Source organism: Arachis hypogaea, chromosome 4 (assembly GCF_003086295.3).
Source record: "Arachis hypogaea cultivar Tifrunner chromosome 4, arahy.Tifrunner.gnm2.J5K5, whole genome shotgun sequence".
In the NCBI taxonomy this organism is placed as follows: Eukaryota; Viridiplantae; Streptophyta; class Magnoliopsida; order Fabales; family Fabaceae; genus Arachis; species Arachis hypogaea.
The window spans coordinates 33,794,078-33,865,519 of NC_092039.1; the positions used below are offsets into that span (position 1 = coordinate 33,794,078).

At 36.0% G+C, this 71,442-nt stretch overlaps 4 protein-coding genes and 8 non-coding genes across 13 annotated transcripts; 3 read left to right on the forward strand and 9 right to left on the reverse strand.

Annotated features, from left to right (window-relative positions):
• Positions 1-7,834: 7,834 nt before the first annotated feature.
• On the forward strand, positions 7,835-15,270 carry LOC112796642 (uncharacterized). Its single transcript, XM_025839194.2, has 7 exons — positions 7,835-8,535; positions 8,654-8,730; positions 8,845-8,979; positions 10,122-10,176; positions 10,342-10,429; positions 14,749-14,847; positions 14,945-15,270. Exons 2-7 carry the CDS (start codon positions 8,715-8,717, stop codon positions 15,059-15,061), a joined length of 510 nt encoding a protein of 169 aa, XP_025694979.2. The 5' UTR covers positions 7,835-8,535; positions 8,654-8,714; the 3' UTR covers positions 15,062-15,270.
• TRNAP-UGG (transfer RNA proline (anticodon UGG)) lies at positions 11,179-11,250 on the reverse strand. Its single transcript has one exon. It is a non-coding gene; the product is annotated as a tRNA-Pro (tRNA).
• Positions 11,673-11,744, reverse strand: TRNAP-UGG (transfer RNA proline (anticodon UGG)). The gene has a single exon. It is a non-coding gene; the product is annotated as a tRNA-Pro (tRNA).
• TRNAP-UGG (transfer RNA proline (anticodon UGG)) lies at positions 12,163-12,234 on the reverse strand. Its single transcript has one exon. It is a non-coding gene; the product is annotated as a tRNA-Pro (tRNA).
• On the reverse strand, positions 12,648-12,719 carry TRNAP-UGG (transfer RNA proline (anticodon UGG)). The gene has a single exon. It is a non-coding gene; the product is annotated as a tRNA-Pro (tRNA).
• TRNAP-UGG (transfer RNA proline (anticodon UGG)) lies at positions 13,143-13,214 on the reverse strand. Its single transcript has one exon. It is a non-coding gene; the product is annotated as a tRNA-Pro (tRNA).
• Positions 13,601-13,672, reverse strand: TRNAP-UGG (transfer RNA proline (anticodon UGG)). Its single transcript has one exon. It is a non-coding gene; the product is annotated as a tRNA-Pro (tRNA).
• TRNAP-UGG (transfer RNA proline (anticodon UGG)) lies at positions 14,167-14,238 on the reverse strand. Its single transcript has one exon. It is a non-coding gene; the product is annotated as a tRNA-Pro (tRNA).
• Positions 15,271-18,609: 3,339 nt separating the features above from the next.
• Positions 18,610-21,458, forward strand: LOC112796643 (DNA-damage-repair/toleration protein 111). The gene is made up of 2 exons (XM_025839195.2): positions 18,610-19,724; positions 20,749-21,458. The coding sequence occupies exons 1-2, from the start codon at positions 18,825-18,827 to the stop codon at positions 21,043-21,045; spliced, it is 1,197 nt and encodes a 398-aa protein (XP_025694980.1). The 5' UTR covers positions 18,610-18,824; the 3' UTR covers positions 21,046-21,458.
• A 140-nt stretch (positions 21,459-21,598) lies between these two features.
• Positions 21,599-23,536, reverse strand: LOC112796644 (B3 domain-containing protein Os06g0112300). The gene is made up of 4 exons (XM_025839198.3): positions 23,479-23,536; positions 23,353-23,388; positions 22,989-23,161; positions 21,599-22,234 (listed from the first exon to the last, which is right to left on the reverse strand). Exons 2-4 carry the CDS (start codon positions 23,372-23,374, stop codon positions 21,857-21,859), a joined length of 573 nt encoding a protein of 190 aa, XP_025694983.1. The 5' UTR covers positions 23,375-23,388; positions 23,479-23,536; the 3' UTR covers positions 21,599-21,856.
• A 7,595-nt stretch (positions 23,537-31,131) lies between these two features.
• On the reverse strand, positions 31,132-31,239 carry LOC112798744 (small nucleolar RNA R71). Its single transcript, XR_003200341.1, has one exon. It is a non-coding gene; the product is annotated as a small nucleolar RNA R71 (small nucleolar RNA).
• Positions 31,240-63,857: 32,618 nt separating this feature from the next.
• Positions 63,858-66,632, forward strand: LOC112796645 (uncharacterized). 2 transcript variants are annotated; one of them, XM_025839199.3, is made up of 6 exons: positions 63,858-64,058; positions 64,552-64,723; positions 64,817-65,000; positions 65,563-65,760; positions 65,991-66,176; positions 66,292-66,632. In XM_025839199.3, the coding sequence occupies exons 2-6, from the start codon at positions 64,641-64,643 to the stop codon at positions 66,421-66,423; spliced, it is 783 nt and encodes a 260-aa protein (XP_025694984.1). In that variant the 5' UTR covers positions 63,858-64,058; positions 64,552-64,640; the 3' UTR covers positions 66,424-66,632. The 2 variants fall into 2 exon arrangements, with proteins under 2 accessions (XP_025694984.1, XP_025694985.1); XM_025839200.3 differs by having other exon boundaries at positions 63,860-64,058; positions 64,570-64,723.
• The last annotated feature ends 4,810 nt before the right edge of the window (positions 66,633-71,442 follow it).

Here is a 71,442-nt window from a genome sequence, read left to right on the forward strand (position 1 = left end):
ATGTGAACATCTTATACCCTTTTTCCTAGCATTTTCAAGTTGTTTTTAGTTAAATTTTATTAAGTTTTATCACATTTTAGTGCAAAAATCCCCTTTGGTTGTTAATTTAAGTTGTTTTGGTGTTTTTATTATTTCAGGTGAAATTCGGGCAAATTTGGCAGAGTTTTGTGCAAACACAAAGGAAGAAAGTATATGTTGTCAACCCTGACCTTCTTGCATTCCAATGAGCATGAATCAATCTACAGATGTCCAATCGACACGACTCTAATGGTGTTGGAAAGCCAACTTCCAGGGCTCTCCAATGATATATAATAGTTTATACTTTTTTTCTAGAATCACTATCAAATCTGGCGCTAAATGTCGAGCATGGCGTTTAGCACCCAAGGGGGACAGATCAGCGCCAGAAACTTCCCCTTGCCGGCACTGATCGCCCGCCTGGTGTTTTACACCAGCAAGGGACCTCAGCATACACGCATTTTGACCCCCTTTGGGGCGAATGCCTATTATTGGCATTAAACGCTAGCAGCAACCCGAATCATTCCTCTTTGGGCCTCTCAAGGGGATTTAGCACTTCTTAGCCTATTTTATTTTCTTTTGTAATTTTATTTACAAATAATACCATTTAGGTCTAACATTTATTATTAGGTTAGTATTCAAAGGAAAAGATCACCTAGGTTTAGGATCTTCTTCCTTCCGCACTTTTCAGAACCCTATTTTCTTTGTAAGTTATGAGCAACTAAACCTCTTGGTTAAGGTTATGAGCTTTGTTTATTTCTATGGATTAGAACTATTATTCTTCTATTTTAATTAATATGTTGATTCAATTCTAAGGATTATTTTCGTTCTTAATCTTATAAATTAGGTGGAACGAGAGTATAACCCTTTTTTACTTGAGTTCTTGTGATTCTCGAGAGAGTTGTCTCGCTTGAACTACAACTTGAAAACAAATTCCTCCTAAATTGCTAATTACATGAACTAATTGGGATATGTGACATAAAATCTTGTTAGCTTTTGGTAATTAGGGTTTTTGTGGCGTCAAACTAGTTTTCTGAACTTAATCCTTGATAAACCACTATTTTATGGTTTATCTTGTGCTCAATTGAGTGGTTTTTATCAACTCTTTACCCACTTATTCATATGATTTGCATGTTTTACATTCTCTTTCCTGATTTTGTGCTATGAGTGAAAACATGCTTCTTTGGTCTTAATTTAGCTAATATTAATCCTCTCTTATTACCATTCGATGCCTTGATATATGTGTTAAGTGATTTCAGGGATTACAGGGCAGAATGGCTTAGAGGATGGAAAGGAAGCATGCAAAAGTGGAAGGAATACAAGAAGTTGAAGAAATTGCTAAGCTATCTAGCCTGACCTCTTCGCACTCAAACGGTCATAACTTGAGCTACAGAGATCCAAATGATGCGGTTCTAGTTGCGTTGTAAAGCTAAAGTCTGGGGCTTCGATTTGATATATAATTTGCCATAGTGGCCGTACATATAGGCGACGCAAACGCGTGCTCCATACGGACGCATTGCAGTGACAAAAATTAGCGTGGCAGATTTCGCAACCAGGGAATCCTGGGCTATTTCTGGCCCAGTTTTAAGCCCAGAAAATACATATTAAAGGCTGCAAAGTGGAGGAATGAAGGGGACACCTCAGATCAGACTCATATTTCAATCCTCTAATCGGAATTGAGTGACCACGAGAGTGGCGTTTGATGAGGATTAGAGGAGATTAAATCACTAAGAGATTATGGTTTAATCACTTATGGTTTGCTATAGAATGAATCATTCATTGTTAAAATAGTTGTAAGACGTTTTAATCCAGAAAAGTAAATATCTCCGAAACCTTAACTGATTTCTCATCATTGTTTTACACCAAAGCTTTACTTGCTTGTTTATCATCTTATGCATTTACAACAACACCAACTCTTTTTACTGTTTGAATGAATAAGTCCAACCTGACAACCATTACTTGCTCTGTCCGACAATCCTTGTGGGATTGACCCTCACTCACATGAAGTATTATTTGGATGACCTGGTGCACTTGCCGGTTAAGTTGTGCGAGTTCTAATTTCACGCACCAGAAACTCCATCTCATAAACTTTGAAAATTGAATCCATATGGTACACTGGATCAACGAATGTGCCCCCACTCAATGCTTGTTGTAGAACATGCAGCTAAAGCTTGACGACAAGGATAATGCAGGACATGGAAAACTCCAAAGCCGCACTGTCGTATGTTGAGCCTAATGCGATATAAAGTCTAGCTCCATCCTTTCAAAGACTCTGTCTCCTCCACACTTAAAACTAAATCCCTACGATCATAGTGAGTGCCTTTCATCTTTGGTAGTGACTCTCTATTTTTCTCTATCACTGTTAGTAGTTTTTGTGAGAATACCTGACCAAAATTCAGTTGAGCTTGCGCCTCACGACCCTTGCACACAAACAGTTGTTGCAACTGCTCATAAGTTGCCCTCACAATAGCAGCTACAGGAAGGTTCCTCGTTCCCTTTAGAACAGTGTTGATACACTTCGAGAGATTCTTTGTCATGTGACCAAACTGACAACCTTCATCACAGTAATAGAGAACCTGTGCCTTCTTAAAGTGTCCAATCAAACATATTCCTTGATAACCCCTTCAATGTGTCCAAGTACCAATCACATCCTTCCTTACTAAGACTATAAGCTGCATCCACTTCTCCTCTGTAAATTTGAACCGGGTATTGAAGTTAGAAGTCATATGACATATGCAATAAGCATGGTGAGCTTTAGGAGGATGACATCCACTATTGGTAGCATTAAGAGCATCGCGAATAGCTTGAGATCTATCAGATATGAAAACTATGCCATGCTGCGGAGTGACGTGCTGCCTCAGGTTTGTCAAAAAAAGGTCATGACTCGGTAGACTCGAATTCCACTAGTGCAAAGGCGATGGAAAGAATGTTGTTATTTTCATCTTGGGCAACAACAATTAGCAGCACATGTAACGGCCCAGCTTCTAGCATGTCATGACCGATGCTAGCCGCCAAATGTTACTTCACGACTTTTCTTAGAGACTCTAGACCTTATATTAAATATATACACATGAGCCTGTAGCACTAGTCAAGATCGCGTGTCAAATATATAGATATAACAAAATAGGTATAGTCAAATAGATAATATATACATGAAGCATAGAAAATACAGAAAATATAGTAATATCATACATATATGCCCGAAGGCTCATTTAGTACATCATAATTCACATCAGGTTATGTCGTTGCTTATTCATAAAAATATTTATAGACTCCATATTTATACTAACAGGTCTCGACTCACAAGAGTCACTCTAGTCTGGGACCCATTCTAACTTATTTATATAGGTATTTACAAAAGCACCTAGCCCTCTAAAAGTCTATACAGAGCGATGGCAAAGACTACTACTACGACTGTTATAACTACTACTAGTAACCGATCCTTGGTAGCTGAAGAATCATGAAAGTGCTGTGTGGAAGTAAAAGAAGTCGCTCTGACCTTCCAATAATACTACTGCTGCTCGCTAGTCCCAAGGCTGGAAACTCAAAGAAAATATCGCTGGTTTGCATCTGCGGAATGGGAAAGTAAGGGGTGAGAACCTAAGGTTTTCAGTGGGGCACTACACAGGTATCCTAAGGGGCTCTGTAGCCTAAGTCTAAGACTTCGTGCAGTTAGGTCAATAAGTCACACAAACAAGTACAAGCACAAGCATATAGTAAAATAGTAACCAAGCACGAAATACAAGAAGCAGAGACAAAATACAATCATAGGTACAAGTAAGCAATCACAAACATAGAGAATGCAACAATCAAGTATGATGCATGTTTGGTCCTATGCAGGTCATGAGCTCATGCGTCAGTTGGCTACCTGCAGTCCGACGTTACCCAGCACAAGTCCGGATATGGCTACTCCACTGGGTCAGTCGCGCACTAGTGCCCAAAATACAATCGCATCACTAATAAAGAATGGCCCAAAAATACAAGGTGCTCCCAGTGAGTAGCAGTCCATATGGCGGACATCTCCACGTTCATATAGTCTTTGGCCAGGCGAGAAGGAAGTTCGCTCTGCCAGGTACTTCTTAGCACATTGGGGTTTACAGTTTCTTCTTCCGCAGCACATATCTATAGAATTTAATTCTAAGGGACTTCTCCTCCCTTCTTTTATAAAAACTTGTTCCCGACTCTTTCTTAAAATGTCTCAGCCTTGTCACATTTTACCATTTTGTCCTTTTTATTTAACTTTTCTTTTTACCGTTTTCATTAGGTTTTTAATGACGCTTTTACCCCTAATGTTATTATTTTACCATTGTATCTTCATATTTTTTCTAATATACCTTTTCTACTTGGTTAAGTTAATTATTCATTTTAATTTGACTTTATACCTGAAATTACTAATATGCCCTAAATACTCTAGTTTTACCATTTAACCTTATTTAGCATAGAAATTTTCTTGGATTAATCCAAATAGTTGCCTATGATTAAAATTATTCCTAATATTTTTATTAAATGCTAATTTTCACCATAAGAGACCTAAAACTAAATTTATCCTTTATTAATTTATTTACTTATTCTAGTTACCGCTTTTTACCGTTTTACTTCTAACTTTTACTAAAACTTTTATTTAGGCCTGAAGATTTTTTATAATTATAATATTTACCCAAATAATTATATAATTACTATTTTATCCCTAATGACACTAAATTTATAATTTTACTTATTTTTCATTTAAATTATATTTTTAACTCTCTTTTTATCCAAAAATGATCATAACACCCTTTTTATCTTTCCACCTTTGTTTCATAGGATTACAACTATTTTTCTAGCTACCTTTTAACTCTTTTCTATCATAATTTTTGTGCTCTTAGTGATTGAAAATTTCAGAGGTGTAGTTTTTATATTTTTCTTCACTTTTTGTGAAATTTAAAGCTTGAACTTAAACCCCAAGGACTTCTATGCTTCCGGATGTTTTCACACAAAATCCAGAGGCAATACAATAGTATATTACACATATTTAGTAAGCCAAAATAGTGGTAACTCACAAAATTTCTAGAAATTCAAAACAAGTATAATTTCACCACAAAGTGGCTCATATAAGTACCGAAAACAAGCACAACCATACTCTAACTAATCCTAAACCTTACCTCCTATGTAATTCAGTTAGTAAACCTTTCTCATACTAGAAAACATGCATACAAGGGCAAAAACACATTTGGTGGTGGTGAGTTTTGTTTTTGGGCCTAAAGTGTCGCAAAACGTCGAAATTCAACCACTGTGAGCTCGAAACTCCTTAACTCCTTAGGCGTGCTCCATGGGTGCTTCAAGAGGAGTTCTCTATATATGGAGGAGAGTAAGGATTCATCATGGCTACTAAAAAAAAAGGAGAAAGAACAAGAGTTTACCTAGCCGAAATTCGATATAAACACAAAGATTGGCAAAAACGGACAAGAGTTTGTGCTTATATGGTTTGAGTTCTTGAAGAACACTTGAAGAATAGTGTATGAATGGTGAGATAAGGGGCTGAAAATGAAGGTAGTATGTGCATAATTTCCTCTTTTTCTCCTCTCTCACTCACAGTACTTATCTCTCTTTTTATGGTAAAATGTTATTGAATTTTCGCTTGGTAATTGTCTTAAATAAAATTTGAAGTCTAACCTAATTAAATGTGGTAAAATAGGGCTGGAAAAATTAGAGATAAATTGGCTAATAGCAAGAGAGAAGGGGCGTGATTTTGAGAAAATACAGTTAGCATCATAATGACGTGTTTATCTGCGGTTAACCGCGGTTAATTACTCGTAGTTAAGAACACAGCAAAGAGGGATGAGAGGCTGAGATAATCTCAGCCCATAGGTTAAGAGAAGGAGGCTGATCTACTTGGGTAGCAAGCAAGAAGATTTGGGGTCTCTAAGAGTTGTTTGCAGACTACTAGCTAAAAATTCGGTTCAGGTAACTTTTACCGTGTGGTAAAATAATTAATGACTAATATTTATTTTTAAAGGAGTAAATAATGAATGGATGACTAATATAAATCTTGAGGCACATTTAGTTAGGTAGAAATTATTTTGACCACTGATTTTGAAGTTTTCGATTACTATAGTTTTTTTCGACGCACACAAAACCGTCACTAAAAGTGAATTTCTGGCTCAAAAAGTCTCTAGTGAGTCCCGATTTTGTGAAATAAATTTTAAAATAACCAGAAAAATCTATTTACCAAAAATCAGGTTCTTACAGCACACCCCTGTATTTGCCATACAAATGTGTCCCGTCGACCGAAACAAACGGTTAAAAATTTCGATACGGGAGAAGGCCCAAAACACCTTATCAAGCTGGCTAAAATCTCTGTCAATCATATTTTCATTGTAGTGTGGAACTACGACACAATCATGTATGGTACAAAGAAGGCAATCGGACAAAGCTTGTAATAGAATGAAAATCTTGTTATACGACTCTTTCTAATCGCCATAAATCTGAGCAATTGTCTTCTACTTTGCCATCTACATCTTTTGATATGATGGCTTGAAATGTAACTTTGTTGCACTGCACTTTGCAACACTAGGATGGATATAGATGGATCAGCATGTATAATTGGTAGGATAACAGTGCAAATCAAACTGATATCTAATTGAGTGTGATCTTGAGACGTAGTTGAAGGCAAACAAGTATGTGCCCCCCAAACCTCCGCACCTCCCTACAAGAGAACTCATAAATTTAAACATCTAAGATATACCATAATATACATTAATTTAATTCTATAATCTGTTAATACAACATTTACCAGTAGTTCAAATTCTATCGAAGTGCTACACGAAGACTCCATGGACACCCAGTGAAAGATTGCTTACATCGACAATGGTATTTTAGCCTATCTGACTCCAAGACCATGTACTCAACATTTTTTCGAATACTGTAATTCTTCACTGCCAAGAGAACATCTCTACTCATAAACCATTGGCCCACTCAAAATTCTATCTCTCCATCTAAGTTGTAATCCTCATCATCGCCAAAATTGAAAGAGTCCTCTAGTTGCATCGTATACAAATTAAGAGTGTGATAATGGCTGAAAACTTCTGATAACTGTGGAACAATCAACAGGGGAGGAAGAAGAAATCGAACACCTCCACCGCCTGGAGTATCCGGCACATACTCTTTTGACAGCTTACTATCGTTGGACGACCTGGTGTCGACAACATAATCTGAATCAGACTCGCTCAACTTTACGTCAACACTATCCCGCGGATCGACAAAGTGAATTGGCCTCGTCGAGACCGGGACTACATGGGATATTGAAGAAGATGGTCCAAAACCACTAATCATGTCACGAATCTTTGCATACAACTCCATCACATGTTGTGGTATTAGTCTACCATGCACATCAAACATTATACTGACGTACTTATCGGCTTCAACCCAAAACGTCATATTATTAAGACCTCCATTAGACAGCACTGATAGGAATCTATATACTACTTAGCCAACCTCTTTCGAACCAATTGCTTCTATGTTGATCAAGATGACATTCTTAAGTATATCTAGAGAATCAACAAGAAAAATACACATCATTGTAATTAAATTGTACTCAAATTTTATTCCTTTATCACCGTTTTTAATGATTCCATTGGAATAAACTACAAAAAAAAAATGTTTACTAGCTTCTTTTGTTTTTTTTTTTTTGGAAGAAAAAAAGAAAGAATAAATAGAAAAAAGATGAATGTAAAATGAATGAGCCAAAAAATTACTTATATAGATATTTTCTATTATGTATCCACGTACCCCAAATACAATGTCACCATACTTATTATGGCGGTATTTCGGATACAGTACCAGAAAATTACTTAAGGTGATATCCTAGATACAATACACCTGGCTTATGCACATGTTTTCAAAGTATTTATATCTTAGGTATAGAGTATTTGGATTGTGCTTTTTTAGGTTTTGGTTCTTCTGTACTCAAAATGTGTAAGATTAATACAAATACATAAATACATTATAAATTACACATAAAAATATATTTAAATAATTTAAATAAAAAAAATCCAATTTAATTGGAGTTAGTTAAAAAATTATTCGAGTATCTAACTCTCTTTCAATATTAGCATTAACCCCCAAAATCCTGCCTATCACTCTATAAAAAGTAGGAGCTTGAGGAATGTCGGGAGATATTTAAAATTAGTAAATTACTTTGGAACCTGAAAAACCCCTTGCAAGTTGCGTTAGCTGCAATGGAGGGAACCTTGCTACCCCTATCCTCTCCAACCCCTACCAAACCCAACAATAACTTCATTCTCTTCCAACGCTTCACTTTCCCTTCTTCACTTAATCACTTCCAAAAACCCTCTCCACTCCCAAACGCACCGTCTTGACAGCTTCCTCTCGAAACTCACACCGTAGCTCTGCACTCGCTCTCCACGAAACCGCATCCGTTTCGGAGAAAACCGACGCCTCTTCCTTTGCCGCTTCCGCTTTGCCCAAAATCGACAAGACCGGCAGGTTTTGCAGCCCCAGAGCCGCCAGAGAACTTGCTCTGTAAACTGAAATTACTCCAAGTTTATTCTCCTTGCATTTTATTTATTTACTCGTGTTGCTTCTGAAATTCTGATTCTCAAAGTTCTTTTTTTTTTGTTTTGGAATGTTGCGATTTTAGGTCTATAATTTATGCTTCTTGCTTGGAAGGTTTGGACCCGGTTCGGTTGTTCGAGAAACGGATGAATGAGCGGCGAGGTAACGGTTGGCGTTTTGTTTGGTTTGAAGTTGGGACCTTGAATTATGGTTATGTCATGTGGTTGAGTATTGTAAGTGGAATGTGTTTGTTTTTTAACTTTTGGTTGGTTTCAGAACCCGGTTATGACTTTGACAAGGAGAAGTTGTTGAAGTATAATCATATGAGTTTTGGAGGGCCACCTGTTACTGTTGAATCTGTTGAAGAAGAGAATGAACTGCTAAGTGACATTGAGAAGGAGTCTGCTGTTGGTAAAAATTGTTCAAAGCCATTTTCCCTCTTTTTTCCTTTCTTTTTAAAAATTAAAAAACAGTGATAAAAGATAATTGAACCTTGCCTGTGGCCTAAAATTAAACTAGCAGTAGTTGTTTTTGTTATTGTCAATAACTCAATATAGATATTGGAAGTGAAATTCTTGCTGCTGCATTGAAATTGAATTGTGTTGGACATGCTTGTCATAACTTCTAAGTTGTTTGCCAGAATTGTAAAATCAAGTATTTTCGTGATTTGTAGATTTGATATCTAATCTTCACACTTTTTGTGGCTCTGGGAAAGAAGGCAATCATTTTGATTTACTGTGAATGTGCAATTTTATCAGTTTTCATGGTGAAAAGTTTATATTTCTTTTCTGGTTCTTAATGTTGCTTTAAAACCAGGCATCAGTAGCTAACCTCCTTGATATTTCTTATGATAATTCAATGTTGAAAGTCTAGCATGTTCACATCACTAAAATACATTAATACAATAACAGGATTTTTATTTCAATGTAAATAGCAGTTTAACTTGGTTGTTGCTGCAGTAGTTTGGATGTTTAGCAATCCAAGCATCCGATGCATGTCTTAAGCTATTCTCAAAATGTTAGGATGCGTTTGGTTTGCGTTTTCATTTTCTGTTTTTATTTTCAGTATTTTTTATTTTCTGAATTTTGTGAAGAAAAAAGAGAAAACACCGAAAACAGTAAAATCCTATTTTTTTTTTTGTTTTCACTTCCTGTTTTTTCTTTTTTCTTCACAAAATTTTGAAAATAGAAATCACTGAAAATGAAAATGCAAACCAAACGCACCCACACCCTTATTTTGAGTTGTTGACAGTATGTTTGTATGAGGGTTTATGTGGTCATTAAACCCTCTGTGAATTAGAACTTTGGCACTCAAGCACGACAACTTTTTATTTAACAGCTTTTCGTTCAGGCACCAAGTACTGGTGAAAGTTTTACAATTATGGTATAAAGTAAGAGTTTTCATAAATTCAGCACAGCCTTCATTATTTCTCTTGCATTTTGCCCAGGGAACTTTTCACCTGGCTGTGTTGCATTTATTTCCTGTTCAGTTTCTATATTTTGTTTTGTTGCTGCCATCTCCAAACTGTTTAAAACATGTTTTCCGCATGCCAGAAGCTGAAGTCCTTGCAGCTCCTCCAAAGCTAGTATACAACAAACTGATATTGAGGTAAAACATTTTCATAATAGTGCTATATCAAACTTGAAATGTTAGATAAAGCTTCTAGTTTGTATCCCTTTCTCCCCTCCTTCCTAACATTGCAAGATTGATTGCTCCTAAGTGTGTGAATGCCGTGAGGGAGGATAATAATGTAAGACCATGCTTTATTTGCAGGTTCACTAGGAAATTATTAGTTGCAGCGAGGGATAGATGGGATGCTAATGTTGATGTCATTAACGAAATTGTCCCACAAAATTGGAAGGTATGGAGTAATATCTCTTCTGTTCAATTTATTATCCCCCCCCCCCCCCCCCACTTTCAAAATTCATGCAAGTACTATTCATAGTTTCTTCTGGCAGTTGGAAAACTTATATCTTATTAATCATGATCTACTTATTCATCCATGTGCCACATTGAACATCTTTAGGAAGAAGGGACAATATATTAAGAAAAGGGTAGATGATTAACTTTATTTATTCCTTCCTACATTTGATCATCCTTGGGAACAAGTAATAGTTTTAAGGATTTCTATTTGAGGGAATGAGAAAAAGAATATCTCATGCAAAAGTACCACAAAGTTTTATAATACATTATACAGTGCTGTTTGTTTTGCTTCCTCCATTCTCTGGTTAAATCTTCTATCTATTGCAGTCGATACAAGAGATTACTTTTTGTATCTGAACATAAAAGCTATAAACTATAAGCCCGTGAAATTTGGATGGTTTCTAATATAAAATACGAGATGCTTTTCTTCTTATCTGTGAGATTAAATAGTCTGTTTTTCTGCAAATAACTTATATTCTTTGGTTCACGACCTATATGGAGAGAAGGATTGTGTCAATGATTGGGATATTTGAGAGATGCCATCTTTCCCCTTTTACAGGCCATCCTTTCCCTTCTTCATTTTTAGATCTGAACATGAAACAACTCCTAGTAGAAGTTAACACTTAATATTATTAGTCTTGAAAAAAAAATTATTTTTTTTACAAAGGGAAGAAAATTTTGAAAAATGGGGCATTCCGAGAATCGAACTCGGGACCTCTCGCACCCAAAGCGAGAATCATACCACTAGACCAAATGCCCAGTTGTCAGTGGTATCACATCACTATTATTTTAGTGTGCAGTTTTTCAAATTGACTTTGACTTCTTTATTCATGTTTATTTGTTAGCTGTATTTCACATACTATATGCAATGAAACTCCTGCTTCACTTTAGATCCAGAACATGAAACTCTCCCTATTTAAAGCCAAGGCTTAAGTAAGCTTGTCAACCTAGGTCGATTATAATCCAGTTACCCCTGAATGCTTTCACACTATACAAAATCTTGGCTTGCAAATTTACACTGGACAGAGTCCCCTGCACAATTCCAGTCATAAAACCATTATGTTTTTGTATGATGAATTGATACGATGATAGAACAAAGATCTCTTTTAAGTTTCAAAGAGAAGAAAAAGGAAAAGAGAAGAAATAGATCTCTAATATGAAGGGAGCAAAATATTAAAAATGGGGCATTCCGAGAATCGAACTCGGGACCTCTCGCACCCAAAGCGAGAATCATACCACTAGACCAAATGCCCAGTTGCCAATGGCATCACACCACTATTATTTTAGTGTGTAGTTTTTCAAATTGACTTTGAATTCTTTATTCATGTTTATTTCTTAGCTGTATCTCATATAGTATATACAATGAAACTCCTGCTTCAGTTTAGATCCAGAAGCTGAAACTCTTCCTATTGGAAACCAAGGCTTAAGCAAGCTTGTCAACCTAGGCAGGTTATGATCCAGTTATCCCTGAACAATTCACACTACACAAAATCTTGGCCTGCACATTTACACAGAAGAGAGTCCCCTACAGATTGCCCGTCACAAAACAATTATAGTTTGTATGATGAATTTATATGATGATAGAATATAGATATCTTTGAAGTTCCAAAACAAGGAAAAAGAAAATGAAGAAATAGATCTCTTATATGAAGGGAACAAAATATTAAAAATGGGGCATTCCGAGAATCGAACTCGGGACCTCTCGCACCCAAAGCGAGAATCATACCACTAGACCAAATGCCCAGTTGCCAAGGACATCACATCGCTATTATTTTGGTGTGTAGTTTTTCAAATTGAGTTTGAATTCTTTATTCGTGTTTATTTGTTAGCTGTATCTTATATAGTATATACAATAAACTCCTGCGTTTAGATCCAGAAGCTGAAACTCTTCCTATTGGAAACCAAGGCTTAAGCAAGCTTGTCAACCTAGGCAGATTATGATCCAGTTATCCCTGAACAATTCACACCACACAAAATCTTGGCCTGCACATTTACACAGAAGAGAGTCCCCTACAGATTGCCAGTCACAAAACAATTATAGTTTGTATGATGAATTTATATGATTAGAGAATATAGATATCTTTGAAGTTCCAAAACATGGAAAAAGAAAGTGAAGAAATAGATCTCTTATATGAAGGGAACAAAATATTAAAAATGGGGCATTCCGAGAATCGAACTCGGGACCTCTCGCACCCAAAGCGAGAATCATACCACTAGACCAAATGCCCAGTTGCCAATGACATCACATCGCTATATTTTGGCGTGTTGTTTTTCAAATGGACTTTGACTTCTTTATTGATGTTTATTTGTTAGCTGTATCTCATATAGTATATTCAATGAAACTCCTCAGTTTAGATCCTGAACCTGAAACTCTCCCTATTGAAAACCAATTAACCAAGGCTTAAGCAAGCTTGTGAACCTAGGCAGATTATGATCCACTTAACGCTGAATGCTTCACACTATGCAAAATCTTGGCCTGCACATTTAACACAGAACAGAGTCCCCTACAGATTGCCCGTCAAACAAACCATTATAGTTTGTATGATGAATTGATATGATGATAGAACATAGATATCTTTGAAGTTTCAAAACAAGGAAAAAGAAAAAGAAGAAATAGATCTCTTATATGAAGGGAACAAAATATTAAAAACAGGGCATTCCGAGAATCGAACTCGGGACCTCTCGCACCCAAAGCGAGAATCATACCACTAGACCAAATGCCCAGTTGTCAGTGGTATCACATCACTATTATTTTAGTGTGCAGTTTTTCAAATTGACTTTGACTTCTTTATTCATGTTTATTTGTTAGCTGTATTTCACATACTATATGCAATGAAACTCTCCCTATTGGAAACCAAGGCTTAAGTAAGCCTGTCATCCTAGGGAGATTATGATCCAGTTACCCCTGAACACTTCACACTATACAAAATCTTGGCCTGCACATTTACACACAACGGAGTCCCCTACAGATTGCCAGTCACATAACCATTATAGTTTGTATGATGAATTGATATGATGATAGAACATAGATATCTTTGATGTTCCAAAAGAAGGAAAAAGAAAATGAGGAAATAGATCTCTTATATGAAGGGAACAAAATATTAAAAATGGGGCATTCCGAGAATCAAACTCGGGACCTCTCGCACCCAAAGCGAGAATCATACCACTAGACCAAATGGCCAGTGGCCAATGACAAAACATCACTATTTTAGTGTGTAGTTTTTCAAATTGACTTTAAGTTCTTTATTCATGTTTATTTAGCTGTGTTTCATACAATGTATACAATTAAACTCCTGCTTTACTTTAGATCCAGAATATGAAAATGAAGCTCTCCCTATTGAAAACCAACGCTTAAGCAAGCTTGTTAAGCTAGACAGATTACGATCCAGTTACCCCTGTGCGGTTCACACTATACAAATTCTTTCTGTACCGAAACCGATTGCAAAAGAGGATGTAGGTCCCCTAAGAAAGGACGTGTGTAATGTAAAACAAAAAATTGATTGCTCTATTGTTTGTGCCTTGCACATTTACACTTTACTGAGTCCCCTGCAGATTGCTAGTCACAAAACTATTATGTTTTTATATGCTGCATTGATGATGATAGAAAATAAATCTCTTAAGTTTCAAAAAGAAAGAAGAAAATGATCTCTTATATGAAGTGGAAAAATTAAAAATGGGGCATTCCGAGAATCAAACTCGGGACCTCTCGCACCCAAAGCGAGAATCATACCACTAGACCAAATGCCCTGTTGTCAATGACATCACTTCATTTTTAATTTAGTGAGTAGGTTTTCAAATTGAGGTTAACTTATCTGTTCATGTTTATTGCAAGCATGTATTTCATATTAGTATGTATATTATATATAGCTTTCGCATTTTTTTATTGATTTTTCTTCTTTGAGATCTGTAATTTTAATGATTTAGTAATCTAAAGATATTATTGTATGCTGTTTTTGATTTATCTATTAAATAATCTTTGAATCGAACTCGGGACCTCTCGCACCCAAAGCGAGAATCATACCACTAGACCAAATGCCCTATTGATAGTGATATCACCATTACCACTAAGTAATCCATGTTTATCACCTTATTTTCAGCGGATATTCATGTAATATATAAATAACTCTTTTTTTGGGGAGTTCTGCGTTTGTAATTAAGTTGTTAATAATCTTACTATAATTTTGTATCTTATCTCTATTGTATCCCTTATATAATAATATGCTTATAGTAATTTATCTTGTCTATTGATACATGCAGAACGAGCCTGCAGGCAGGATTTTAGAGCTTTCTATTCTGCATTTGGCAATGTCTGAAATGACGGTGCTCGATACAAGACACCAAATTGTCATCAATGAGGTTCATCCTTTTCTTTTTCCCTTCTTCTCTCCAGCATTAGCCTTCTTTATTTCTTCACACATTATATCTTACCAATGTGTGTATGTTTGTTTTGAAGGCTGTGGATCTTGCTAAACGGTTTTGTGATGGAGCAGCCCCTCGTATCATAAACGGTTGCCTCCGTACATTTGTCCAAGGCCTAGAGCTCGGGGCATCAGAAACTGAGTTTAGTTGATTTCTATGGATATTTCATATTTATGTGTTCATTGCCTTCTGTTTTTTGAAACTCCCAGTATAGATTCAAGGGAAAATTGATCACCCATGATTGGATACAGTTATGTTGAAGCATTATGTATGGGTTGGTATCGGTTACGGAAGGCAATGTTTGAAGCAGGTGACTAGGTGTTATATTTGATACAGGTCACATGACTTTGAAATGTTGCATCATGTGTAGTGTATGTTATTTTAATATTTTTGTTGTCCAATTGTAATAATAATTTCATAATTTGTTTAAGTTAGATGAATTGATTATCTCATGGGATTTCAACAGATGTATAAAATTTTTTGTTAATTAATAAAATGATTTATCTTCCCAAACAACAAATACAAAAAAGTAGGTTCTTCTATTGCCTACTAACTGCTCTCCATTTAAGTAAAATACATAATTAGATAATCATGAAACTATAATCTGGTGATTCAACTCTTCAATTTTTTTAATCACTTGCTAGAATTTAAATCCTTAAATATTCTCTTTTTTGTTTTTATTGTCGAAACCTTAAAATATTCCTTAAACTTCAACGTATTTTGAGGGGGGAAAATTTTGAGGGGGCAAAAACACTAACCAATCATCCAAATTAAGAGTTAGTTTGGCTAAACTTCTTAAATAAGTTCTTTTGAAAAAGGAACTTAAAATATAAGGATTTTTATTAATAATAACTTTTAAATAAGTTATTTTGAGTTTGGATAGTTATTATAGAAGTCCTTATTTTAAAGTTGTGCATTAAATAAGAGTGATAAAATAGCTTTTGAAAATAGGAGAAGTCACATTTTTTAACTTCTTCAAAAGCTCTTAAATAACTTTTTGAAAAGTTAAAATTTTATCTAAAAAATTGTACCAAACACATTAATGTAACTTTCTATAAGTCAAAAGTTGAAAAAAGTAACTTTTTGATGTTTCCCAAACGGACCTAAGTAATAAATTTCAAACTTAAGTATTTTTTTTCCTACAAAATCTTAGAAATTTTTATTTAAATGAATTAAAAAATATTTTATTTACTGTAATAAATAATTTTAAAAATTATTACGAAAATTCGTAGGAATTTGCACGTATCTCGTTTAACAGTGCATGTAATATGTGTGTATCTTGTTTACAGCGAGGTTCTGGACTCCATTTCCAACCTTTCTACCATTTTCTCCTCTCTTCTATCATTTTCTAATCATATTTTTTAGTAAGACGAAGATGGCGCGCGTAGATGCACGGCTGGAACAGCGAACTTCGCAGTTAGTTTTGTTATCTTGACATTTAGGTTATTTCATATATGTATAGCCATGGTTATAATACTTGACAAGAACTAAAATACAATTCATGATTTAGGTGGCCAAATGTATCGCTAGCAACAGATCATTGATAGGGTATAATTCTAGAAATGTGGTTCTCATTTTTTTGTAATTAAGTTTTTAATTACATAATTATTAATGTAGATATTAAATATTAAGATAGATATTTTTGAACCGTTGAAGTTAATTTATTGGTTACATGCTTCTTAATTTATTAATTTAGTTATTAACTATTGAAATAAAAGTTATTTTTTACATTAAGTGAACAATTATGTAATTTTGTAGTTATCTAAATTGAATTATTAAGTAAAAGTTTGTGGATTAGATTATTAGTTAGTTTAGTCAATGTTTTTATTTTAAGTAATGTATTGAAGAAATATTTATTAATTAACTAAGTAAATACTAATGTAAAAAGTTTTATTGACATAAATTCAGTTAGTATATATGTGTAAATTTCTATTAAATAAATGTATATAATAATTAACTCAGTTTGTTATGTCGATGTACGTGTACAATTTTTTTTTAATTGTGATTAGTTATTTTTTATCAGAGGCCTTGCTTGCTTCTGCCTCGGCGAATGAGTCACACGCTTCCATTACCAAATGCCATCGTTCCGTATTTGAGGGAAGTTGACTTCTGCGACATGGTGCCTCTCAGGGACTTCGTTTTTGATAATTCCCTGATCACGGCATTCGTGGAGCGCTGGCGTCCGGAGACCTACATGTTCCACCTGTCATGGCATGATGGGTTAGACTGTATCAACGGCATGATGACCTTGCAGATGAGGCTGCTATCCAACTGTCGATGGTCTTGGGATATGACTGGTGCTAAACACATATGCGCTTCACCAATCCTCCGAACCTCCCTGACGAAATAAACCATTCATGGTTGGAAACTACACCAAATATAATAATCATAAGTGAGTAAATACGCCACAATTAAACTTGACGTCATCACTATCCGAGGTTCTGTCGGAGGGCTACACGGAGACTCCAATTACATCCAGTTGCAGCTTGCGGCAATGCACATGGTACTTTAATTGGTCCGATTCGACCACCCGATACTTATCCGCGAATGCTGTAGTTCTCCACACCCTGTATTACTGCAGCTCTGCTTCTGAATCTGTGACCGACCTGAAACTCCACCCCATCGTCTAGGTTGTAATAGTCTTTTCTGGTGTTGAAAAACGTAGATTTCTCATGCATTGCGTCTAGATTCAATGCATGATAGTGACTTGGTACATCTGATAGCGCTGAAATCTGGTGGGGGAGCGGGGAGGCATAGCATACCGCTGCCTCGACTGGCATTTCTAGTACAAACTCCTCAAAGGAATCACTATTGTTACTATCTGCAACGTATTCTTCGTTGGAGTCTTCATCACTCACGTTCAAGTCTTTTACTGGACTAGCAACATGAATTGGTGGTGGTGCGAGAGGTGGGTAATCCTGCACAAAAGTTGAGAGGATGGATCCACTACCACCAACATCACCTAACTCGACAGAAAGCTCCATCACTTGTTCCGCCATGATTCTTCTATAGATGTCAAACATGAGTCGCACATGCTCTTCACCTTGGATTCAAAACAGATGAAATCGAAAAACTCCATTACCCAACGATGCTAGCAACTTATACCCCACCTTTTCGATCTCTTTTCTCCCTAAACCACCAAGGTTGCTCAATATCAGACTCTTCAACTCGGACAGCAAACTTACGCGCTGGGTGCGCAACAATAATGGATTATCACACTTAAATATCACCCCATTGTCACTGTTCCTCATACGACAATTAAGATATACACACAACCACATATCCGTTATTAGTGGACATATTGGCCTATTTTCTGGAAGAAAAACACAGGAGAAAAAGATATGAAATGTATGTGGAGAATGTCAAAGACACATCCTTTTATATCGGTTCGAAATTTGTCTTAATGTATCTCGTTTACACTGTAAACGTTATAATTTGACACGTATCTCGTTTAGCTTATACGTATCTCGTTTACATTGTAGTGTAAACGAAATAAATAATTCTACGTATTTTCACAATAATTTTTAAAATTAATGCATTTCAGTAAATAAAATATTTTTTTAATTTATTTAAATAAAAAATTCCAGAATCTTTGAGTTACATATTTTTTATTGACATAAAATTAAATAATTTAATATATATATAAAATTTATTAAAATTAAATTCTTTAAAAAAATATAAAATGAACTGATTATTCACAAATCACAACTCACAAGTCACACCAAACCGGCTCTGTTACCAAAATAAAACCAAACTGGTTCATCTTCTTGCTATCTATGTATGCCCTAATCAAAGGTCATCGAAACACTATCTGCATCTTCGGCTCGAAACGAGGACTCTGAATTCAAGCTTCCACAACCCTCTTCCGATCGAAATCAGTATTCGGAAGTCATAAAGGGTTTTTAGTTCTTAAAATGCTGGGTGGCCTCTACGGCGACCTTCCTCCACCATCCTCGGCGGAGGAAGAAAAACCCACCACCAACTCCACCGTCTGGTCCACCAGCACCAAGATGGCCCCCGCCACCCTCCGCAAACCCGCCACTGTCTCCGCCCCTCCCGTCACCCTCCTCCGATCTCAATCCAAACCGAAACCCCTCCCCACTCCCTCCTCCTCCTCCAAAATTCCCTCAATCCCTGCCGCTCCGGCACTTCCACCGCCGCCGGTCCTCCCCGACGACCCAGCGCACCACCAGCCTGCACTCGTCGGCGTCCAGTCGACGGTGATAGAGGAGTACGACCCCGCCAGGCCCAACGACTACGAGGAGTATCGCCGCGAGCGGAAGCGAAAGGCGAGGGAGGCGGAGATGATGCGTGAGCTGGAGCGGCGGCGCCAGGAGGAGGAGGAGAGAGAGAGGAGAGAGAGGGAGGAGAGAGAAAGAGAGAGGGAGCGGGAGCGGGATTACGGCGATTCCAGGTTGAATATTTCCGGCGAGGAAGCGTGGAGGAGGCGTGCTGCCATGAGTAGTGGAGGTGGCAGCGGTGGTGGTGGGGGCGCTGTTCCGCGATCGCCGTCGCCACCAGGGAATTCGGATGGTTTTACCATTGGGAAGTCGGAGACTGGTGGGTTGGGGCTGGGGGCAGGCGGGCAGATGACGGCGGCGCAGAGGATGATGGCGAAAATGGGGTGGAAGGAAGGACAGGGGCTTGGGAAGCAAGAACAAGGAATCACTACTCCATTGATGGCAAGGAAAACTGATAGAAGAGCTGGTGTTATTGTGAATGCCAGTGAGAACAGTAGTAATAAGCCTGAGAAGAAGGTGAAGAGTGTTAACTTCCATGGGGTTCCTACTAGGGTGCTCCTACTTAGGAACATGGTATGTATATTCAATAGTTCATGCTGCATTTTTTTATTGTGATTCTTTTAATATGATTTGGCTATTATTTCCTTCTTATTAGTCTTTGAGATAAATGCCAGTGTCATGTTTTTGTGCTAGAGGCAAAGGAGGGCTCAAAAGACCATAGTTGAAATTGTTATGGAGATTTATATATACCCGTTTGATAAGTTTAAGTGACAGAGAGAGTAGTTTAGATTTAAGTATGATTTATGCCGCTATCCATGGAATCAAGGCCAGGGAGAGCTTAGTTATTGTTGCTATATTATGGGCAACTAATTTGAGAGCTAGGGAGCCTATTCTATTAGAATTGTTTGGCTATGCTGTGTTGCCTTGCTGTTCTCATTACCTGCATCTTGTATTTCTAGCTGTCTAGGCCTAAGTATCTTGTTATTGTTGTAATTATCATCGTTTGTTATTGTTGATCATTTAATAGGAGTAGTCAATTCACTCAATTGTCATAGTTGTTAGTTTTGTTATGATGGCCGTATAGACATAGAAGTATAGCTGAGATGATCTCAAGGGATTCATTTAGCCATTCCAATTTAATTACTAAGTTGCTCTCTGCTGCTGGCCATTTTTCTTGGTTGTCTTGTTTGAAGGAGTTTTTGAAGGTGCATATTCTTTTTGGCAGTTTTTTCCATATAAGCTTTCACTATGTGATTGAGGATGTCGTATCTATAATTTAAAAACCTTGGGAACTGATTCGAGTAAGTGTGGACAATTTCAATATTGCAATTTGAAGCCAAAATGCATTTTGCTCCCCCCCCCCCCCTCCCTCTCTTGTGTTGGCATCATAACAAACAAAGCATACTTTTGAGTGTTGTATCATTAGGGAAGCCACTGATTAAGTGATTATTGTATATCTAGCATGCATAATTTTCTGATTAATTAATTTGATGTGCCCAGATTAAGCTCTTTCCATTTTCTCCCGCTAAAGTTGAATATCTTGTTTATGAAGCGTTCTTTCTAAGTACTGTGTCATGTTTATGCTTTCTTGTTGAAGGTGGGTCCTGGTGAGGTAGATGATGAACTAGAAGAGGAGGTAGGATCAGAATGTGCCAAGTATGGAACTGTAACTCGGGTTTTGATATTCGAGATAACAGAGCCAAATTTCCCTACTGATGAAGCAGTAAGAATTTTCGTGCAATTTGAGAGATCAGAGGAAACAACCAAAGCTTTAATTGACCTTAATGGTCGGTACTTTGGAGGTAGAGTGGTGCAGGCCTCATTTTATGACGAGGAGAAGTTCGGCAAGAATGAGTTAGCTCCAATGCCAGGAGAAATTCCTGGTTTTTCCTGACAGGAAAAGACTCGTTGATTTCCATACAGTTGACCCTGGTGATTGCTCTGAAATCTTGAAATTGAAGGTTCAGTGTTTCATTACATTATAAGATAATTAAGCATTGTGTTGTACTTCGGATTCAATCATGGTCGAAGTGTGTTGTAAGGATGACAAAGGGTTGCTGCTCAAAGAATTATTGTGATGAAAAAAGAACAAACTTCACTATTAGCTAGCTAGTTCTAACGATTTTCATTGTACATTGTTAGTTCCTTGATGTGATGATCGAATTTTGAAATTGAGATCCTAATGATTAGTTATTACGGTGTCAGATGCTATACTCTGATACCATGATGTATTAATCGCTGTTAGTGAGAATAGAAACAACATTCGAAAAAAAATTAGGATTGTTTCATTTCCTTTTTGAGATTCAACTTTGTATTCATTGTCTGCATTGCACGATTCTTGCAATCCGCATGGTTGAATATTTTGTATTTGGTCATTTTCAATAAAATATAAGAACGATCACACTCCAAAAGATTATCCAACCCAGAGAGTAAATCAAGAAAAACTGTATACAAATTCCAAATCTCCTGCATTCATTTAGCTAGAGAGTTGATATGGAGAATCATAGCACACATAAACTCCGAACAAGTTGCAGAAATCTATGACCCGATTCCACCTCTGAACCATCTCAGAAATGAGGTTTCCACGCCTAGAAGGCTAACTTCTAGTAGTTACAGTTAGTGGTGTCTTGTACTCATTCTACTTCATACACCAAACTGAATGCTAATAACATTGAAAAGTAAATGAAATGCATTGTAATGCTATACTAGTCAATGAGAATTGGCATTTCTGCACTGTTGCGGTTTTCTGCACTTTTACCTCCTGGCTTTTCTGCAATCTTGGCCCTGGCCTTTTTCTTTTCCTTCTCTTTTTCTTTCCTTTTAAGAAAAGTTTCAGGGAGGTCACCTCTAAGAATTTGAACTTGGAAGACAAGTTTCTCTTCACTCGACTCCTTGAGTTCAAAGACGCAAGCGTCCCCAACCTCCAAATGATTATCAACAGCAAATTTTTTCCAGCCTCTGTGGTTAAAGAACTTGTTGTAACTTTTGCCTAGTCCGCAATACTGTATGTCCCAGCTCTTGCTTCCATACTTGAGAATAGCTGGGACTACAGCTGAAGGAAGTGCTAATTCGTTTGAAACCGGCTACATACCAACAATACAAGATGTAAATAATTCTACCCCAGCATTTCAGAAAAAACATAGTTTTGTTTCTAACAGTGTGAAATAATATTATCAATATTGGTCTCCAACATAAACATTACGTTGTCTTGTCTGAGCTCAACGCTTCTTAAGGCAGAGTAAAAGAAGCAAATTTCCAGTATAGTACACAAAGAAATGTAACTTTGAAACAAGGAAGTAACTTTTAAAACACTGTTCATCTATGTTTCACCAAAATACATGTGTGAAATTTGGTCTAGTGTTGAATTTTGTTACCTTATGCCTTTCTATGTGTAAAGTTGTGCATCTTTTTATTTGAATATTTGCACTTATTTTGGCCTTGTTTGTACATTAAGCCAACATACATCTCTCCGTTGCTGATTGGGGTGTGTGATTCCTTTTATGTGAATCTCACACTCTATCTAATGACATGCCACAGAAGTGTATGTCGGCTTGGTATACGAAACAAAATAAATACACAAAACCTGTCATATTTATCCACTCCAAATCCAGACAAATAGTTTTTAGGTTTTAGCGTTGCATAACGCCAACATGACTCACATCCTCACCATCATTGAACTCACAATCATGGTGAGAATGTGAGTTGAGTTTGTCTAAGACGTACATTTATATTACTATACCTAATTATGGCCATTTGACATCTTAATAAGATGTCTTTATATTAGAGAGGCAAATGCAATAATAACATATTTGTGTGTAACAAAAAGTATGGGATTACCATGCTAAAAGCAGGATAAATATGTGATTTTGAAATAATCACATGATAGAATGGGCATCCTGAAAGTGGTTGAATGTCTTCATCCCCCGGTAAATTTGTTGTAGGACCGGACACGGTTTTCAATGGAGCTATGTTTTCTATTACAACTCCAGAACTACTTGCAATGAAGTTCACTGCAAAATTTGAATTAGATGAAGTTAGTTTTGGAAAAAAGAAAATTAATTCTACTGGGCCACCAGGACATCCCCATTCTCATATATTATTAGGAGTTAAACTTAAGAATATTTATAGTTAAAGGTAAAATTTGTAAAAAAAATGATCTTGTTTTTATGTCAACCTAAGTAACTAACCCTAAAAGTTTTACCTTTTGAGTTTGACGTACTCATTTTGTGCTGCAAGTCTAGACAAGAAACAAAGTGAAAATTAAAAATAACAGGTGCAGGAGAAGGATCTACATGCCAAAAGAGATTCAAGGTTAAGTATCGCGCACCTGGAGGAGATGGTGTAAAATAAGAGATACTAAGCCTATATTTGTTTGAAGAGAAAATGGAAGGAAAGAAAAAAGAAAAAAGAAAATGAGAATAAAAATGATTATTTTTTATTATTTGATTGAGGAAGAAAGTTAAAAAGAAAAAAATACAATAATAATAATAAAGATATTGTTCTCACTTCTTCTCATAGGACAAGATTAGTGTGTAAGAAAATACAATAATAATAATAATAAAGATATTATTCTTTGTTATTTTATATGTTAATTATTAATTATAGAGTAAAGTTATCTTTTTTCTTGTTACTGAACTATATTTTTTTATTATTTTATATGCTAATTATTAATTATATAGTAAAAATATATTAAAATTTTATTAATATTATTTTAATTTTATATTTACTTATATTTAAATTAATTATATTTTTATTATTCATAATTATTAATATAAATTTTATTAAACATATATAAATGAAAATATCATTCTTATTAATTACAGTATCATTATTCTTTTTTTATGATTTTATGATATTTATTAAATATTATTTTTTAATAAAAATAATATAACAAATATAAATTAATTAATTAGTTATTGAAATAAAAAATAATTATTTTAGTATCAAAACAAAATAAAAAAATTATTATAAAAAGATACTAGAATTTTATATATTCATTTAATGATAACTGGATTATAATTTATTGAATATAATTTGTTGAAATTTGATTGTTTTTAAAATATTAGTAAAGATTATTTTAAATTTTAATTTTAGACTTTCGACTATTTTATATTTTTTATTTACGTAAGTTCTATTAGTTTAACCAGCAACTTATCGGTTGAATCAATAAACTAGTGAACTAATAACCTGACTGGTTCGATCAACGGTTCAATTCTTACAACTATGGACAAGACTAATTGACTAGGAAAATTCTATAAAATTGATGTTATAATTGAACAGATCTACTACACATCGAAGCCTTATTGCCATCAAACTCCAACCAAACAGGTCCAACACCAACAAAAACTACCCTCATTAAAAGAGCGTGTACACGCGCCTGAAACCCTAGAAAACGTTACTTATCTCTTCGCGCTCTAATATGAAAAACCGTTCATATCTCCTACTCAAAACTGCAACAAAAGAATTTAAAATCTCTCTCAAAATCTTTCAAAAAATTTTCGAATTTTCTGCGGAAACTACTACAAAATCCGGTGGTGCGTTTGAGATCAACAACAAAAAACACATAAAAAGAACAATAAAGATTTCTCAAGGTACTGATAAAACTACTTGTTCATTATGTTCAGTTTTTTCCTTCGCATTTCTTGCATTTTTCACATTTCTATTAGTTCGATTTAGGGTTTAGTGGATCGAGTTCGTTCATTTAGTAGATCGAGTTTCTCTAATTCAATTTTTCTTGTTTTCTCTGTAACTAGGGCATCTAATGAAACTGTGTTGTTAATTTATTGGTTCTAATAAATACTTTCGCTTTATTTCTTAGATTAATTGAGATTCATTTGGATCCAGAAATGAATTAGACATGTTTTTGTTGATGATTGAGTCTTTTTGACTACTTATTCAAAACTGAACTGATTTTGGTTCATTTGTGTGTTAATTGAGGTTCACTTGATGCTACCGATAAGTATTGACCAAATTTTTTATTTCTTAAGTAATTTCGGTTTATTTCTTAGTTTAATTAAATTTTATTTGGATCCATAAATAAATTCGACGTGTTTTTATTGATGATTGAGTCTTTTTGACTGCTTGTTCAAATCTGAACTAATTTCGGTTTAATTGTGTGTTAATTGAGGTTCACTTGATGTTGTTGATAAGTATTGACCAAATTTTTTATTCTTTAAGTTATTTCGGTTAACTTCTTAGTTTAATTGAGCTTCATTTTGATTCAGAAATGAATTTGATATGTTTTTATTGATGATTGAGTCTTTTTGACTGCTTGTTCAAATCTGAATTAATTTTTGTTCATTTGTGTGTTAATTGAGGTTCACTTGATGCTGATGATATTATTGACCAAATTTTTTATTTCTTAAATAATTTTGGTTCATTTTTTAGTTTAATTGATGTTCATCTGGATCCAAAAATGAATTCGATGTATTTTTATTGATGATTGTGTATTTTTTATTGCTTGTTCAAATTTAAACTAATTTCGATTCATTTGTGAATTAACTGAGGTTTACTTGATGATGCTATTTAAGTATTGACCAAATTTTTTATTCCTTAAATAATTTCGGTTCATTTCTTAGTTTAATTGAGGTTCATTTGGTTTCGTTTAGCTTGACTTTGCTAAACTTGTTCATGTGTGCTTGTTTAGTAGTTATAGCTCCGATTTTTGTCAGTTGTATATATTCAATGTGTTTTTATTAATGATTGAATCTTTTTGACTACTTGTTCAAATCTGAATTAATTTCGGTTCATTTGTAAATTAATAAAGATTCAATTCATGTTTTTGTTAAGTATTCACCAATTTTTTTATTTTTTAAGTAATTTCGATTCATATCTTAGTTCATTTCAGTTTATTTTTTAATTTATTTTAGTTCATATGAATAAATTTCTTTCAATTATAGGAACAAGTCGATGCTTTTAGGTATCAATACGGTCCAACAATTCTCTTGGACAAGATAAATAAATTGAGAGACAAAGTTATCAAGGAATTTGAAGACATAAGAATCTTAAAACCATCTGCTGTCCTCTCAAGTCCTTTTTGTAGATTCTCATATGAGAATATAAAAAGTAAATAGGATCAATCTTCTAAATTATAATGAATTTCTATTAACATTCTTGAACACTATTTTATAAGGAATTATAAATGTTTATATATATATATATATATATATATATATATATATATATATATATATATATATAAATTCCTTTTCATTTATTTGTTGAAAATGTCTCGATTGTGTTAAGATCACATTAAGTTGAATGAATTTAGGTTCACACTGAATAAATTGAATATATTTATCAAATCTCAACAGTGACAAAAATACAAATGAACCGAAATTTAGTCAGAAATGAGCCAAAATGTATTTTAATAAGCACATAAACTGTTTACTACAACACAATTGCAAAAGCTAATTTAAAAAACCAAAAAGTGATTATTCAATAAAAAATAACACAAATAAAAAATTAACCCTCATTTTCATCAAAGAAAAAAATATTATATGAGTAAAACATCAATGAATCAAAATTTATTTTACTAAACACCGAAACTTCTATCATCATCATAAAGTAAAAGTGTTTCTGAAGATGAGTCTGATTCTGAATATGATTCGAAGGAGACACAAAAAAAAAAAGAAAATAACCTGTAAGATTGGCAAAGACGTAAGTGTTACTTTTCGGTATCTTTTGTAAATAATTATTTTATTTATTTATCTCATGTGTTTGTACTTTTTAAGGATGGAATCCAAAAAGAGAAAGCATGTTATTATGGATTCATCTTTCCAAAAAGAGACTGAATTAGATGATGAGTAAGATATTATTATTGTAATACTATATTTTATTTTTTTCATCAATTTTTTTATAAATAGAATTTTTTGTATGTATTGTCAGAAGCAAAGAAATTGAGGAAAAAAAACATATAGAAGGTTGAAGAAAAAAAATGATAAGGCTGCAGGAGAGTATGTATTAATTTTTGGTATTTTTTAAATATTTCTTATGATTATTTACCTCATTATTCTTTTCTTTTCTAATATGTGGGCGAAAATCAAATATATTTCAAAAAAGACAACACCCCTGAAAAAGAGAAAGCTTGTTCACCCTGAACAACCAAAAAGTGGACACGACTCGACAGAAGCTCACTATTAGTCTTCACAAACGTAAGATTTGATACCTTATTTTGTTTCTTTGCTAAAAATTTTTAAAAGCTGATGTAATTACTCTAGTTTTACTACATAATGTTTATTTTGTCCTTAGAGTATGATGAGCGGATAATTTATACGCTTTTTGGCATTGTTTTTAGGTAGTTTTTAATAGGATCTAGCTACTTTTAGGGATGTTTTCATTAGTTTTTATGCTAAATTCACATTTCTGGACTTTACTATGAGTTTGTGTATTTTTCTGTGATTTTAGGTATTTTCTGGCTGGAATTGAGGGACCTAAGCAAAACTCTGATAAAAGACTGACAAATGACTGCTGATGCTGTTGAATTCTGACCTCCCTGCACTCGAAATGGATTTTATGGAGCTACAAACCTTCATATGGCGCGCTCTCAACGACATTGGAAAGTAGACATCCAGATCTTTCCATCAATATATAATAGTCTATACTTTATTCGAGATTAGATGACGCAAACTGGCTCTCAACACCAGTTCCATATTGCATTCTAGAGTCAAACGCCAGAAACACGTCACGAACCAGAGTTGAACGCCAAAAATACGTTACAACTTGGCGTTCACCTCCAAGAGAAGCCTCTGCACGTGTAAAGCTCAAGCTCAGCCCAAGAACACACCAAGTGGGCCCCAGAAGTGGATTTCTGCATCAATTACTTACTTCTGTAAACTCTAGTAGCTAGTCTAGTATAAATAGGACATTTTACTATTGTATTAGACATCTTTGGACGTCTAGTCCTTAGACCAGGTCCTTCTCCCTATTTTTGAATTCATATCACATTTTGGGGGCTAGCCATTTGGCCATGCCTGGACCACCATCACTTATGTATTTTCAACGGTGGAGTTTCTACACACCATAGATTAAGGGTGTTGAGCTCTGCTGTACCTCGAGTTTTAATGCAATTACTACTATTTTCTATTCAATTCAGTTTATTCCTATTCTAAGATATTCGTTGCACTTCACCATGATGAATGTGATGATCCGTGACACTCATCATCATTCTCACCTATGAACGCGTGACTGACAACCACTTCCATTCTACCTTAGACTGAACGCATATCCCTTAGATTCATTAATCAGACTCTTCGTGGTATAAGCTAGAATTGATGGCGGTATTCATGAGAATCTGGAAAGTCTAAACCTTGTCTGTGGTATTCCGAGTAGGATTCAGGGATTGAATGACTGTGACGAGCTTCAAACTCGCGATTGTTGGGCATGATGACAAACGCAAAAGAATCAATGGATTCTATTTCGGCATGATCGAGAACCAACAGATGATTAGCCGTGCTGTGACAAGAGCATTTGGACCTTTTTCACTAAGAAGATGGGATGTAGCCATTGACAACGGTGATGCCCTACATACAGCTTGCCATGGAAAGGAGTAAGAAGGATTGAAGGAAGACAGTAGGAAAGCAGAGATTCAACAAGGACAAAACATCTCCATATACTTATCTGAAATTCTCACCAATGATTTACATAAGTATTTCTATCTTTATTTTCTGTTTATTTATTATTATTATTCGAAAACTCCATAACCATTTGAATCAGCCTAACTGAGATTTACAAGATGACTATAGCTTGCTTCATACCAACAATCTCCGTGGGATCGACCCTTACTCATGTAAGGTTTATTACTTGGACGACCCAGTGCACTTGCTGGTTAGTTGTGCGAAGTTGTGAAGAAAGTGCTGAGTTAGTAGATGCGCATACTAAGTTGAATGCCATTATTAGAGATCACAATTTCGTGCACCAAGTTTTTTGCATCATTGCCGGGGATTGTTCGAGTTTGGACAACTGACGGTTCATCTTGTTGCTCAGATTAGGTAATTTTCTTTTCAAAAATCTTTCAAAAATTTTTTTTCTTTATTTTCATTTTTCTAAAGATTAATTTTCGAAAAATCCAAAAAAAATAATTTAGAAAATCATAAAATCAAAAATATTTTGTGTTTCTTGTTTGAGTCTTGAGTCAATTTTTAAATTTTGTGTCAATTGCATGTTTTAAAAGTGTTGCATTTTTCGAAAATTCATGCATAGTGTTCTTCATGATCTTCAAGTTGTTCTTGATAAGTCTTCTTGTTTGATCTTGATATTTTCTTGTTTTGTGTCTTTTGTTATTTTTCATATGCATTTTTGCATTCATAGTGTCTAGACATTAAAAATTTCTAAGTTTGGTGTCTTGCATGTTTTCTTTGCATCAAAAATTTTTTCAAAAATATGTTCTTGATGTTCATCATGATCTTCAAAGTGTTCTTGGTGTTCATCTTGACATTCATACTGTTCTTGCATGCATCATAGGTTTTGATCCAAAAAATTTTCATGTTTTGGGTCATTTTTATGTTTTTCTCTCTCATCATTAAAAATTCAAAAATAAAAAAAATATCTTTTCCTTATTTTTCTCAAAATTTTGAAAATTTGAGTTGACTTAGTAAAACATTTAAAAAAAAGAACTTAGCTATTTCTTATAAGTCAAGTCAAATTTTCAATTTTAAAAATCTTATCTTTTCAAAACTTTTTCAAAAATCAAATCTTTTTCATTTTTCTTACTATTTTTCGAAAATTTTTAATTTGAATTTTAAAATCTTTTTCTTATCTTTAATTCATGATTTTCAAAAACTTCACTAACAATTAATGTGATTGATTCAAAAATTTGAAGTTTGTTACTTTCTTGTTAAGAAAGGTTCAATCTTTAAATTCTAGAATCATATCTTTTAGTTTCTTGTTAGTCAAGCAATTAATTTTAATTTTAAAAATTAAATTTTTTCCAACCATATCTTTTTAATCATATCTTTTTAAAACATATCTTTTTCAAAAATTTGATTTCAAAATATCCCTTCTAACTTCTTATATTCTTATCTTTTCAAAATTGATTTTCAAATTTTTTTCAACTAACTAATTGACTTTTTGTTTGTTTTTTATCTTTTTCAAAACCACCTAACTACTTTTCCTTCTCTAATTTTCAAAAATTCCTCACCCCTTTTTAAAATTCTTTTTTTATTAATTAATTGTTTCAAATTTTAATTCTAATTTTATTTCTTCCTTTAATTTTCAAAAATCACTAACTTATTTTTCACGATTAATTTTTGAAAACTCCTCCCTTTCATGTTCTTCTATTTATTTATTTATTTAGTAACACTTCTCTTCATATCAAGAATCTGAACATATCTTCACCCTTGTGTTTGGATTCTTACCTTTTCCTTCTTCTATTCCCTTTTTCTTCTACTAACATAAAGGAATCTCTCTACTGTGGTAAAGAGGATCCCTATTATTATTTTTTGTTCCCTTCTTTTTTATATGAGCAGGAGCAAGGACAAGAATATTCTTGTTGAAGCAGATCCTGAACCTGAAAGGACTCTGAAGAGGAAACTAAGAGAAGCTAAATTACAACAATCCAGAGACAACCTTACATAAATTTTAAGAGGAGATTACAGCCGAAAATAATAATGCAAGGAGGATGCTTGGTGATTACACTACACCTACTTCCAAGTTTGATGGAAGAAGCATCTCAATCCCTACCATTGGAGCAAACATTTTTGAGCTGAAACCTCAACTGGTTGCTCTAATACAACAGAACTACAAGTTTCATGGACTTCCATTAGAAGATCCCTACCAATTTTTAACTGAGTTCTTGCAGATCTGTGAGACTGTTAAGACTAATGGAGTAGATCCTGAAGTCTACAGGCTCATGCTTTTCCCTTTTCCTGTGAGAGACAGGGCTAGAACATGGTTGGACTCACAACCTAAAGATAGCCTGGACTCCTGGGATAAGCTGGTCGCGGCCTTCTTGGCTAAGTTCTTTCCTCCTCAAAAGCTGAGCAAGCTTAGAGTGGATGTTCAGACCTTCAAACAAAAAGATGGTGAATCCCTTTATGAAGCTTGGGAAAGATATAAGCAGATGACCAAAAGGTGTCCTTCTGACATGCTTTCTAAATGGACCATTTTGGATATATTCTATTATGGTCTATCTGAATTCTCTAAGATGTCACTGGACCATTCTGCTGGTGGATCCATTCACCTAAAGAAAATGCCTGCAGAAGCTCAAGAACTCATTGACATGGTTGCAAATAACCAATTCATGTATACTTCTGAGAGGAATTCTGTGAGTAATGGGACGCCTCAAAGGAAGGAAGTTCTTGAAATTGATCTTCTGAATGCCATATTGGCTCAGAACAAAATGTTGACTCAGCAAGTCAACATGATTTCTCAAAGTCTAAATGGATGGCAAAATGCATCCAACAGTACTAAAGAGGCATCTTCTGAAGAAAAAGCTTATGATCATGAGAACCCTGCAATAGTAGAGGTAAATTATATGGGTGAACCATATGGAAACACCTATAATTCATCATGGAGAAATCATCCAAATTTCTCATAGAAGGATCAACAAAAGCCTCAACAAAGCTTTAATAATGGTGGAAGAAATAGGCTCAGCAATAGCAAGCCTTATCCATCATCTTCTCAGCAACAGACAGAGAATTCTGAGCAGAGCACCTCTAATTTAGCAAACTTAGTCTCTGATCTATCTAAGGCCACTTTAAGTTTCATGAGTGAAACAAGCTCCTCTATCAGAAATTTAGAGGTACAAGTGGGCCAGCTGAGTAAGAAAGTCACTGAAACTCCTCCTAGTACTCTCTCAAGCAATACTGAAAAGAATCCAAAAAGAGAGTGCAAGGTCATTGACATAATTAACATGGCCGAACCTAGGGAGGAAGGGGAGGACGTGAATCCCAATGAGGAAGACCTCATGGGACGTCTCTCAAGCAAGAAGGAGCTCCTTATTGAGGACCCAAAGGGATCTGAAGGTCATATAGAGACCATAGAGATCCCATTAAACCTCCTTCTGCCATTCATGAGCTCTAAAGACTATTCTTCCTCTGATGAGGATGAAAATGTAACAGGAGAGCAAGTTGCTCAATGGTGGACGAAATTGTGATCATATTCATTGTAATTGGATTTTAGAAATTGGCACGAGTGGACACAACTCCGTTCAACTAACCAGCAAGTGTACTGGGTCGTCCAAGTAATAAACCTTACGTGAGTAAGGGTCGATCCCACAGAGATTGTTGGTATGAAGCAAGCTATGGTCACCTTGCAAATCTCAGTTAGGCAGAAAAAAGGGGAATTGTGATTATTGGAATAAATAATAAAAAGGAATAATAAAAGGGATAGAATACTTATGCAGATTCATTGGTGGGAATTTCAGATAAGCGGATGGAGATGCTGTAGAGCCCAAGGACGCCTGCTCTCCTACTGCTTCTACTCAATCCTTCTTACTCTTTTCCATGGCAAGCTTTGTGTAGGGGTTCACCATCAACTGTGGCTACTTTCATCCTCTCGGGAAAATGATCCTATGCGGTTGTCAGTCGCACGGCTAATCGTCTGGAGGCATCACCCATGGCTGATGGCTACATCCCATCCTCGCAGTGAAAACTAATGCTCACGCACTCTGTCACAGTACGGCTAATCACCGGTTGGTTCCCGCTCCTACTGGAATAGAATCCCTTGATTCTTTTGCGTCTGTCACTAACGCCCAGCAGGTTACAAGTTTGAAGCACGTCACAGTCATTCATTACCGGAATCCTACTCGGAACACCACAGACAAGGTTAGACTTTCCGGATCCTCATAAATGCCGCCATCTATCTAGCTTATACCACGAAGATTCTGTTGGGGAATCTAAGAGATATGCATTCAAGCTCTGTTGCATGTAGAACGGAAGTGGTTGTCAATCACGCGCGTTCATAAGTGAGAATGATAATGAGGGTAATCTGACTCATAACATTCATCATGTTCTTGGGTACGAATGAATATCTTGGAATAAGAATAAGAGAGATTTGAATAAAAGAAAATAGAATTTCATTAATACTTGAGGTACAGCAGAGCTCCACACCCTTAATCTATGGTGTGCAGAAACTCCACCGTTGAAAATACATAAGCAAAGGGTTCAGGCATGGCCGAATGGCCAGCCCCCCCTAACGTGATCAATAGCCTCTTAGGATGAAGAATAAAACAAAACTGAGACCAAAGATGAAACGTGGTCAAAGACATCTAATACAATAGATAAATGTTCTACTTATACTAGACTAGCTCCTAGGGTTTACATGAGTAAGTAATTGATGCATAAATTCACTTCCGGGGCCCACTTGGTGTATGCTTGGGCTGAGCTTGATTAATCCACGAGCTGAGGCATTTCCTGGAGTTGAACTTCGAGTTATGACGTGTTTTGGGCGTTCAACTCCGGATCATGACGTTTTTCTGGCGTTTAACTCCAGACAGCAGCATGAACTTGGCGTTTAACGCCAAGTTACGTCGTCATTCTTCGAATAAAGTATGGACTATTATATATTGATGAAAAGCTCTGGATGTCTAATTTCCAACGCCGTTGAGAGCGCGCTAATTGGAGTTCTGTAGCTCCAGAAAATCCATTTCGAGTGCAGGGAGGTCAGATTCCAACAGCATCAGCAGTCCTTTTGTCAGCATTCTTCAGAGTTTTGCTCAAGTCCCTCAATTTCAGCCAGAATTTACCTGAAATCACAGAAAAACACACAAACTCATAGTAAAGTCCAGAAATGTGAATTTAACATAAAAACTAATGAAAACATCCCTAAAAGTAGCTCAAACTTACTAAAAACTATATAAAAACAATGCCAAAAAGCGTATAAATTATCCGCTCATCACAACACCAAACTTAAATTGTTGCTTGTCCCCAAGCAACTGAAAATCAAATAGGATAAAAAGAAGAGAATATACTATAAATTCCAGAATATCAATGAATATTAATTTAATTAGATGAGCGGGACTTGTAGCTTTTTGCTTCTGAACAGTTTTGGCATCTCACTTTTTCCTTTGAAGTTTAGAGTGATTGGCTTCTCTAGGAACTTAGAATTTCGGATAGTGTTATTGACTTTCCTAGTTAAGCATGTTGATTTTTGAACACAGCTACTTATGAGTCTTGGCCGTGGCCCTAAGCACTTTGTCTTCCAGTATTACCACCGGATACACAAATGCCTCAGACACATAACTGGGTGAACCTTTTCAGATTGTGACTCAGCTTTGCTAAAGTCCCCAGTTAGTGGTGTCCAGAGCTCTTAAGCACAGTATTTTTTGCTTTGGATCACGACTTTAACCACTCAGTCTCAAGCTTTTCACTTGGACCTTCATGACACAAGCACATGGTTAGGGACAGCTTGATTTAGCCGCTTAGGCCTGGATTTTAATTTCCTTGGGCCCTCCTATCCATTAATGCTCAAAGCCTTGGATCCTTGCTTTAAAATTTTCGCCATTTTTTTTTCACTGCTTTTTCTTGCTTCAAGAATCAATTTCATGATGTTTTTCAGATCATCAATAACATTTCTCTTTGTTCATCATTCTTTCAAGAGCCAACAATTTTAACACTCATAAACAACAAGATAAAAAATATGCACTGTTCAAGCATTCATTCAGAGAACAAAAAGTATTGTCACCACATCAATATAATTAAATTAAATTCACTAATAATTTCGAAAATTATGCACTTCTTGTTCTTTTGAATTAAAACATTTTTCATTTAAGAGAGGTGAAAGACTAATGGATTTTATTCATAGCTTTAAGGCATGGTTACACACTAATGATCATGAAGTAGAGACACAAAACATAGATAAACATAATACTTAAAAACCGAAAACAGAAAGAAATAAAGAACAAGGAATGAATCCACCTCTAGTGGCGTCTTCTTCTTGAAGGACCAATGATGTTCTTCAACTCTTCTATGTACCTTCCTTGCCTTTGTTGCTCCTCCCTCATTGCTCTTTGATCTTCTCTTATTTCTTGGAGAGTGAGGGCGTGTTCATGGTGTTCCACCCTTAATTGTTCCACATTATGGCTCAAATCTTCTAAGGAGGTGCTGAGTTGCTCCCAATAGTTGTTGGGAGGAAAGTGCATTCCTTGAGGCATTTGTTGATGATGAACTTCCTCATGTTCTTCTTGAGGGCCGTGAGGAACTTCTCTTGTTTGCTCCATCCTCTTCTTGGTGATGGGCTTGTCTTCTTCAATGGAGACATCTCCATCTATGATAACTCCAGCCGAGTAACATATATGACATATAAGGTGGGGGAAGGCTAGCCGTGCCATGTATGAAGGCTTGTCAGCTATTTTGTAGAGTTCATTAGAGATGACTTCATGAACTTCCACTTCCTCTCCAATCATGATGCTATGAATCATGATGGCCCGATCCACAGTAACTTCAGATCGGTTGCTTGTAGGGATGATGGATCTTTGGATGAACTCCAACCATCCTCTAGCTACAGGCTTGAGGTCCAGTCTTCTTAGTTGGACCGGTTTGCCTTTGGAGTCTATTCTCCATTGGGCGCCTTCCACACATATATCCCTTAGGACTTGGTCCAACCTTTGATTAAAGTTGACCCTTCTTGTGTAGGGGCGTTCATCACCTTGCATCATGGGTAAGTGAAACGCCAACCTCACATTTTCCGGACTGAAATCTAAGTATTTCCCCCGAACCATTGTGAGATAGTTCTTTGGATTCGGGTTCATACTTTGATCATGGTTCCTAGTGATCCATGCATTGGCATAGAACTCTTGAACCATCAATATTCCGACTTGTTGCATAGGGTTGGTTATGACTTCCCAACCTCTTCTTTGGATTTCATGTCGGATTTCTGGATACTCATTCTTTTTGAGCTTGAAAGGGACCTCGGGGATCACCTTCTTCTTTGCCACAACATCATAGAAGTGGTCTTGATGGCTTTTGGAAATGAATCTTTCCTTCTCCCATGACTCGGAGGTGGAAGCTTTTGCCTTCCCTTTTCCTTTTCTTGAGGAAATTCCGGTCTTAGATGCCATTGATGGTGATGAAAAACAAAAAGCTTAGGCTTTTTACCACACCAAACTTAAAATTTTCTCGTCCTCGAGCAAGAAAGAAAAGAAGAGTAGAAGAAGAAGAAGAGAATATGGGAGAGAGGGAGAGAAGTGGGTTCGGCTATGTGGGAGAAGAAAGGGATTGTGTTGTGTGAAAATGAAGAAGAAAGGAGAGGTATTTATAGGGAGAGGGAGGGTGGGAGTTCGGCCAATTTGGGTGGGAATGGGTGGGAAATTGAATTGGAATGTTATGGAGGTAGGTGGGGTTTATGGGGAAGAGTGGGTTGATATGAATGGTGAATGGGGTAATTGGGAAGAGGGAGTGAGGTGATTGATTGAAGAATATTGGGAATTGTGACATGGGGTATTCAAATCACAAAAATAGGATTAAGAGGTAAGGTGGGAATATGGTAGGTGGGGATCCTGTGGGGTCCACAGATCCTGAGGTGGGGATCCTGTGGGGTCCACAGATCCTGAGGTGAAAAGAAATACCATTCCTTCACCATATAGGCGTGTAAATTGCCTTGGTGCATCATCCTGGCGTTCAAACGCCCATTGGTGCATGTTCTGGGCGTTAAACGCCCATGTAATGCATGTTTCTGGCGTTGAACACAAGTTTCATGCTTGTTTCTGGCGTTCAGCGCCAGATTGTCCTCTGTGTGCACATCCTGGCGTTAAACGCCAGGTTGTTGCTTGTTTTGGGCGTTCAGCGCCAGAAAGATGCTCTGTTCTGGCGTTGAACGCCAGCCAGATGCATCTTACTGGCGTTGAACGCCAGTCTGCGCTGCCTCCAGGGTGAAAATTTTTTTCTTCTGTTTTTTTACTGTTTTTAATTTTTTTGATTTTTTTCGTGACTCCTCATGATCATGTACCTAATTCAACACAAAAATAACACTAAAACAAAATAAAATAAAATTAGATAAATAAAATTGGGTTGCCTCCCAACAAGCACTTTTTTAATGTCAATAGCTTGACAGTGGCTTTCATGGAGCCACAAGATGATCAGATCAATTTAGTGTGTTGTCTCCACACCAAACTTAGAGTTTGGATATGGGATCTTAACACCAAACTTAGAGTTTGGTTGTGGCCTCACAACACCAAACTTAGAGTTTGACTGTGTGGGCTCTTCTTGACTCTGAACTGAGAGAAGCTCTTCATGCTTACTCTCTTCTGTCACAGAGGGATGGCCATGTGCCTTAAACACAAGGTAGTCCCCATTTAATTTGAAGGACTAACTCACCTCTGTTAACATCTATCACAGCTTCTGCTGTGGCTAGGAAAGGTCTTCCTAGGATGATGCATTCATCATCTTCCTTCCTAGTGTCTAGGATTATGAAATCAGCAGGGATGTAAAGGCCTTCAACCTTTACTAGCACGTCCTCTACTATTCCATAAGCTTGTCTCATTGACTTATCTGCCAATTGTAATGAGAACAAGGCAGGTTGTACCTCAATGATTCCCAGCTTCTCCATTACAGAGAGTGGCATCAGATTTATCCCTGACCCAAGATCACATAGAGCTTTTTCAAAGCTCATGGTGCCAATGGTGCAAGGTATTAAGAACTTGCCAGGATCTTGTTTCTTTTGAGGTAGAGTTTTCTGAATCCAAGTATCCAGTTCACTAATGAGCAAAGGAGGTTCACTTTCCCAAGTCTCATTACCAAACAGCTTGGCATTCAGCTTCATGATAGCTCCTAAGTATTGAGCAACTTGCTCTCCAGTCACATCTTCATCCTCTTCAGAGGATGAATATTCTTCAGAGCTCATGAATGGCAGAAGGAGGTTTAGTGGAATCTCTATGGTCTCTGTATGAGCCTCAGATTCCTCAGGATCCTTAATAGGAAACTCCTTCTTGCTTGAAGGACGTCCCAGGAGGTCTTCCTCTCTAGGATTTTCGTCCTCCTCCTCCTTGGTGCATTCGGCCACTTTGATTAAATCAATGGCCTTGCACTCTCCTTTTGGATTTTCTTCTGTATTGCTTGGGAGAGTACTGGGAGGAGTTTCAATAACTTTCTTACTCAGCTGGCCTACTTGTGCCTCCAAATTTCTAATGGATGATCTTGTTTCATTCATGAAACTAAAAGTGGCCTTTGACAGATCAGAGACTATATTTGCTAAATTAGAAGTATTTTGTTCAGAGTTCTCTGTCTGTTGCTGAGAAGATGATGGATATGGCTTACTATTGTTCAGCCTATTGCGTCCACCATTGTTAAAGCCTTGTTGAGGCTTTTGTTAATCCTTCCAGGAGAAATTTGGATGATTTCTCCATGATGGGTTATAGGTGTTTCCATATGGTTCACCCATGTAATTAACCTCTGCCATGGCAGGGTTTTCAGGATCATAAGCTTCTTCAGAAGCTGCCTCTCTAGTACTGTTGGATGCATGTTGCAGTCCATTCAGATTTTGAGAGATCATGTTGACCTGTTGAGTCAACACTTTGTTCTGAGCCAATATGGCATTCAGAGCATCAATTTCAAGAACTCCTTTCTTCTGAGGGACCCCATTATTCACGGAATTCCTCTCAGAGGTGTACATGAACTGGTTGTTTGCAACCATGTCAATGAGTTCTTGAGCCTCTTCAGGCGTTTTCTTCAGGTGAATAGATCCACCTGCAGAATGGTCCAATGACATTTTCAAAAATTCAGAGAGACCATAATAGAATATATCTAACATGGTCCATTCTGAAAACATGTCAGATGGACATCTCTTGGTCAGCTGCTTATATCTTTCCCAAGCTTCATAGAGGGATTCACCATCTTTTTGTTTGAAGGTTTGAACATCCACTCTCAGCTTGCTCAGCTTTTGAGGAGGAAAGAACTTATCTAAGAAAGCAGTGACTAGCTTATCCCAGGAGTCCAGGCTATCCTTAGGTTGTGAATCCAACCATATTCTAGCTCTGTCTCTTACAGCAAAAGGGAAAAGCATGAGTCTGTAGACTTCAGGATCAACTCCATTAGTCTTTACAGTCTCACAGATCTGCAAGAACTCAGTTAAAAACTGATAAGGATCTTCAGATGGAAGTCCATAAAACTTGCAGTTTTGTTGCATTAAAGCAACTAGTTGAGGCTTAAGCTCAAAGTTATTGGCTCCAATGGCAGGAATGGAGATGCTTCTTCCATCAAACTTGGATGTTGGCTTTGTGAAGTCACCAAGCATTCTCCTTGCATTATTATTATTATTATTTTCGGCTGCCATGTCCTTCTCTTGTTCGAAAATTTCTGAAAGGTTGCTTCTGGATTGTTGTAATTTAGCTTCTCTTAAATTTCTCTTCAGAGTCCTTTCAGGTTCTGGATCAACTTCAACAAGAGTGCCCTTTTCCCTGTTCCTGCTCATATGAAAGAGAAGAACCAAGAAAAGAAAGAGGAATCCTCTATGTCACAGTATAAAGATTCCTTTATGTTAGTAGAAAAAGAGAGGGATATAAGAAAGAAGAAGGATGGATTCGGATTTGGATGAAGAGAGGTGAAGAGAAGTGTTAGTAATTAATTAATTAAAGAGAAAAAGAAAAGAGAGGGAGAAATTCGAAAATAATTTTTGAAAAAGAGGTTAGTAATTTTCGAAAATTAAAGACAAAATATAATTAAAATTAAAATTTAAAACAAAAATAATTTTTGAAAAAGAGAGGGAGAATTTTCGAAAATTAGAGAGGAAAAAGTAGTTAGGTGGTTTTGAAAAAGATAAGAAACAAACAAAAAGTTAGTTAGTTGATTGAAAAAGATTTGAAATCACATTTTGAAAAAGATAAGAAGATAAGAAAAAGATAAGATATTTTGAAATCAAATTTTGAAAAAGACAAAATTTTTGAAAAAGATAAGATAAAAGATAAAAAGATATATTTGAAAAAGATATTTTGAAAAAGATTTAATTTTAAAAATTTACTTAACTAACAAGAAACTACAAGATAAGATTCTAGAACTTAAAGATTGAACCTTTCTTAACAAGAAAGTAACAACTTCAAAATTTTGAACCAATCACATTAATTGTTAGCTTAATTTTTGAAAATTTGATAAAAAGATAAGAAAAAGATTTTTAAAAATAATTTTTTAAAATTTTCGAAAATAAAAAAAATGAAAAAGATATGATTTTTGAAAAAGATTTTGAAAAAATAAGATTTTTAAAATTGAAATTTTGACTTGACTTGTAAGAAACAACTAATTTTAAAAATTTTTGACCAAGTCAACCCAAAATTTCGAAAATTTGGAGGAAAATAAGGAAAAGATATTTTTTTTTTGATTTTTTTGAATTTTTAATTATGAAAGAGAAAAACAACAAAAATATTCAATGCATGAAATTTTTAGATCAAAACAATGAATGCATGCAAGAATGCTATGAATGTCAAGATGAACACCAAGAACACTTTGAATGTCAAGATGAACATCAAGAACATAATTTTGAAAAATTTTTAATGCAAAGAAAACATGCAAGACACCAAACTTAGAAATCTTTAATGCATGGAAAATATGAATGCAAAAGTGCACATGAAAAACAACAAACAACACAAAACAAGAATTCATCAAGATCAAACAAGAAGACTTGTCAAGAACAACTTGAAGATCATGAAGAACACTATGAATGCATGAGATTTTCGAAAAATGCAAGAAAAATTTTAAAAGCATGCAATTGACACCAAACTTAAAGATTAACACAAGATTCAAACAAGAACACAAAATATTGTTGATTTTTTTTTTGATTTTATGAATTTTTTGTATTTTTATTGATTTTTTTTCGAAAATAAAGTTTAGAAAAACGAAAAATAAAAGAAAAATTTTGAAAAATATTTTTGAAAAGAAAATTACCTAATTTGAGCAACAAGATGAACCGTCAGTTGTCCATACTCGAACAATCCCCGGCAACGGCGCCAAAAACTTGGTGGAGGAAATTGTGATCATATTCATTGTAATTGGATTTTAGAAATTGGCACGAGTGGACACAACTCCGTTCAACTAACCAGCAAGTGTACTGGGTCGTCCAAGTAATAAACCTTACGTGAGTAAGGGTCGATCCCACAGAGATTGTTGGTATGAAGCAAGCTATGGTCACCTTGCAAATCTCAGTTAGGCAGAAAAAAGGGGAATTGTGATTATTGGAATAAATAATAAAAAGGAATAATAAAAGGGATAGAATACTTATGCAGATTCATTGGTGGGAATTTCAGATAAGCGGATGGAGATGCTGTAGAGCCCAAGGACGCCTGCTCTCCTACTGCTTCTACTCAATCCTTCTTACTCCTTTCCATGGCAAGCTTTGTATAGGGGTTCACCATCAACTGTGGCTACTTTCATCCTCTCGGGAAAATGATCTTATGCGGTTGTCAGTCGCACGGCTAATCGTCTGGAGGCATCACCCATGGCTGATGGCTACATCCCATCCTCGCAGTGAAAACTAATGCTCACGCACTCTGTCACAGTACGGCTAATCACCGGTTGGTTCCCGCTCCTACTGGAATAGAATCCCTTGATTCTTTTGCGTCTGTCACTAACGCCCAGCAGGTTACAAGTTTGAAGCACGTCACAATCATTCATTACCGGAATCCTACTCGGAACACCACAGACAAGGTTAGACTTTCCGGATCCTCATAAATGCCGCCATCTATCTAGCTTATACCACGAAGATTCTGTTGGGGAATCTAAGAGATATGCATTCAAGCTCTGTTGCATGTAGAACGGAAGTGGTTGTCAATCACGCGCGTTCATAAGTGAGAATGATAATGAGGGTAATCTGACTCATAACATTCATCATGTTCTTGGGTACGAATGAATATCTTGGAATAAGAATAAGAGAGATTTGAATAAAAGAAAATAGAATTTCATTAATACTTGAGGTACAGCAGAGCTCCACACCCTTAATCTATGGTGTGCAGAAACTCCACCGTTGAAAATACATAAGCAAAGGGTTCAGGCATGGCCGAATGGCCAGCCCCCCTAACGTGATCAATAGCCTCTTAGGATGAAGAATAAAACAAAACTGAGACCAAAGATGAAACGTGGTCAAAGACATCTAATACAATAGATAAATGTTCTACTTATACTAGACTAGCTCCTAGGGTTTACATGAGTAAGTAATTGATGCATAAATTCACTTCCGGGGCCCACTTGGTGTATGCTTGGGCTGAGCTTGATTAATCCACGAGCTGAGGCATTTCCTGGAGTTGAACTTCGAGTTATGACGTGTTTTGGGCGTTCAACTCCGGATCATGACGTTTTTCTGGCGTTTAACTCCAGACAGCAGCATGAACTTGGCGTTTAACGCCAAGTTACGTCGTCATTCTTCGAATAAAGTATAGACAATTATATATTGCTGGAAAGCTCTGGATGTCTACTTTCCAACGCCGTTGAGAGCGCGCTAATTGGAGTTCTGTAGCTCCAGAAAATCCATTTCGAGCGCAGGGAGGTCAGATTCCAACAGCATCAGCAATCCTTTTGTCAGCCTTCTTCAGAGTTTTGCTCAAGTCCCTCAATTTCAGCCAGAATTTACCTGAAATCACAGAAAAACACACAAACTCATAGTAAAGTCCAGAAATGTGAATTTAACATAAAAACTAATGAAAACATCCCTAAAAGTAGCTCAAACTTACTAAAAACTATATAAAAACAATGCCAAAAAGCGTATAAATTATCCGCTCATCACTCAATATCTAGGAGCTATCATGAAGCTGAATGCCAAATTATTTGGTAATGAGACTTGGGAAGGTGAACCTCCCTTGCTCATTAGTGAACTAGATACATGGGTTCAGCAAACCTTACCTCAAAAGAGACAAGATCCTAGAAAATTCTTAATACCCTGTACCATAGGCACCATGACCTTTGAAAAGGCTCTGTGTGACCTAGGGTCGGGCATAAATCTTATGCCTATCTCTGTAATGGAGAAGCTGGGGATCATTGAGGTACAACCTGCCATATTCTCATTACAAATGGCAGACAAGTCAGTAAGACAAGCTTATGGATTGGTAGAGGACGTGTTAGTAAAGATTGAAGGCCTTTACATCCCTGCTGATTTCATAATCTTAGACACTAGGAAGGAGGAATGATGAATGCATCATCCTTGGAAGACCTTTCCTAGCCACAGCAGGAGCTGTGATAGATGTTAACAGAGGAGAATTAATCCTTCAATTGAATGGGGACTACCTTGTGTTTAAAACCCAAGGGTATTCCTATGCAACCATGGAGAGGAAGCATGAAAAGCTTCTCTCAGTACAGAGTCAAACAGAGCCCCCCACAATCAAACTCTAAGTTTGGTGTTGGGAGGCCACAGCCAAACTCTAAGTTTGGTGTTGAATCCCCACATCCAAACTCTAAGTTTGGTGTTGGGAGTCTACAACATTGACCTGATCACCTGTGAGGCTCCATGGGAGCCCACTGTCAAGCTATTGACATTAAAGAAGCGCTTATTGGGAGGCAACCCAATTTTTATTTATCTAATCTTATTTTTATTTTATTTTTCCATTATGTTTTATTAGGTTCATGATCATGTGGAGTCACAAAATAAATACTAAAATTAAAAACAGAATCAAAAATAGTAGAAAAAAAAAAGCACACCTTGGAGGAAGGGCTTACTGGCGTTTAAATGCCAGTAAGGAGCATCTGGCTGGCGTTCAACGCCAGAATAGAGCATGGATCTGGCGTTGAACGCCAGAAACAAGCAGCATCCTGGCGTTTAAACGCCAGAAATACACCCTGAGGAGAGCTGGCGCTGAACGCCAGAAACAACCATGGAACTTCCGTTCAACGCCAAGAAACGTGCTGCAAATGGGCGTTGAACACCCAAAACAAGCATGAAGCTGGCGTTCAACGCCAGAAACAATCATCAATCTGGCATTGAACGCCAGGATTGCATGCAGAGGGCGTTTTACACGTCTCATTGGTGCAGGGATGATAATCCTTGACACCTCAGGATCTGTGGACCCCACAGGATCCCCACCTACCTCAACTCACCTTCTCTTCTCTTTACACAATCCAATAACACTCTTCCCCAAAAAAAACCCTTCACCAATCACCTCAATCTCTCTTTCCCATCACCTCTTCACCACTCACATCCATCCACTCTTCCCCATAAACCCCACCTACCTTCAAAATTCAAAAACCCTTTCCCCACCCAACCCACCGAATATAGCCGAACCTTAACCCCTCTCCCCCCACTATATAAACCCCTCCATTCTTCTTCATTTTCACACAACACAACCTTCTCTTCTCCTCATTGGCCGAAACACAACCCTCTCTTCCTCTCCTCCATATCTTCTTCTTCTTCGTCTATTCTTTCTTCTTTTGCTCGAGGGCGAGCAATATTCTAAGTTTAGTGTGGTAAAAGCATAGCTTTTTTGTTTTTCCATAACCATGGATGGCACCTAAGGCCGAAGAAGCCTCTAGAAAAGGAAAAAGGGAAGACAAAAGCTTCCACCTCCGAGTCATAGGAGATGGAGAGATTCATCTCCAAAGCCCATCAAGACCACTTCTATGAAGTTGTGGCCAAGAAGAAGGTAATCCTCGAGGTCCCTTTCAAACTCAAGAAAAATGAGTACCCGGAGATCAGACATGAGATCTAAAGAAGAGGTTGGGAAGTTCTGACCAACCCCATTCAACAAGTCAGAATCTTAATGGTTCAAGAGTTCTATGCCAATGCATGGATCACTAGGAACCACGATCAAAGTGTGAACTCGAATCCAAAGAATTATCTTATAATGGTTCGGGAGAAATACTTAGATTTTAGTCCGAAAAATGTGAGGTTGGCATTCAACTTGCCCATGATGCAAGGAGATGCACGGCCCTACACTAGAAGGGTCAACTTTGATCAAAGGTTGGACCAAGTCCTTATGGACATATGTTTTGAAGGAGCTCAATAGAAAAGAGACTCAAAAGGCAAGCCGGTTCAATTAAGAAGACTGGACCTCAAGCCTGTGGCTAGAGGATGATTGGAGTTCATCCAACGCTCCATCACCCCTACTAACAACCGATCTGAAGTTACTGTGGATCGGGCCATCATGATCCATAGCATCATGATTGGAGAGGAAGTAGAAGTTCATGAAGTCATTTCCCTTGAATTCTACAAAATAGCCAAAAGCCATCTACCTTGGCAAGGCTAGCTTTTCCTCATCTCATTTGCCATCTATGCTACTCAGCTGGAGTTATCATAGAAGGAGACATCCCCATTGAGGAAGATAAGCCCATCACTAAGAAGAGGATGGAGCAAACAAGAGAGCCCACTCATGGATCCCAAGAGATGCATGAGGAAGCTCATCACCAAGGAATCTCGGAGATGCCTCAAGGGATGCACTTTCCTTCCAACAACTATTGGGAACAACTCAACACTGCTCTAGAAGACTTGAGTTATAACATGGATCAATTAAGGGTGGAACATCAAGAGCACTCTATCACTCTCCATGAAATTAGAGAAGATCAAAGAGCAATGAGGGAGGAGCAACAAAGGCAAGGAAGTGACATAGAAGAGCTCAAGGACATCATTGGTTCTTCAAGAAGAAGACGCCACCATCACTAAGGTGGACTCATTCCTTGTTCTTATTTCTCTATTTTTCGGTTTTTATGCTTAATGTTTATCTATGTTTGCGTCTTTCCTACATGATCATTAGTATTTAGTAACTGTGTCTTAAGGCTATAAATAATTCCATGAATCCTTCACCTCTCTTAAAGGAAAAATGTTTTAATACAAAAGAACAAGAATTACATGAGTTTCGAATTTATCCTTGAATTTAGTTTAATTATATTGATGTGGTAACAATACTTTTTGTTTTCTAAATGAATGCTTGAACAGTGCATATTTTTTATCTTGTTGTTTATGAATGTTAAAATTGTTGGCTCTTGAAAGAATGATGAACAAGGAAAAATGTTACTGATAATCTGAAAAATCATAAATTTGATTCTTGAAGCAAGAAAAAGCAGTGAATAGCAAAAACTTGCGAAAAAAAAAGAAATTTGGCAAAAAAATATATTTAGAAAGAAAAAGAAAAAGCAAGCAGAAAAAGCCAATAGCCCTTAAAACTAAAAGGTAAGGGTAAAAAGGATCCAAGGCTTTGAGCATCAATGGATAGGAGGACCCAAGAAAATAAAATACAGGCCTAAGCGGCTAAATCAAGCTGTCCCTAACCATGTGCTTGTGGCATGCAGGTCCAAGTGAAAAGCTAGAGACTGAGTGGTTAAAGTCGTGATCCAAAGCAAAAAAAGTGTGCTTAAGAACTCTGGACACCTCTAACTGGGAAATTTAGCAAAGCTGAGTCACAATGTGAAAAGGTTCACCCAGTTATGTGTCTGTGGCATTTATGTATCTGATGGTAATACTGGAAAACAAAGTGCTTAGGGACACAGCCAAGACTCAAAAAAGTAGCTGTGTTCAAGAATCAACATACTTAACTAAGAGAATCAATAACACTATCTGAAACTCTGAGTTCCTATAGATGCCAATCATTCTAATCTTCAAAGGATAAAGTGAGATGCCAAAACTGTTCAGAAGCAAAAAGTTACAAGTCCCGCTCATCTAATTAGAACTAATATTCATTGATATTCTGGGATTTATAGTATATTCTCTTCTTTTTATCCTATTTTATTTTCAGTTGCTTGGGGACAAGCAACAATTTAAGTTTGGTGTTGTGATGAGCGGATAATTTATACGCTTTTTGGCATTATTTTTAGGTAGTTTTCAGTAGGATCTAGCTACTTTTAGGGATGTTTTCATTAGTTTTTATGCTAAATTTACATATCTGGACTTTACTATGAGTTTGTGTGTTTTTTGTGATTTCAGGTATTTTTTGGCTGGAATTGAGGGACCTGAGCAAAACTCTGATAAAAGGCTGACAAAGGACTGCTGATGCTGTTGAATTCTGACCTCCTTGCACTCGAAATGGATTTTCTGGAGCTACAGAACTTCAAATGGCGCGCTTTCAACGGCATTGAAAAGTAGACATTCAAAGCTTTTCATCAATATATAATAGTCCATACTTTTTTTGAGATTAGATGATGCAAACTGGCGCTCAACGCCAGATCCATGTTGTATTCTGGAGTCAAACGCCAGAAACACATCACGAACCAGAGTTGAACGCCAAAAACACGTTACAACTTGGCGTTCAACTCCAAGAGAAGCCTTTGCATGTGTAAAGCTCAAGCTCAATTTCTGCATCAATTACTTATTTCTGTAAACTCTAGTAGCTAGTCTAGTATAAATAGGACATTTTACTATTGTATTAGACATCTTTGGACGTCTAGTCCATAGACCAGGTCCTTCTTCCTATTTTCGAATTCATATCACATTTTGGGGGTTGGCCATTCGGCCATTCCTGGACCACCATCACTTATGTATTTTCAATGGTGGAGTTTCTACATACCATAGATTAAGGGTGTGGAGCTCTGCTGTACCTCGAGTTTTAATGCAATTACTACTATTTTCTATTCAATTCAGTTTATTCCTGTTCTAAAATATTCGTTGCACTTCACCATGATGAATGTGATGATCCATGAAACTCATAATCATTCTCACCTATGAACGCGTGACTGACAACCACTTCCGTTCTACCTTAGACCAAACGCATATCTCTTAGATTCCTTAATCAGACTCTTCGTGGTATAAGCTAGAATTGATGGCGGCATTCATGAGAATCCGGAAATTCTAAACCTTGTCTGTGGTATTCCGAGTAGGATTCAGGGATTGAATGACTGTGACGAGCTTCAAACTCGCGATTGTTGGGCGTGATGACAATCGCAAAAGAATCAATAGATTCTATTTCGGCATGATCGAGAACCAACAGATGATTAGCCGTACTGTGACAAGAGCATTTGGACTTTTTTCACTGAGAGGATGGGATGTAGCCATTGACAACGGTGATGCCCTACATACAGCTTGCCACGGAAAGGAGTAAGAAGGATTGAAGGAAGGCAGTAGGAAAGCAGAGATTCAACAAGGACAAAGCATCTCCATATACTTATCTGAAATTCTCACCAATGATTTACATAAGTATTTCTATCTTTATTTTCTATTTATTTATTATTATTATTCGAAAACTCCATAACCATTTGAATCAGCTTAACTGAGATTTACAAGATGACCATAGCTTGCTTCATACCAATAATCTCCGTGGGATTGACCCTTACTCACGTAAGTTTTATTACTTGGACGACCCAGTGCACTTGCTGGTTAGTTGTGCGAAGTTGTGAAGAAAGTGCTGAGTTAGTAGATGCGCATACCAAGATGAATGCCATTATTAGAGATCACAATTTTGTGCACCAGAGTACCACCTGTAAATCTGTCGGGTAAAAAATCATCTTGTGTTTCAAACACAGTCAAGCTTTCAGAGGTCCGTTAATGCACCAAGTGATCTAATATAATGTCTCTTTGTCTTATCATTTTTTATTTATTGTACTACAATAATATTCTTTTTAATTCCATATCTTTTTTTAGAAAAAAATCCTCGAAGATTATTCTCAAGAAAAAAAGGCATGGAAAAAAAAGAAAAAAAATTTGCAGCTTGCAACTATGTAAGTTTACTTATAGCAAAAATTTGTTATTGTTCAATGATTGAGTGCTTTTTGACATGATTTCAATGCATTTTAGGTTCAACGTATAAGAAGACACAATGGATGATGCCAACCCTGTTCCGAAAGATATCTTGGTTAAACAAACAACAGTAGAGAAAGAATTCCATCTGCAGAAAAGGATGGAAGATTCACCAAAATCTAAAAGTGAGTAAAGTATTGAACTATATTATTTTGACTTAATTTTATTTCATTTAATTTTGTGTATGTAAATGACACCAGATTTTATTCAGTATGAGTCATACAACTATTAATCTTGGGACTAACCCCGAAGATCAAATGCTTGTGCTGCGAAAACATTCTCAAACTTAATGTAAGAACCTGCGTTTTCATGTAAAACTGTTTTAATAAAGTAATTTTAGTGCTTGGAATAGATTCAAAATTTAGAAGTTTTAATTTGAAAATATAAATCTGAAATTTGATTTCAGTGAATTTTTTTGAGTTGAAAAATGTATTTTCTTTCAAAAAGTTTCTGTGAAAATGCGTACTGGAGCTTAAGCTGGTAGTATCGGCTCTAGTCTATCCAGTACCATGTATTTTGGAAAATAATATTTTGAAAAGTGATTTATTGTTTTGAAAGGATAAAAATAATTTAGAATAAAAAACCGAACACTAATCTTAAAGGTTTTGGCTCAAAGTGGACTAAACGGACCAAAAACGTTAACGAATTGGATCGGGCCTAAATCAGGCCCAAGTCCAACATATATAAGCTCACTTAATGAGCTTTTCAGCTCATTCATGCCCTCATTTGATGAGAGGGGCACAGCTGCCATGAGAGGGGAGGGAGAAGAAAGAGTACTATTCACCCTCACCTGCTTTTGCTTGAGGCCACGCAAAGCTCTCAACGAGCTCTTTCTTTCTATCTAAGTTTTTCTGGTAAGAACTCGAAGTTCACTCCACAGTTTTTTGCCCTAAGTTTTTGCGCATTTTGGGTTTAGTTCTTGAGCAAGTTTTGTGGTTTTTCTTGTTTAGGTGATCTCTAGTAGCGGGTAAATGTTGAATTTTTCCCCTAATCTCGTTGGGTAAGGTAAGGTTTCACTAAACCCTCTGAGTTGGTTATTTGTGGTTTCTAGGTTTTGATTTTGGTGATATATGTGTTGTTAGTTTGAGCCTTGGTGTTTGTTGGAGTTAGTTGAGGCTTTGGATCAAGTTTGGTGGCTTCGTTTTAGTGTTTGGTGCGTTTGGAAATCGGCCAAGGTATGGTTTCGGTTTCCTTTATGTAATATGTAATGTTCATGGACACTTAGACTAGTGGTCCATAGGATAGGATTGAATTGGAAATATGGTTGTTGTGGTATATGTATGATGATGGTGATTGTTGAGGATTATTGGTGCTAATGATGTATTATGATGTTGGTTAATGTTAGTTATTGTTTGGTGATAAATTGTTGGAATTGATGAGGATTTTTAGTGGTTGTTGATGTTAGTAGGTTGATGATGCTTGATGAATTGATTTTGTAAATATTGTTAAATAATGATATTGAGGTATGAGGTATATTGAATTTTGAATGAGTGTATATTGTTAATTTTTGGTACAAAGCATGAATGAGGTTGTTGATGAAGATTGATAGTAAAAGAATGATGATTGGTGAAGGTGTTGGTGGAAGATTGATTTTAGTGTTTTGTATTTGATGTTTGGATTGATGAGTGTTAAAGGGGTTGATAATTTGAGATATTAAATGTTGGATGTGGTATAGTTGAATGATCAGAAGTGGTGAGGAGTCATGTTGATGATTAATAAGGTTAATGGAAATTTGGAAAATGTGAATTAGATTGGATTTAGAATTGTTGGATGGCTTAGAAGATTGTGTGAGCGAGGAAATGGTTGCGGTAGTGTTTGTATGAATTTTGGACTGTTTTGGTATGGTTGATATGTAATTGAATTGCTATTGGTTTGAGGTTTGGTCAAAAATTGAGTTTTTGAGATTTTGGGTAAAAGTTGGTTTTTGATGAACTTTGTCTGATCGTAGCTTTTGCCTCAGTTTTCAAAATCTGATGAAATTTGCCTAGAATTAAAGATCTTTGAAAATCCTTTAAATTGATATAAAGTTTGTGAAATTTGGAATTTTGTAGAGGAAGTTATGATCATTCAGGATTTTCTGATATGTGTGCATGCATGGCCTGGTGCGCACGCACAACCCTGCAAAAATCATGTTCTGTGTGGACGCACAGACCTGTGCGTACGCACAAGCAGGGAAAGGCTTATTGCTTGCAGCGTTAGCACAACTTGTGCGCGCGCACATCAATGAGGAATTACGACCTGTGCGGACGCATAGCCCTGTGCACACGCACAAGTCAGGAAGGGACGTCTATTAGGGGTGCTCGCACAGCTTGTGCGAGTGAAAGGACTTTATAAATTTTAGTGCCTGTGCGTATGCACACTTTCAAAATCTTCCTAGGCGTCCGCACGCTGTGCAGACGCACACGCCCTGTTTCATAATTTTAAACTTTATTTTCAAGTATTTTACCTTTCCGATAAGGTTGTAAGCTTCTATAACACCATTTTAAGACTCTTTACTTATTTTTGGGTACTAGAACATGGAAAAGGTCCTAGGGGATTTGATTTGGGTTTTTCTCTGAAAAGCTAGCAAATGAAGGTTTGGGTTTCTGGCGTATTGTAGAAGAGTTAGTGGAGAGGGAAAGAAGAGTGGTGCATATGGTAATTGTTGACAATGAATTGGAAAATTGATGAACTAAGAAATGGAAGTGATGAATTGATGATGGTTATGATGAGTTGAAGACTCAAAGAGGAATGATGATCTTGTTGAATAATGAGAGTGTACCAGGCACTATATCCTTGGGTTAAGCATGATAGTGTGCATGGTAGAATGTCCCTGGGATTGAATTATGATTGATAATCTTTTCTGCTGCAAGAGTGTGCCAGGCACTATATCCTTGAGTTATGCATGCAAGTGTGCCCAGCACTATATCCGTGGGTGAATAGCGTGTGCCTGGCACTATATCCGTGGGTCAATAAAGTGTACCCGACACTATATTCGTGGGTGCGGCAGAAAAGCGACATCCGAGAAGATGTGTCGGGTTGGCATTTATGGACCGACAAGTGATATCACGAGCCAATAGGATAGACATTCATCATGTGCATTTTCTATCTGTTTGTATGCTTTGCCGACTTATAATTGTATGCCTAAATGAATAACATGCCTATTTGCTTACTTGAACTACTTGCTCTACATGCTTTTACTTGTGTTTTACTTTCTTGCATTTGTATTGTGATTGTCTGGTGCTGAGGAGGTTAGGTAGGCGGTGGCGATGGGATCGCACGGAGGTTAGGTTGGCGACAGCTGTGGAATACAGCGGTGTGAACAGTTTTAGTTAGAATTCCCCTAGGTTTTGACAACCCTGGTTTATGGTTTAAGTTCTTTATATATATATATTTATTTATTTTGTTCTAAGCTTGAATATCAATATGTGATGTGAAGTTCTAGGATTGCCTTCGGCGTCCCGGAGCCTTACATCTTACATCATTGGGCACTGTTATCATACTGAGAAACTCTGGTTCTCATTCCATACTTTGTTGTTGTTTTCAGATGCATGTCGTAATTTACCTTGGTGAAATTGCGGATATGGTGACAGAGCGGAGTATGGTTCTTTCTTTGTATGTTTCTGTTTTACTTTTGTCGTAGTATACTCTCATCTTTTATATATTTATCTTTATGGCCTTAGAGGCTTATTTGAGAGATAGCTTGTATAAACTGTTTTTAATTCTAAAACTCTGTATCTGTCTATTTGTAACTAGTCGGCTTAAACACCGCAAGTTGCAGCTAGTTCTCTATGATTATTATATTCTTATATTTATATATGTTTTATTCTCTTATACCTATACCTTGTACCTTATGCGTTAGCTCGTGTGATCATTTCCGCGCTTTCGTAATTCTGTTTTTGAGTTAAATCCTTCATCAGGCTTCTAGAATATATTACTTCCTTCTCTCTCTCTCTCTCTCTCTCTCTCTCTCTATATATATATATATATATATATGTATATGTATGTATGTATGTATGTATGTATGTATGTATGTATGTATAAGCCTTAGAATTGTCGTAAGCTCTGATTAACCTTTGTTTTACGGCTAGAGGTAAAGTTTAGGGTAATTGGGGTGTTACACTTAATATGTGAGTTTCTAATTTATTTTTCTTTTTCAATCATTGAGTTAATAAATTGCACCAAAAATTGTTAATGTTTACTGCATATTAATTTCTTTATTGTTTGTCTTCATTAGAGTGCCACTACGAGCAATTGCTCCTTCAATAGAAATCTCTGTCTTCAGCCATCCACATACTAAACAAAAACCTGATGTGCAGTTTCCAACACAAGAATCTTTTCGACAAGAACCTGTTAATGCGTAAGTTCAACTTAAATTCCTCTTCGGTGCATAATTTTTTTTGTTGCTTTCTTAAACAATTTTATATCTCATTCTGCAGCCCTCCACAACCACATCAAGAAGCTCCTGAGGTAGCTCTTACAAAGGAAACTCAACATAAAGTTCCTCTTAATGCATAAGTTCTAATTAATAAATTTCTCTTATAATAGTTTCGGAGTATTCTTAAATATTTTATGTGTCATCCTGCAATCCTCTACCGGCTCAAGATCATAAAACTAGCTTGTTGATTGTTGCTAATGCTACATTAAATGATGACTTTGGTACACCATTCTTTGACCTTGGCATTATTCAATCAAGCAATGAAGCTACACTCACCCAAGAAGATCAACCACCAACCACAGTGAAAAATTTCAAGCAATTGGAAGCCAAGAGAACCCACTGTTGGTTGAAAATTTGGTTGAGGTTATGGATTCTCGGGTCGCATTAGCTTTCAAATATGCTAAGGAGACAAGTCCACAACCAGTTGTGCAACCAAATCTGAGCTTCCTTGAAAAGTTCAAGACTCCGATCAAGAGAAAGAAAATTACATAAGAGCTTAAAAAAACTATTATTGGGAAACATTTATCAAGACTTATAAGGATGACAACAACAATGAATGGGAAGTTATGTTCAAGTACAACCTTGAAGCTGAATTGGTGGGAAATAGATTTCACTTTGCAATTTTAAGACCACAAGAATATATAGAAAATGTGATAATTTCTTCTTTTATAACATTAATGATTTTTCTTATGAGTTATCGTGTCATATATGTAATAAATTTGGGTCATTTGCTTTTTTCATAGGTGATCTCCGCAGTGTGTCAAATTCTTAACAAGAAAAATGTAAAGGATTTGAAGAACTCATATACTGCATCCCATTGAATATTGTGGTAAGCTTTGCTACCATTAAACTTTGCATTCCATCGGATATTGTGGTAAGCTCTACTACCATTAAACTTTAACTTCAATGTTGGTGCATTTTGTAAATATATTGTGTTAAAGGTGATTATTTTGGTGCAAAATAATATGTTGATGAAGTTTAAGGACAAGTACATTGATCCAGCAACTAAGAAGGCCTACAGTGTCAATGTATATAAGGAGTACCTCCCTTTTCTAGATAAGAATAAGCTAGCATCCCATCTATTTTTAAGTTTTTATTTCTAAAACTTCTTAAATAATTCTTTCATTCAATTTCATTTAGACTAAAAAACTGTCCTATTTGTCCGAACTTCAGCTATTTGCTCCAATTTGCCATAGTGGATATTGGTCGTTGTGGATTGCGGATGTGAAAAAGAAAATAATTCATGTGCTTGACCCTATCCACAAAAAATCTCCTAATGAAGATAGCACAAAAATGAATAAATTTTTGTCAGTTGTTTACTATTTTTTATCAATTCTCTAATTTGTGTGCTTGTTTTGAACTTAGCTTATGCGTTGTAATCATTAATTAATTTTAATACAATTCTTGTCAAATAAAGTGCGCTTGTTTTTTTATCACTTTTTCTAATCCAAAATTGACTGTACTACTGCTTATAATTGATTTTCTGTGGTTTTTAGAGCTTGATGATATTAGAATTGGTGATTTATCGGAGAAAAACCTTTGGTAGACAATCCAAAGGGCATTAAAGTGCCATATATTACCATTAGTGGTCAATAAACAAGGTATTGATCCTTACCATTTAAGGATCTGCCGCTGGCCAATGGGTTTCTGCATGCACAATGTAGAATTCGAACCCCCTAACACTTGCTTAAGCGGACGAGTGAGCTGACCACTCGACCAACCCAAGTTGGTTCTGTTAATGTCGTATTAAATTTGTTTTACTGTGTTGTTTAATTTTTTTATCAGTTGGAACTACGGAATATATGTAATAAAATGGCTGTAAATAATCGATCCAAAAAAGATAAAAAAAAAGAGAAATATATATGCATGGAAAAATTAGAAACAAGTAAGTAACAATAAATGTAGTTGGTTTTTCTACTTCTAAATTAACACATATTAATAAATTTGATTCAATTATAGGAAGAAGTTGATGGTTTCAGGTGAGAATATGCTTTGATTGTTCTCTTTGACAAAATAAATCAATTGAGAGATAAAACAATTGCTGAATCTGAAGCCATAAGACTCTGAAAGCCTTCCGCTGCCTTATCAAGTCCTTTTCGTAAATTTTCATCAGGAGATATTGATAGTAGATAGTTTGAATGTTATAAATTGTTATGAATTTCTAAAATGGTTGAGTACTGAATTGTGTGTGTACTGTATAGTTAAAACAATTACATATTTTGTATCTTTGTAAATATTCGATCCAAGCTTTTGATAAATTCTTTTGCCATATTAAACTTCTATGAAATTGTCTCTACTATTTTGAAATCCTGTTAATTCTAATGAATTCAGGTTCAAATAATTGTAGAAAAGAAGAACATTATTAGAATTGCACCGAAAATGCTTAAACAAAACACCAAAAATTATTTAAATAAACATAGAGAATGCTTACATTTTTTTGTAAATTTTCATCAGCAGATATAAAAAGTGTATAGGTTAAATGTTGTAAATTGTTCAGACTTTTTATACAGGTTAAGCATTGAATTGTCTGTGTATTATATATTTAAAACAAACATATCATTTGCATCTTTGTAAATATTTATTACAAAGCTTTTGATAAATTTCTATAGATTTGTCTTTACTGTATTAAAATTCTGTTAATCTGAATGGATGAATGAATTGCACCGAAATGCTTACAACGAAACACCGAAACTAAATCAACTAAATACCAACAAATCTTTATTGCATTGAATCTCTGAATTGATAATTCATAATCTGTCCATGATAAAAGCTGAAATTTGACTGCACCACTATTCCACCATCTAAAAAGTTCAACTATAAAAAGTAAATCATGTATTAGCACAATTATTAACATGCAAAAAGACTATTTTACCTAATTAAAGCACATCAATTTCACCTCACTTAGAGCTTTTTTTTCTTTGAAGCATTTACAATCTGTTTTGTAGTATTCAATCCCAATCTATTTTTGGGACGTCCTCTTGTTTTCACACGTGGCGGGTTTTAAAGCTCGTTAATATCTTTCAACGAAGTATCTTCGTGCGATAACAAATATTTTTCTTTACTTTTGGCTTTTTATTCTTGCATCTCAACCATCGCATTATCATATACGCGATACAGAATCATGGTCAACTCCTTAGATCCTGATACAAATTTACAAATATTGTGTGACCGAAACACCAAATCATCAAATCTCCTATTTCTTGGCTCTAATAAAGGTTCATTGTGACTGCTCTTGATATGTGTTTGCCCCCTCTTTATATTCTCACTCCATCGTTCTAATATATATCTTGATGCCACTTTATCCATTCGCCCAAAGCTTAACACGCTAAGAAAATGATGGCACAATATACCACTTGACTCAAATAATTAAGAAGCACTGGCATTTTACTTCGTGTGATATTGCATCATATGTAACCACAAATTTATTAAATTTTGAGTTTGAAACCTGTTCTACAACTTCATATGCTGTAAAACCTAGGATGGACTCCGTTAATCTTGTGATATAATTCACCTTTCCTCTAAAGTGTGCTTGAACTTTCCTAAACTTTTCACGAGTATACACATGCTAAAATTGAGTTTCTATTGATGATTTTGTTGCACAAGGTATCCCAGCATGAAAATCTGTAGCATCAGATTCTCTCTCTTTTTGCTCTCTACTTCCTAGATAATTATCGTATTGTTTCACAAATTGGATCAATGAGCTATTGCGCGTCATAAACTTGTTAAAAAATGCATGCATGCTCTTGCTCCTTTGTGTGCTTCTAATCCCAGCCCAAAAATGGTGATCAAGATAAATTAGGATCCATAAATGATAATCTTCAAAAACCTCTAAAAAATGATGACATACGTAAATCAGAATGCGAATGCACCAAAACGTATACCATTTTGCACCTTTATTACAGAAGCAAAACACAAAAATATCCAATTAATTATAATAAAGCCATCCTTACCTGAAAGCCACTTATTATCTCCAACACCATACTTCATAAGAAAATCATTCCAATTTCTATCAAATGCATCTTTTGTAAAAGATTTCCAAACAACGTGACTCATCTCTTGTTCTATTTCTTTATGTCTCTTGTAGCCATTTAATTTCTGTGAGCTCTTCTTTATAATATGCCAAATGCACCACCTGTTAATTGTTCTGGGCATACAACTCTCAATAGTCCTTTGTATCGATGCACATTGATTGGTAAGGTCTTTTGGAGTCTTTGCACCCATGTAACGAAGCCAACATTCAAATAACTATTTAAATGATTGAATATCTTCATTTTGCATCAGAGCACATCCGAAAAGTATAGAATGACCATGGTGATTCACACCAATAAAAGAACCAAAAATCAATTATACTTGAAGTAAAAAATGCAGAAACAAAATTAGGATTGCACCAAAACAAGAGTCTGATATGCATCGAAAGTTATTTCACAAAGCACATAAACCAGAACAGCAAAGATACTTGTTTGTATTGTAAGTGGTATCGAATGAAACATCATCTCCTAAATACGCACAAGCATCCCTACTTATTACATCAGCCCAAAAAGAATTTTTGATTGAGTGATCAACCTCAAATTCAAGCTCATAAAAGAAGTTATGATTCTTCTATTTCATTCTTAATAAGTATTTCCCAAATTCTTTGGCATCATCTAGTTCAGAAATATTACGGACTTCTCTTGTAATGTAATTTCACAGATCTTTCTCAATAAAACTTATTTCACGATGATCCCCTGCTGCTGAGACAAATGATTCATATATTTTATTTGGTCTAATTCCAACTTCATCATTATTCTCAATTGTACGACGTACAAACATGCTTAGGTGCTTGTGTTGTTTAAACTTCTCTTCTTGATTTGGACAACATGGATGTGAATAATGCAAACAACCTACAAAATAACCCAAACAACAACTTCCTTCAATATATGTATATAAATTCTTGTAGTACAATTTAAAACTAGTTGAGGGATTTGTCTTCTGAGTTGGAGATATGTTCGATTTCCATTTTTTCTCTTTGTTACATGTAATCAATTGGTTCTTAATTTTGTTTTTTTTATTTGTGTTCCTAATTTTGGTAAAAACACCTGCAAATTTAGAATAATCTTTGTAGATTTTTTCAGCTTCTTCAAGTGTATTAAAAGTCATCCCAACTTTTGGCACAAACTACTCATCAAAATCACACAAAAACTACAAAAAAACACTGAAAGCAGTTCTGCATTAAACCAAATTGTCTTTATAATGCACCGAAACTAGGAACGAAATAGATTCACCGAAATAACAATTCAAAACTCTTATGTTACATTCAAATTCAAACTTTCAACTATGAACATCAATTTTCACAAACAAAAATAAAATCATTCAACTACAGAAGCATCAACTACTATTGAACTCCATTATAACTAGGTTTGAACCAAACCTCATCCTCTTGAACCGATTCAAAAGAATAATCCAATTTGTTCTGGTTCAACTGATAGTCTGGACTTGCATCATTCATTATTTTCGAAAACGAAATACCTAATCAAATTAGATTTCACTGCTTGATTTTAAAAAAATTTAATCCAAATCTTCAAATCAGATCAAAAGAGACTTGATCGTGAACGAACAGACCGTAGAGATCACAGAGAACAAACATAATACAGAAAAAAAGAGAATGAAATGAACGCAGAAAATAAAGAGAACACAGAGAAAATTTGAAAAAAAAATCTGTAGAAAAAAGGAAACTATATATAGTGGCAAGTTTAGTCAAAAGTTAGTTAAAAATAATGGCGCGTGAATGTAAATTAGGCTATACCAATTTGGTTAGATAATTAACTTGGTTGTTGAGTATTATTAAATAAATGAATATCTTACACAATTTTACATGAGAGCAGTGGTTGGGGCAACATGTTTTATAATTTGTGGTCATCAATTAGCCATTATTAATATTTTTAATAGTGTAAAATTATATTTAAAGATGTAGAATTATTTACTTTTTTTTACAAATTAAATGTTCGCCAAATTTTAATAAAATTGCTAGTAAGACTTTCTTTAATCTTTATACATTATTTCTATGTTCAAATTAAATAAGTAAAAAAATACTCTTTAAATCCAAGGAAAAAGAAGGAAAGGGATGTGGCCAAGTAAAGTATGTTCCCAGATGAGGTTACATTGCATGGCAAGGAGGCTAAAAATGGGCACGTGATGGAGGAGGAAGGATGGACTAAAGTAATAGCTAAGGGAAAAGAAAAATTGGTCTTTTCAAAAGTAGCCCAAAATGGTTCATTGGAAAAGAAGCACTTGGTTTCTACAAAGAAGATTGGTCTAAGTTCAGGTAAAGGCCCAGTCATAAAGAAAGAAGAGAAGGCTTTGATGGGCCATGGGGCAAGTATTGGGTCTTCCAAGTTCAGGAAGCACCATGCTCCAATGCTTGGCAAAGGAAAAAATCAGGGTGCCAATCTCATACCCGCTGTAGCGACCTTCACTCCTATAATCAAGAACGGCCATAAGAGGCTGAGACCGGCATCTCTCCAAAGCTCGCCGGTGCCGCTGAGCAATGATGGCGGAGTGGGTCAGCAGCAACGGATTTCACCTTCTACGTCACCTAATGCGATGGGGAGTGCTCCAGAACAAGTGTTGGGAATGGAGAAGCAGGACTCTCAAAAAAATCCTAGCGGCCCGTCTACTTCTTCATAGAGGTCCTCGCCTGAGGTTGGTGCCTTTTTTGATAATTTAGTTTTATGGATAATATAGATATCAATTTTATTTCCTGGAATATTAGAGGGGCTTCTAACAAATTGGCGCGAGTTCACTGCAAAGAGTTAGTTAGAAAATATCATCCAACTTTTTTTATTATTCTGGAAACTCATGTACCCTTTGAGCGTTTGAAATATTTCTGGAGCAAGCTTGGTTATCGGGATGTTGGTGTTGTAGAGGCAAGTGGTCATAGTGGAGGAATTTGGATTTTATGTTCTAATCCTTCAATATCAGTGAGAGTTTTAGATGCAGTTGATCAGTGTATTAGCCTTGAGATTCAGATGGGTGCTTTTTCTAGTTTTTGTGGTGTTGTGTATGCTAATCCTCATGTTCATCGGCGTATGAGGTTGTGGAATGATTTGATCAGGGTCTCTAATATGATTCAAGGCCCTTGGATTGTGCTAGGTGATTTTAATGATATTCTGATGCAGAACAAGGTGAGAGGAGGTTCCTTTTATAATGCAAGATCGGAGAAGTTTGCTGAAACCTTGGCTAAATGTAATTTGTTTGATATGGGGGCTATTGGGAGAAATTTTACTTGGTTTCGAAAGGTGAAAGGTGGGCTGCAGGTAGCAAAAAAATTGGATAGAGCGGTGATCAATCAAGAGTGGCGCCTTTTATTCCCGGAGGCATATAATGAGGTGTTAGCGCGTCTTCATTCTGATCATTGCCCCTTGCTCATTAGATGCAAGAAGGAGGGGACTGCTAAGAAAGGTAACCGTCCTTTTCGAGTTCAGGCTGCTTGGTTAACCCACCCCCTCTTTCGGGATGTTGTTCATACAGCTTGGAGTAAAGGAGCCCCAGATGTTATTAAGAGTTTGCTTGAAGTCCAAAAGGATGCGCTTAATTTCAATAAAGAGATTTTTGGAAATGTGTTTGTTAAAAAGAGGGAGCTTGAAAGACAACTAAATGATATTCAAGTGTCTCTGGAAAGATGGGAAGACCCGGAGCAGCGGATTAAAGAGCAAGGTTTGCATGAGGAGCTGAACTCTATCCTCCTCCAAGAAAAGCTAATGTGGTACCAAAAATCTAGAGAAAAGTGGATCAGATGTGGAGACCGAAATACTAAATTTTTTTATCTTCAAACGATAATCAGGCAAAAAAGGAACAAGATTCATGGATTGTTTCTTGAAGATGGCACTTGGTCTTCTGAGGCGACGGTTTTGGAATTGGAAACAAACTCTTTCTTTCAAAAACTTTTCTCTACAAGGGAGGCAGTTAATTTGGATGCCATGGGGGAATTTCCTTGTCCTTCTCTTAGTAGAGAGACCTGCCAAAAGCTTGTTGAACCTGTAGCTCTCGAAGAGGTGAAAAGAGCTGTGTTCGGCATGAATTCTTTCAAGGCTCCAAGTCCCGATGGATTTCAAGCCCTCTTTTATAAAGAATTTTGGGAATCTCTTAGCAGTGATGTGTGGGGCTTAGTGAAGAAAGCCTTTGCAGGTGAGAACATCAGTGCGGCTGTGTTTGACACATTCATTGTTCTGATCCCCAAAGTTGAAGCTCCGTCTTACCTGAAAGATTTTCGTCCTATTAGTTTATGTAATGTGATTTACAAAATTATTACAGAAGTCCTTGTTAATAGGTTTCGTCCTTTCCTTTCTGAGATCATTGGACCGCTTCAGGGTGGTTTTATTCCAAGGAGAGGAACAACGGAGAATATAATAATTGCGCAAGAAATAATGCATTTCATGAGGAAAACCAAGTCGAAGAAGGGTTCTATGGCATTTAAGATTGATCTTGAAAAAGCCTATGACAGAGTAGACTGGAGATTCCTTGAAACTTCCTTGATCAAATTTGGTTTTCCTGTGGCTACTATTAATCTTATCATGGCTTGTGTGACTTCGTCCTCTTTGTCTATTCTGTGGAATGGTAATAGGCTTCAAAGCTTTAAACCCATGAGGGGGCTGAGACAGGGGGATCCCATGTCCCCTTACCTTTTTGTGCTCTGTATGGAGAATCTTTCTTGTCTTATATCACATAAAGTCTCTCAAGGATCCTGGATCCCCGTACCTGTTTCTAGACATGGCCCAAAAATCTCTCACTTGATGTTTGCTGATGATCTCTTACTATTCTGTAAAGCAACAAAAACTCAGGTGACAGAGGTTATGAAGATACTGAATATGTTTACTCAAGCGTCGGGACTGAAGGTGAATATCCATAAATCTAAGGCTCAATGTTCTAAGAATGTTTCAGCGAGAAGAAAAGAGGTGCTTTCAGGGATCTCTAGTATCCGATTTTTTCAAGATCTGGGAAGATATTTGGGAGTTAATATTGGTCATGATAGGGCTTCTAGGAAGATGGCGCAGGAGGTCATTGACAAGATACAGAGAAAACTTGCTAGTTGGAAAGGGTGCTTGCTTAACAAGGCAGGCAGACTTTGTCTTGTGAATGCGGTGATGGCTTCTATTTTGGTTTACAATATGCAAGTTTCCCTTCTTCTGAAGTATGCGTGCGACAAGATTGATTCTTTGATCCGTCAGTTCTTATGGAAAGGTCAAGCGAATGGGAGAGGGTTGCCGTTGGTCAAGTGGGACATTGCTATAACTTCTAAGAAGGCAGGTGGCTTGGGTGTTAGAGATACTCTCTGTGCGAACATGGCTCTACTTGGCAAGTTGGTTCGGAATTGTCTGAATAATAAGAACAAGTTGTGGGTGCAGGTTCTAACTCACAAATACCTCTAGAACTCCAAGGACTTGGGCAGCAGTCATTGTCACAATGCCTCAACTACTTGGAGGAATATTCTAAAGGCTTATGATATCTTAAAAGAAGGATTTCGATGGAATGTGGGAAATATGCAACAATCGATTTGGTATGATGAGTGGAGTCCTCTTGGCAAACTTTGTGAGCTTACGTCTTATCTTCACATATATGAAACAAATTTTTCTCTTGCTGATTTGTAGAGCAATGGTACTTGGGAGGGGGATAAGCTGGTAACGCCAATTTCTCATGAGGTCAAACAGTTTCTTCACAGTCTTGAGCCTCCTTTAATGTCAGAATCGGAACCCGGATGGATTTGGTGGCCCGCATCACTAAAAGCCTATAGCTCTCGAGAAGGTTATCGTTGGCTCCTGACAAAGAAAGTGAATTCGATCGAAAATAGCAACTGTGGGTGGATTTGGCGCCTTAATTTGCCAGAGAAGATAAAGATGATGATGTGGTTGGGTCTACAAAATGCGCTTCCGACAAATGCCTTCCGGTTCAAGCGTCATTTAACTGATTCGGACAGATGTTCGAGATGCAATGCACATTTGGAAACAATGGAGCATTGGCTTAGAGATTGTGAGAAATCAAGATGCATTTGGCAAATGTTGGATCCTTTGCTTATTGATTCATTTGAAGGTGCTCCGTTGGAATTTTGGATTCGGAAGGTCATGCCGGGCAATGAGGCAATTGTAGGGGCAGGTCTTTGGTGGGTGTGGAGGCATCGTTGCAATGATATTTTCAATAATGGAGATCAGTGGTCAAACTATAAGGTTGTTGCTATGGCTCGGATTACTGCTAATGATTTAAGAAAGTCTCCCAGTACCAAGTGTATAACTTTCAAGGATCGAAAGAGGTGGAAACCTCCAACAGGTGACACTTTTAAAGTTAATTGTGATGCAAGTCTGTTTTCTGATTGGAACCTAGCAGGAATTGGTTGTGTTATTAGAGATTCTAATGGGCGTTGGATTTCGGGTTGTTCTAGTAGCTATCCTCCAGGGCCTATCGTCAGATGTGAGCTTTTTGCTGTTTGGAGGGGTTTGATTTTAGCTTGGGATTATGGCTTGAGATATATTGTGTGCGAAACAGATTCTCTTGACATTTTGCACATTTTAAAAAATCCGGCAAATGGGCTAAATTGTGATGTAGTTGATATTCTTCAGAAGATACAGAAGCTTCTATCAAGACCTTGGGTTGTGGATTTTGAATGGATTACCCGTGATGCTAACGCTGTGGCAGATTGGCTGGCGAGATATGCGGTCAAGACCAATCCAACTCATATTATTTGGTCGGAACCTTGTGATGAGTTTCAGCATTTTATACTTGTTGATTTAGGATAATCTCTTTTTTTTTTCTCTGTTTCTTTTTATTTAGTCACCAAAAAAAAAAAGTCTGTCCGAGATTCCAATAATTCGTTTCCCTTCTCAACGTTCTGAGTTATTGATCTCTTCTCAGCGTTCCACCAATTACACGCACCTCCTGCTACCTCTTCAACATCTACTTCGGTATCTACAATATGCAAATACTTCATTTCATCTAATTCCTTTTCTGAATTAACTTATTTCAGTTTATTAATGACTCTGTTAATCTGGAAATTGTAGTCAATATTATGAACATTTGATTGTTTCAAGCTTGAAATTTGATCAATACTCGAAATATGTGTGCGCCAAAGGACATCTTTACATGAAAGCTTATGATCTATGTTATGTTAATTTTCTATAAAATCAACCTCGACTAGGAGCTTGATTTTTCAGTGATGCTTTTCGCAAATTAAATCTTTTGATGGATTGGAGCTGGATAAGGTTAATTACTGGTTATCTGAATTGTCCTGAAGCAAATATGAAATTATCTTACTATTTTATCTGTATGCTTTTTTCTTTTGGTACTTTTTCGGAAATTGATTTTATCTTAGTATCAAATTAAACACTGGTCAGTTTCACAATCGAATTACTGAACTCAATTATCTTGTTTGTTATTGTTTTGTTTTGTTTTTATAAGAAATTATCACAATTGCAGGTGATGATGTTATTGTTAAATAAGCATTGGATGCAGCTGATGTGAGTTTCAACAAAGGGAAATTCAGAGGCATGTGTATCGCAGTGTTCATGTGGCAAGCTCATACAAAATACCCCTTCATTCTCTTACACAACCGGGACGAATTCTATTACCGGTGAGTGCTTGTGTTGGTTCCTTTTTTTGTAACAAACATGTGATTGATTTTAACTTGGGTGACTAACGAAAACCATTTGTTTATTGCTGACAGGCCCACAGAGCCGTTAGGATGGTGGGCCGGCGACATTATATTGGGCGGAAGGGATGAGCTCGGCGGTGGCACATGGTTGGGCTCCACCAGAGATGGAAGGGTGGCTTTCCTCACCAATTTCAGGGAAGTTGAAAGCCTTCTGGAACCCAAGACCAGGGGAGACTTGCCCCTGCGATTCCTTCAGGTCACACACTCCATCTGTTTGTTACTTTGTTTCTTAAGATCTTGTTGCTTTGCAAATTCATGTGACTATTTTCATATGGTACCAATTTCAAACATAATCTAATAACTTCATTTATATATCTTACGCAAACTGAGGAAATGTTGGTGATTTAGTTCACGAGTGCAAGAAGAAGCCGAGAAAAATAGAGCTTGCGAGAGATAATTCTCTTAGATTCATAGAGTGATGAACTAGAAAACTGAAATGTACAAGGGAACTAACTATTTATACTACCATCTAATCTAGCTAGCTATAGAATAAATATCTTGGTTCACGTTTTCTAACCATGCTAACCAACTTGCTGACTAAGCATTCTTCCTAATTAACTCTGATGAGATTAAGTTACAGTGCTGCCAATGTTTATGCTATGCCATTTACATGCAGTACGTCAACACAAACACCTGAAATGATGTATGGACATCATAACAGTTAAACAGTTATTTATATCATCCATTACATATTTACATCGCGTAATCTTAACATATTTATTTATAGAAATAACAAATGAAAATACTGCAACATGCAGAGTAAGAAGAGTCCTCAGGAGTTTGCAGAGCAAATTGTTGAAGAGGCACATGTATATAATGGCTTCAATCTAGTTTGTGTTGATATTTGCAGCTCAACCATGGTTTATGTCTTCAATAGGCCTAAGCCAGGTTATTTTTCTGTAACACCAGGAATTCATGTCTTGACAAATGCAGCCCTGGATTCTCCTTGGCCCAAGGTAATAAACAGTTGAATTGTTGTTGTGTAATTGTAGTTACTGAGAAATCCACACAGATTGGCAAGATTTTCAAATTATTTCTGAACTTTTTGTACAAAATCCCAGTAGCTCAACTATATGTTAGTTATATCAACTAGATCATTGCATATTTTCTTTTTGTCTGAGTACTTGAGAATTTCTTCTATGCAAGTTACCATTAACTGGAACTGAAATCAGAGCTCATTTTTCAGGCAGAACGACTCCGCCATAGTTTCAAGGAGCTTGTTGATCGCTATGGTGAAAGCGAATTTCCCATCAAAGAAATGGTTGAGCAACTAATGACAAACACGATTAAGGATGAGGACAGCAAGCTACCTGGGATTCATCCTCCAGAACGAGAACGCCCCATGAGTTCCATCTTTGTCAAAGAGGATTTGGTAAAATATTAACCAACACTTTCCTCGTGCTTTCATGCTTCCTAGTTCCTAGCTCTATTTAGTGCTGGTTTTGCATGTGCAAAGCTGAAACTTGTTTGTTTATATGCATTCTCAGACACGTTATGGCACTAGAAGCACTTCTGCATTGCTTGTGAAATCGAACAAAGAAGTTAGCTTCTACGAGAAATATCTGGATAAGGAGCAATGGAGAGAGAACACGATGGCCTATCAGATAAATGAGACATAATGAACAGCAGGGATTTATTCTAATTCTGCTAGTCAATCTCCTTCTAAAATGTCAAATTTCGTAAAGCCAGGCAGCAACTAGATTGATTTTTCTATATAAATTTAACCAATGTAATCTAATATTCTTAACTGTTAAGTTTGTACTGGATTAGTTGATTAATATTGGCAAAAACGAAATATTTGCAAATACATTTCATCATTCTCTTTAAACTGTACTATAGCCCATGATTCATTAAAGACTTTTGAAGAGTTGCCGAGTTTTCAATTTTTTTTTAAATCACCCTTAAAAAAACACTAAACTGTAATTTTTTTTTGAGAAATAAAATTGATATTTGGTACTATTTCTTTCTTGTTTAATTTACTTTTGAGTTTTGACTATGCAAACTAGCGGTTTCACCAATTTCAGCCAATTAGCTAAAAAATAGGTCTGTTAAAAAAATATTATTATCCTAATTTTTTAAATTTTAAAATAAAAAATTAAAGAGAATTAGTTTAGTTGGCTTATATTATAGTTGGTCTCTAAATTTTTTTTAAACATAAATTTATTATTGTCAAAATAGAAATATATTTATAGGTGAGTAGTTATATACGTATTGACATAAAAAGATGAGAATACAATATATAAGAACTAGAATAACATTGATGAGCCTGAAGAAAAATGAACTAGCAATAAGAAACGAAAAAAGACTTGAATAAATTGATAGGAATAAAACACACAATTCCCTACTTTCAAGAATTAAAAGAGCAACAATATCCATTCACAACAAGTATTAACATTAGTACAATAATACTCAATAGAAGTGGAAAAATCGTATAAACTAGAAATTAGAGACAAGCTAACACACCAAGATTTTTAACGTGAAAAATCTCCTCAATATAAGAAGTAAAAACCATGAGCCACCAAGGTCAGGAAATGGCTTCATTATGATGAAAATAGAGTACAAGAGAGTCACAAATTACTACACAAAACGTGCATACAACAAGACAAATAACCCAAGCTTCAAATCTTACAAACAAGAACAAGAAGATGAAAATACCACAAAAACAGAGCTGTTGTGCGTCGCTAATATCTCTAGCTACAGATCTCAAATCAAAGATCCGAACGGTGAAAATAAAGAACCAAATATGTGGAATACACTGTCCAAATTTGAGCTTGATCCAACGGTTAGTGAATCTGCAAAGACCAATTTACAGAGACAATTTTGTATATGTTCGAAAATGACTTTTTCTCTTCTCTTCTCTTTAGTGTTTAGTGTTCTTCTTTTAAAATGAGATATCTCTCACTCAATCCTGACTCACCTCAGCCACTTCAACTATTCATGGGTTTGGATACTAACATTTGGGCTTTTTCTCTACATAAGAAGGGATCCCAAAAAACCCAACAAATCTCCCTTTTACGATTATGTGGAGGTAACCGCCAATCCGGCGATTAGGCAACAAACTTCAAAATTCCATCTTGGTAATGCTTTGTTCATCATATCAGAACTATTCTCATCAGTATGAACCTTTTCAAGTTCCAACAACTCAGCATCCAAAACATCACATATCCAATGATACCTCACGCTAATATGTTTGGATCGAAAATAAAAAGTAGAGTTTTTAGCAAGATGTATAGCACTTTGACCATCACAAAATAACACATACCTCTCTTGAGTAAACCCGAGTTCCTTCAAACATTTCTTCATCCAAAGCATCTCTTTGTACGCTTCGGTAATGGCAATAAACTCGGTCTCGATAGTAGACAAAACAACAAATTTTTGCAATCTAGATTGCCAAGATACAGTTCTACCCGCAAAGTTGATCAAAAAGCATGAAAGAACCTTCTAGAATTAATATCTCCTGCCATGTCTGAGTCAGTATAACCAACTAGAATAGACTTATCACTTCCAAAACACAACTTCATGTTAGAAGTATCACAAAAATATCTCATTTCAATGCTCTCTTTCTGGGTTTGAAACAAAATGGCTAACACAACCAATAGCATGAGCTATATCCGGTCTTGTTCACATCATAGCATACATTAAACTACTAACAGCTGATGCATATAGAACTTTTTCCATGTCTTTCTTCTCTTCATCACATGATGGACTATGCTTGCAACTCAATTTGAAGTGTATCGCAAGAGGAGTAGTAACGGCCTTTGCTTTCTCCATTTAAAACCTGTGCAACATTGTTTCTATGTAGTACTGTGACAACCAAAGTTTCTTCTCCTTTCTATCACAATTGGTTCTTATACTAAGAATCTCCTCTACCGGCCCAAGGTCCTTCATTGCAAATGACATTGCAAGTTATATCAATTCTAGAAGCATTTTGAGTTTTTGACCAACTATAAGCACGTCATCAACATAGATCAAAAGGATAATAAAATCATTACTAAGAAACTGTTTAACAAATACACAATAATCAGAAGTAGTCTTCTTGTAACCTTGTTTTGCCATAATAGACTCGAACTTTTTGATGAACAGAATGAATTATTCAGGATTACAAGTTACTTTTTTTCTTTTATAATATAATTTGTCAGTATTTAAATCATTCAAGATCAATGACATCTTTAATTCTCATGAAACTTGGCCTCCGAAAAAAGTGATTTGTTTGGTATTAACTTCAGAAAAGGAGTTTAGAAATATTTTTGAATTACAACATATGTCACTTTCCTCTACTCTAAATGGTTTTTAGAATCCCCCATCCATTGATACTTTCAAGATTAATTGTGATGCTAGTTATGTTGGTTCGGGTGATAGTGTTGGTTTTGCTTGTGTTATTAGAGCTTGTAATGGGAGTTGGCAAATGGGGTGTTTGGGAATGATTAAGAGTAATAGTATTCTTCAAGGGAAATTGTTTGTTATTTGGAGAGGATATCTCTTAGCTTGGGATGTGGGTCAACGAGATGTTATTTGTGAGACGGATTGTGTGGAAGCATTTAATCTTGTTACTAATCACCAATATGGTTTTGGGTTTATTGATCCATTAGTGCTCAAAATAAAAGATACATGCATTGGAATTGGCGTGTTGACTTTTGTTTGATTATGAGAGATGCAAACACGGTGGCAGATACTATAACAAAAATGGCGATAAAGTTACAATTTTCTCATGTAGAGCTTCCTTCACCTTTGGAGGAGTTTATGAGTAGTCTTAAAAAGGGCTGTCTCTCTATTTAAGTAGATCCTTTGTTTTGTTTTTCTTTATTTAGTTTATTTCAGTCACAAAAAAAACTTTCAAGTGTTGTGATAAGATCTTATGTGGATGCCCATTTTCAATGTAGCTTGGTTTATCAAGGATGACTTCATTTATTGTAGTTTGAAAAATGTCATCATGTGCACCTATAAATAGAGGCTTAAGCCTCCGAATAAAAACACACAACAACAATAAACATTCTCTTCTTTCTTTCTACACTATTAATATCTCTCTCTTTATATTTCTTTATTTGTTACCTCTTCCTTATTTATTTATTTAGTTATCTTATAACACGTTATCGGCACGAAACTCTAACGAAATTTTAGGAAGACATCAGGTGACAATTTTTTATTATGTCGAAACTCTTTCATCTTGAATATAATGCTTTTGATATATCTGGAAACAATTATTTATCATGGATACTATATGCTAAAATTCATCTTGATTCAATGGATCTTGGAGATACCATTAAGGCTGAAAATAATACATCCCAGAAGGATAAAGCCAAAGTTATAATTTTTCTTCATCGTCATCTTGATGTATGATTGAAAAATGAATATCACACATTAAAAGATCTCGCAGATTTGGGAAAAGACCTTGAAGAAAGGTACAATCATAAAAAAATGGTGATACCTCCTCAAGCCCGATATGTTAGAGAAAACTTTCTCGACCTTCCATGCCTCGAATGTGCTCCTGCAGTAGCAATCGAGAAAAAGAATTTAAAAATATTTTGAGTTAATTTTTTGCCTTCTTGTTGCTGAACGCAACAATGAATTGCTTTTAAAGAATCATGAAGCTCGCCCAGTTGGCGCCGTCCCATTTTCTAAAGCAAATGCGGCAAATTATAACCCTAGAAGAGGTAAATGGCAAGATTTTGATAACAAGAAAAATTATGTTCACAAAAAATGATCTCACCAGAAGTGGGATAAGGAAAGAAACAATGGGTAAAGTAAATCAATTGAGGATAAATGCTTTCATTGTGGTGGAAAGGGGCCATTGGTCACGTACCTGTCGTACCCCAAGGCACCTAGTTGATCTTTATCAAGCATCCTTGAAAAGGGATGACAAAGGAAAGGAAACAAATTTTGTTTCAAATGATGAAAATTCCACCACTCATTATGATTTATCTAATTTCTTTAAGGATTCTGAAGGAAATATTGGCTATTTGATAAATGATGGAATAGTTTAATATGTGCATGTATTTGTTAAGTATTCATGTGAATAATTTTTAATGTGCATGTACTTTTGCTCATTTTATTATTATTATTATTATTATTTATTTTTGAAGAAAAATGGCAAGGACATATTGTGAAGATATTTGCCTTGCGGATAGTGCAAGTTCGCACATTATTCTTAAAAGTGATATATATTTTACCCATCTTGTTCCAAAAGAAGAGTATGTTAATACTATTATTGGCTCGGGCAATGTGATAGAAGGCTCCGGAAGAGCTACAATTTGTTTCTTAGAGGAACAAAATTTATAATAAATAATGCACTATTATCTACCAAGTCTCTGAGAAACTTGTTGAGTTTTAAAGATATTCGCCGAAATGGATATCATATTGAGACTATGAATGAGGAAAATCATGAGTATTTATGTATCACAACTCATGATTTAAATAAAAAGCTTATATTAGAAAAGTTACTCTCACTTTCATCTGGGTTGTATTATACCAAGATTAGTGCAATTGAATCACATGCCATTGTAAACCAGAAGTTTACTAGCCCAAATGAATTTATAACTTGGCATGATAGATTGGGTCATCCGGGAACAACCATGATGAGGAGAATTATTGAAAACTCTCATGGACATTGACTAAAGAACCAGAAGATTCTTAAAACTAGT

What these genes read in the sequence shown, in the direction of transcription:
- LOC112796642 (XM_025839194.2), top strand. An exon ending in TGAGAAGGAGTCTGCTGTTG is followed by an intron (nt 8,980 to 10,121) that starts GTAAAAATTGTT and finishes TCCGCATGCCAG; the next exon opens with AAGCTGAAGTCCTTGCAGCT. An exon ending in TTGTCCCACAAAATTGGAAG is followed by an intron (nt 10,430 to 14,748) that starts GTATGGAGTAAT and finishes TGATACATGCAG; the next exon opens with AACGAGCCTGCAGGCAGGAT.
- LOC112796643 (XM_025839195.2), top strand. Translation starts at nt 18,825, where the DNA reads ATGCTGGGTGGCCTCTACGGCGACCTTCCTCCACCATCCTCGGCGGAG. An exon ending in TGCTCCTACTTAGGAACATG is followed by an intron (nt 19,725 to 20,748) that starts GTATGTATATTC and finishes TTCTTGTTGAAG; the next exon opens with GTGGGTCCTGGTGAGGTAGA.
- LOC112796644 (XM_025839198.3), bottom strand. Translation starts at nt 23,374, where the DNA reads ATGAGTACGTCAAACTCAAAAG. An exon ending in GAGTACGTCAAACTCAAAAG is followed by an intron (nt 23,162 to 23,352) that starts GTAAAACTTTTA and finishes CAAATTTTGCAG; the next exon opens with TGAACTTCATTGCAAGTAGT. An exon ending in TTTATCCTGCTTTTAGCATG is followed by an intron (nt 22,235 to 22,988) that starts GTAATCCCATAC and finishes GTTGGTATGTAG; the next exon opens with CCGGTTTCAAACGAATTAGC.
- LOC112796645 (XM_025839199.3), top strand. Translation starts at nt 64,641, where the DNA reads ATGTGTATCGCAGTGTTCATGTGGCAAGCTCATACAAAATACCCCTTC. An exon ending in TGGATTCTCCTTGGCCCAAG is followed by an intron (nt 65,761 to 65,990) that starts GTAATAAACAGT and finishes CTCATTTTTCAG; the next exon opens with GCAGAACGACTCCGCCATAG. An exon ending in TCTTTGTCAAAGAGGATTTG is followed by an intron (nt 66,177 to 66,291) that starts GTAAAATATTAA and finishes ATGCATTCTCAG; the next exon opens with ACACGTTATGGCACTAGAAG.